General features: G+C 42.9%; 2 protein-coding genes and 1 long non-coding RNA gene across 7 annotated transcripts in view; 2 read left to right on the top strand and 1 right to left on the bottom strand.

The window, feature by feature from the left end:
- The window catches only part of LOC104696128 (patatin-like phospholipase domain-containing protein 2), a 13,207-nt gene extending 6,580 nt beyond the window's left edge, over nt 1-6,627 (bottom strand). The window contains 5 exon segments of the mRNA XM_039571095.1: nt 439-504; nt 1,249-1,481; nt 6,343-6,439; nt 6,441-6,487; nt 6,490-6,627. Coding sequence (XP_039427029.1) covers nt 439-504; nt 1,249-1,481; nt 6,343-6,439; nt 6,441-6,487; nt 6,490-6,538 — 492 coding nt within the window. The 5' untranslated portion in view covers nt 6,539-6,627.
- Nucleotides 6,628-6,789: 162 nt separating this feature from the next.
- Nucleotides 6,790-22,936, top strand: LOC109146147. Of its 4 annotated transcripts, XR_005604498.1 has the most exons (5): nt 6,790-7,031; nt 7,618-7,720; nt 11,167-11,291; nt 19,806-19,851; nt 21,403-22,936. It is a non-coding gene; the product is annotated as an uncharacterized LOC109146147 (long non-coding RNA). The 4 variants fall into 4 exon arrangements; XR_005604499.1 differs by lacking the exons at nt 19,806-19,851; nt 21,403-22,936 and adding an exon at nt 11,976-15,832; XR_005604496.1 differs by lacking the exons at nt 19,806-19,851; nt 21,403-22,936 and having other exon boundaries at nt 11,167-15,832.
- Nucleotides 22,937-33,793: 10,857 nt separating this feature from the next.
- Nucleotides 33,794-60,751, top strand: SULT4A1 (sulfotransferase family 4A member 1). 2 transcript variants are annotated; one of them, XR_005604541.1, is made up of 8 exons: nt 33,794-34,053; nt 50,327-50,457; nt 51,851-51,931; nt 52,037-52,163; nt 54,187-54,281; nt 55,683-55,821; nt 57,392-57,521; nt 59,110-60,751. XR_005604541.1 is itself a non-coding variant. In XM_039571439.1 (7 exons), exons 1-7 carry the CDS (start codon nt 33,885-33,887, stop codon nt 59,220-59,222), a joined length of 855 nt encoding a protein of 284 aa, XP_039427373.1. In that variant the 5' UTR covers nt 33,795-33,884; the 3' UTR covers nt 59,223-60,751. The 2 variants fall into 2 exon arrangements, 1 of the variants encoding a protein (XP_039427373.1); XM_039571439.1 differs by lacking the exon at nt 57,392-57,521 and having other exon boundaries at nt 33,795-34,053.
- The last annotated feature ends 10,571 nt before the right edge of the window (nt 60,752-71,322 follow it).

Below are 71,322 nucleotides of genomic sequence, written 5' to 3'. Positions count from 1 at the left end.
TGAACACAGAGTTTTAATCCAGTTGTAAGGCAGATCTACCCACAGTCAGAACACGAAGATGTACAATAAACTATACTACAAGATTTTTTTTTTTTGGAACAATTATAGGTGATTCTTCCTGTAAATCACTTCCTTCAATAAATATTTATCCATAAGTTAAAATACTCGTTGTTTTATAATACCTTCTTCTTTTATTAATGCATCTTAGGGGGGAGAGGTGGGAGAGAGAGACAATATGTGCGTGTTAAGATACACATAGTATCTTCCACACATTCAGTGTTTCTTTCTTTTTTTGGAAAGTTGTTACAGCTACAGTACTAGAAGCTATGATAAATGTATTAGTTTTACAGTAGGATAACAAAAAACCCCACATACATTCTCTCTTAATATTTTCAGAATAGCTAGAATTATTTTTAGATCTTAACAATAGAGACTTACCACACCTCTAAATGATGGTGGAATGAGGCCACAATAAATAGGGACAAATGAACTACAGATTAAAGCCTGTAAGAAAAGGAGACCATATAAATTAAACGTTAATTGTTCCATTACTGACATTGATACTTATCTTTTTTTTTTTTTTTAAGATATTAGCAAAAAACACCAAGCAATGAAAAAAATCCCAAGTGAGAACACTTGGACAAAAAATGGGGGGAAAAAAGAGGGTATGATCAAGCATTGTTTTAAACAGGATGAGTGTATTCAACATCTTTTTTTAATCATACTCCATCTAAAAAAATTTGTAAGACTCACTAAAAGACCATTTCTAGAAATGGTGATCAGTAAGGAAAAGATTATGATCATTCATTCAAGCTCTACATTTTCTGAGTAATCAAAGTAATAATGACCGAGGACACAAATGTCAGCATCCTGGGATCATATGAAATTACCTTTGTAATGGACATTACGAGTTTTTAAAAGCTATTTTCGACTGTTTCTTGATCACTGCTTTTATAAGAATGACCTTAAAATCTTATTCACTAAGGATATAGTTTCATTAGATCCACTGCACTTTAAAGGCATTTATCCCTTTTCATGACTGATCCCTTGCACCTCCTCCCTAAAACAGTTCACAGACATATTGACTGGGAAAACCAGTAGGTGAATCTGGTGTAAAAAAGCCTGAACTCCTCTTTAAAACACTGTCAGAGTCACAATACCTGAAATGCTTAAGTAGAAATCCAACAGATGATGTTAAAGGGACCTAGGATCACAGAAACTTTTAAAAGTTGCCAAGAAGAAACATACCTGTATAACTTCTTCTTTTGAGTTAAAATTAGATATCAAGGCATTTTTGCCATCTGATACCCTGGTTAGTGAAATACACAGTCTGCCTGATGACAACTGGTGCGTGTTTTCTGGAAGATTTCTCATCAGCCCATCTCTTATTATCTTTATCACATTAAAGGAAGGATGAAGAGGACCAAGATTTCTCTTTCTAGCTTCTTTGGCTAATGCCAGAACATCTGCACAAGCCTGAGCTGAAAAGAAAATGCATTGCATTTAACAGCAGAAGATATCTCAAAAAACACAACCCACACTTGGACTAATAAAGCATATCTAGAGCTCCAACTCTCTTATTGCTAGAGTCAAAATTCAAGAGCTTTTTAACAGACTAAGTAACTGTCCAACATGTTTAAGGAAGTTTAGGAGTTGTCTGAGAGACAAAGAAATCATTTTAGACTTTCATAAAGAACTCCTGGTGAAGATTAAGCTACTTATATGCCATTAAGATGTAGATTCTAAGCCTAAAACACCCCTATGAGATGCTTGCATTAGGAATTATTCATCCCAGAAACACAATCTTTGAGGGGAAAAAAAAAAAAAGATGAACCAAACTTAAGGTTTCAGGGCACCGTTTCTCCTCATTGAACCAAAAATACACTAACGGGAGCATGAAGTGGGATGTGGTAGGAATGCCAGGAGGGAAGTTTTTAGAGCAATGGGAAAGGAATGTGGAGGAGATCCATGATACATCACACAGGTCTCCACCTAAATAGGTGCGTTTTTACAGTAACAGACACATTGATAATTTTTTCTCCAGTTAAATATACGTCTGGGAACTTCAAACCACTACAGAAGACAGGACAGCTCTGAAGAACACTAAAATCCTTTCAACATTTAGTCACAGGAGGAACAGCAGCTCATCCACCTGCAATGTTTTGTTTGAACTTAGAATGTCACATTTTTCCAGGGCACACTTTGAGGAAATTGCTTGTCAGCTTGGTAAAGGAAAGGGGGGGAAGGTCAAAGTAACACCTTATCAACCTGAGTGATAGGCTACAAGGTCTTCTAAAAATACTTTCAGAACTTACATACTTGAGCTTACTAGAACAGATAAAATTCAATTTATCAGGCTAAATGTGAGCACTGCACTGGCAACAACTCTGCTTAAGCCTTTGAGCTCAGATTAATTTCCAAAAATACTACCCTTCTACAATGTTATTCCCCCCCAAAATAGCAATAACTAAACATTTATCATTCTCAACCAAGAGTCTATGTCCAAAAGAGCATTTCTAAAAAATCTGAGGTATCAGACACACTCCATTTTTACCACTTCAATTCTTTCATTCCATCCTCACAGAGGGAAATCTTGGGCCACAAATCCACTGACACCATTAGCCTGACCCCACCTCCCACCCTAGAAGACAGCAAACAATTTAGACACAGCTCACTGTTCATGGTCAAATATATGTTTATCTTAGTAAAACACATTTTACACACAAATAAAAAAATTGCTCAAGTCACATTCTGATGAGTGATTAAGTTATTTCCAAAAGCAGAATGAGGCAGTTCTAGCAGTTCTAAGTTTTCATGCATCCAGATATTCATTACCACCTCCCTTTTTTTATTTAGCAATGCTCAATCTTCTAAGCTTTCTAAAGATAGCCATATTACAGGAGTCCAAAATACTGAACTACCAGAACTCTGGCCAGGAAGCCTTCAAGCATACACAATAATTACCTTTTCCAAAACAAGTATAGTTTTGAAAGCTTATGCACCAAGCAAGTCACTTGCTTGTTCTACAATACAACCTACCAGCAAACACAAATACCTGCAATTTGATTTGGCAGTTTACCCATTGTCTCCACATACAAGAATTTCTATGCTTGAAATTCACAGGGAAAAAGAAAAAAAAAAAGCTGACATATTTTGTTTATTGTAACCTATTTTAAACAGGAGAATGGCTCCAAATCAATGGAAAAAAAAGAAAAAAAATGAAAAAAAAAGTTCTATCTAGGAGTATGTGATTATTAAAACACTGAAAATTTAAAAAGCTTTTTGTTATTAATTCAACAGACTTCAAAGTAGTCCAACTTTTTTTCCTTCTCCCTTCCTCTTCCAACAGGACTAAAATACAGTTACCTCTTAGGCTGGTGTATTCCAAAATAGTAACTTCTCCAAAAGGCACCAAAATAGGAACTTCTCCAAAAGGGCTAGAGCTCAAGCCAAACTGGCATTTTAGGCAGACCTTGGTCCATCTGTTTTATTTTTGAAACACAGGAGAGCTAAAGAAATTAATCTTCCTAATAAATGTGAACTGTTTCTCGTTATAGTTCTGTATTACTATTTTTAATTGTTCATTATTAATTTGTTTCACAGAGTAAAACCTGAGATGTTCACTCCACAGAGTAAAACCTGACATTATATTTGCAGCCTCCACTAAACCTGCTCTCTTTTAAGTGCCCCACTGCAATGGATGATCACAGCACCTTCAAAATACCAGATCTCCAGGACATCCAAGGAGTGCCATTTTAACATTCCATTTTGGAATAGCCTGGAATGCACTTCATCCTCAAAACAACACTCCTGGCTAAGCTTCCCAACCTCCCCCAAATTTAGTGAGAGAAACCTCTTTGTCAGTCTGTAAAAGTACCCTTTTCTTCCCCATTCAATGGTTAATGATTATCTACATTTGAAGTTCCACAGACTCACTATCTATCCAGCAGCTAATCTGAATCACAGAGAAAACCCTTCACTTAAAACATCTGGCTACAAGGCAGTGAAAAACAAAATATGCTCTTCAATTCCAGCCACAACCCCTGCTCACAGATGTGCACACTCAGTTTTGTGTGCACCAGCACACAGACAGTTCAGGGCTGGGTCCTGCCAAGCCCCAAACGTCTCCAAGGATGGAAATCCCACAACCTCTCTGGGAACCAGTTCCATTATTTTACCACCCTCATGGCAACTGTCTTTTCCTTACACCTCATCTGAATTCACCAGGTTGCAGCTTGTGCCTGCTGCCTCTCATCCTTCTGCTCATCTCTGGGAAGAGCTGGGCTCTGTCTACTCACAGTAAAATGCAACTGTGAAAAAAAACCACGGGACTTACTTACACCTCCAACGGCAGGAACAACAAATACTGCACAGAAAAGTGTATCAGAATAAGAGAGGCATATGATACAAAGTCACAAAATACATCCTATTATTATAAAACAGTGATTCTCTAGAGGTTGTTTACCATTCTCTGCTTTCACACAAGCTCACAAAATCCCACAGCTAGAAACTCCCAGAATTAGCATGGAATACCTTATTAGTTTTTTCAATTTACAGCAATTCACAGATTTTAGAACACGGGTGGTTGGAATGGAATTGTCTTCCAACATTCACAAGTGATGCTTTTTTTTTTCCCCCCAGTAGAAACACACTTGCCCATGGAATCTGCTACCTTGGACAGTGACCATACACATATTCTATTAGAGAGAGAAAATAAAAAATCTCAGCTGGCATATGAGATTGGTATTAATTGGGAAAGGTTATAATTTGAAATCTACAACTCTTAATTACTAAAGTGCTGAAAGATTTAAAAGCTTTTATTAACTCATGCTGCCAAATAAACAATATACATTTTCTGGGCTTAAGAGTTCTTCAAATATTTAAGACAGCTTCCTTCTCAAATAATTTACAATGACTTAAGACTTAAAACTGGGTATGTTCTAAAAATACCAGCTATTGGGGAAAAATATGATTTGTTTTAAAAGCTGATACTGGGGTCACATCAACTCAAGTGTGTCATATTTGGACATTATAGCAACATTAAATTAAGTAGCACAAGTTTACTGCTAAAAGCTTTGAAGAAATTAAGCTTATGTGCTAGAGCTCAGTGGCTAAAGCAGCAGGGGCGAGCATTTCACAGCACTGCTCTCCTGTACTTACAGAGAACTTCTGCTTCTTTTAGTCAGTGGATGTTTTTCCTCAGAAATTTAAAAGCAAAACCCACAAACCTCTCCAAATTCAAAAGAGGTACTCATTGTTCTCCTCCTCTTCTAAGAAGAAATCTGAATTTACGAACTCCTCTAGTTGTAAACCAGGCAAGGGTATTGCTAGCAAAAACAATCAGCGTGGAGTCATAAATGAGACTTTTTGCTTTACTCAGTGGATCTCTTTAGTATAAAGAGAAAACCACTTTCAGCTTTCCAGATATTTCATACAGTTTTTTAAACTACAATCTAGTTGCTATCCTAAATACCTTGATATTTTGATAGCTTTTATCAAGTTTAATTCATTAGAAAAATGTATATTCATGAGCCATAAATAGGTAAAGGAAAGGTGCATTTTTCCCACTGCTAGAAAATAAGTGTGTATTTCACAAAGCACACTATATTTAGTTGCAAACTAACATCTTTTATCCAGCATAAATACAACACAAGATTACCTCTATTATTTAAATGGCAATTAAAATCAGTGATTTTAATCAATCCACTGTTTCTAATCATACACCTAAGAGACCTTTGCAACATACACCGCGCCCAGATTAAAGAGAAAAAGCACGTTAAAGCTAAACTAAGCCCTGACCTTAACTCTCCTAGCCTTACCCCAGAAAGGAGCAGCTTTGGAAGAAGCAAGATAAAGCTATCCAGCGCTTCACGTGCAGGGAGATGCTCTATTTCCCAACGAAGCGCAAACACTTTGTTTACAGCTGATGACAGGACTGGCCCACTTGCTTTGGTGGGTGTTAGGGCTCAGCTGCCTCCCGCTCTCCCAGTTAATTCCCGGACTTTGGACAGGGGCGGTGAGAGCAGCCCCTCAGAAGGACACACACGGGAGTAACTCCGTCCGACCTTTCGGCTACGCAGGTGTGGGAATCGCATCGGGCATCGCCAAGACCATTCCCTGCGCCACGGATTTTATGCCACCCACGGGCACATGTTTTAGGGGCAAAGAGAAGCAGAGAATCGGAGCCAGCCCGGCCCCGCCCGGCCGGAGGGACCCTCGGCCCGAGCGCGCTCCGGGGCCGCGCCTGCCCTCCCCCGCCGCAACCGGGCCCTGCCCCGCCACACCGGGCCCTTCCCCGGGGCTCGCCCCGCCGTCGCCTCGCCCCGCTCCCCCGGGCCCCGCCCGCTGACCCAGAGAGCCGCCCCCCGACGGGACGGCGGCCGGCGAGCGCTCCGGCGGAGGCGCCGTAGATGTGCCGCGCATCGCGGATGACGTGCGGGGGCGCGCTCCTGCAGGCAGGTGGCGGCGCCGATGTGGTAGACGCCAGGAAGCCGCAGCCGGCGAAGGACACGCTCCAGCCGCCCTCGCGGTCCAGCATAGTGGCCGGCGGGACGCGTGCTGAGGCCGACGGGACACGGGGGATGCGGCGGCGGCTGCCCGGCGACTGAGCGGGCTCAGCGGGGGCGCCCCGCGCGTTACACGGCGGCCGCGCCCCCGCCGCCGGCCGCGCCGCAGCCAATCCCGCGCCGCCGCTCGGTTGGCTCAAGGCGCCCAGCCAACCAGAGGGCACATGCAAATGAGGCCCCGCCTCCTCTCGTCCCCCGCCCGGCGCAGGCGCGCTCCCGGCGGGTGCGATCCGCGCCCGAGTCCTGTGTCGCTCGTTCCCCTCGGTCCCCTCAGAGCTGCCGGTCCGCTCAGACCCTTCGGTCCCCTTGCCTCGGGCGGCCTCCGCCGGTCCCCCAGCCCCGTCTGTCTCCGAGTCCCGCCCCGAGCGAAGCGGTCCAGAGGGGCGCGGCCCGCCCACCGCGCTTCCAAAGCCGCACAGCGCGCGGTGGTGGGGTCCGGAGTTCGTGAGGCACAGTGGGGTCCGGGTCGGTGAGGCGCAGTGGGGTCTGGGGTCAGTGAGGCAGTGGGGTCCGGGTCGGTGAGGCACAGTGGGGTCCGGGGTCAGTGTGGCACTGGGGTCCGGGTCAGTGAGGCACGGTGGGTCTGGGGTCAGTGAGGCACAGTGGGGTCCGGGTCGGTGGGGCACAGTGGGGTCTGGGGTCGTGAGGCACAGTGGGTCCGGGTCGGTGGGCACAGGGGGTCCGGGTCGGTGAGCTGGGGTGCCGGCAGCTGGGCGGGCGGAACGCGCTGTGTGATCCGCCGGTAGGAAAGGATTTGGGATCTGCCAGGCACGGCGGGCAGCGGGAGGCGGCACCGCTCCCCCAGCCCATGCGGGCCGTGGGAGGTGCGGGCTTAGCAATTACCCCGATTATCCACGGCTCAAAGGAATCCACTGTGCCAGCGTATGCAAGCGCTCGTATTACATGATCTTCTCTAATACTCCTGAAATTTAAAGAGAAGAAAGTTCATGATGATAATAACACTAGGCTTCTAATGGGAAGATTATAGAATAATTTGCTTTCAGGTTGCAATTTCAATCTGCAAACAATTCTGTGTTTTTACATTTTACAGAAGTTCAAGCAAAGCAGCGAAATGCCATGTGAAGTCTAGAACAGCAGCATCTGGCAGAGTTTTGGTAGTACCAGCTGACTGTTGCATCAAAACCAAGTGTCAGGTACTGGTGGACTTCTGGAGGTCTCATAATCTTTAAGAGTCTGAAGACCTCATGCTTTCTGCTCTGCAGGCTTAGTTTCCTAAATAATAGTTCAGATATTTCTGTGTAGTGCTGCATTGCAGGCCAGAGATATGCTCTAAATGATTTTCTGCTCAAGTCCTCTTAAATACATCTGAACACATCCAGGTCGGGTTTAGCTCCCTGTAAAAGGGGCAGGTTTCCTCTAAAATTTGTAAGAGGAACTGGCATCTGTATGTGACTCCAGTCACCACAAACCCCAGAGTTTCCATTAGGCTCACCCTGCAGTGCTAGTAGAGATTAAGTAGCTCAGAAGGGAGTTCCCAACAATTTTCTTGCCCAGCAGGGAGCTCCCCAGAGCTGGACTATGAAAATAAAACAGAGAACAGCATGTCTGAAATCCTCCAGCATTTAATTGCCTCACTCAGTACTTCAGAAATCCTCTTTAGCTACCTGCATGCACCATTGCATCATAACAATGGGATGTTATAACATTTCAAAAGAGTCCAAGAGGAGTTCATGCTTTCCAAATACACCTAGGAGAGGTTATGTTGTGAGACCTTTTAGTTGTGGAAAGCATGCCATGAAGAGAGCAGAGTTCAAGCTCTTTTTCAATCTGAGTGGTCTTGAAGCTATAATTCTGCCTCTAAGTGAGCACCACAAGCACTAGACCATATTTCCAGTTTTCCCACTTCGAATTTAGCTCTCTAGCCACTTCTGTCTTGTTGGGCCATTCAGCTTCATCCATTCACCATTTCAATGAGCAGAGCAGAGCAGGCAGTGTCCTAATCCCAGTCCTGCCTGTCTTATAGGTTCTTCCCTTCATTTAGGGAGAAGGAAGGTGTGAGATTGAACCCCTTTCAGTTCACAGGGAAGGAAGACGATGAAAAGGGAGAGGAAACCTCATCTTCCTAGAAGAATCTTATTTCATTAAAAATGTGATTGTGACTCCTGGAATTTTTCCATTCTCTTCTAAAGGACAGGCCCAGCTCTGCTGTATTTTGTAATCTCTTCGTGTGTGCTCTCATTTACTCAGACCTCAAGTGTGGGAGAGTACCATTTCTTAATCCATGTTTTAGAAAATGGACACCAAGGTGTTCAGAGAGGGACATTTCTGGACATCTGCAGAAGTTTGACAGAGCCAGTTAAACGGCAGGCAAGCAGGGGATTTTCAGAACATTATCAGATCAATAGGTTTTTCAGGGCTAAGCTCAATTTTGCTGGTAGACATTAGCTCTGTTTAAAAATGTTTTTTTATCCCTAAACTGTCACTACAAGGCTGTTCCTGAACCACATTTCTTGAATAGTCAGGAGGAGTCTTATTTCTCCTGTAAAATGGCCAGTTCATAACCATCTGCTCCTCTGCTTTGTGTCCTTTGACATTAGTATCTCCTATATAACACTGACAATATTAAGAGTGCTGAGCTTTATTCCCTTTATCCCCCATTCTCTGGCCGTCGGGGAGCTGAGCTCCTCTAGCTTCCTCTCGTGACACAGGTGCTACAAATGCTCCCCAACCAGTACTGCAACTGGTCCTTCAGATGGGGCTTCTCTAGAGCTCTACACAGCCCTTGCTAGGGAAGCTGAATCACAGATTCTGATTGCTTGTACTGTGATGAACTGGTAAATCCAGGTAAATCCTTCCCTATCTCAACTTACATCAATGTTTTTAAATGTATTGCAATTCTCCCAGTACACAGTACCAAATTTGTTCCCAACACTGGACTCCCCTCCCCACATACACCCAGCCTTTTTCAGTATCTGTGTCTTCTTGGGCTGCTTCTAACAGATAGTGCAATTTCTCCATTACATCACCTCTAGTTTAGCAAAAAACATCCCTTGCAAAAAAAAAAAAGAAATCCCAACAAACAAAAAAATTTAAGCTGAGGTGCATAAAGACAGCATGGATCCCATCCAAGAAAGCTGATGCAGCCTTGTCACAAGTACTACCAACCATACTGCAATTGTACAAGATGCAGTTTCGAGATTTATATCAAGTTGATATCAAGTTTTTGATCAAGTTTATAGTTTATATCAAGTATTGTTGACAAGTATCAAGTCCTGTTTTTATCAAGTATCATGTACTATATGCTGCAATCTCTGTTGCAGATACATCTTAAACGTTTTACTGAAACAAGTCCAAAATAATTTCCCCCTAATTCCAGGAGTATGAAGTAAGGACTGAAGGGAAAATCAAATCTATTTCAGTGGGGTTCTAATCTACCAGGTAACTTGCACGCAGCTTGCAAACTTCTGTAAGGAGACACCGACCCAGCCTGATGTCTGGCATGTAAACTCAACAGGCACACCTTCTGTCTGTCATTTAACCACCCTCCATCCTTTCCATTTAGCAGCTATGTTAATTATGATACAGCCATGCCATTTTCCTAAGATGTGGACTAAATAAAGTCTTTCATACAAAAAGAGAGAAACTGATAGTGCACTCGAAAGGTGCCTTTAACTCCTTAGAAGAAAGGTACCATTGAAGTACCTGCAGGTAGCTGAAGGCATATAATTTATAGGAAAAGGGACCACATAGGATGGAGCATCAGCAGGATGTGACAAGCAGTACTGGGCAGGTGACAAATTATCAGGTCTGAGGTCTTGTGTAAATCTGACAACAATTTCTGTCATCAGAAAGAGAAGGAGGTCCAAGAAGTTATTGCTAAGCTGTGCTTAGAAACAGCAAATGTTTTCTATGATTTTTTTTTTTTTTTACTTTCAGGTATTCATTAATAAAGCATTTTAAAAGAGATTGATGTATCACAGTAGCCTTTTCCATGGGGGAGGTGGAGAGGGATACAATAGCAAAATTTGCCCAATTATCACTCAGCAAGGCTAGTTCCAAAGTTGGAGAGGAAGTCTGACTTACTGAGTGCTAAGCCAGATCTACAGCCTAGAACTTCTCCAGAAGGATAAGGAAGTAGCTGCTAGAATTTTTGGAGCCCAGGACACTTGCCAGTGCAGTCTGTCATGTGTGTGTGTGTCCTTGTCAAGTGACCTTGTCAAGTGATCATCTACCTAATCCAAAATTATCAAAGCCTCATCTCTGCCTATCACCTTTCTGGGAATGCTCTGCTGTGAAAATTTTCTGCAGAAACACAAAGCATTTGTTGGCAAAGTTTAGGTGCTTTTGGTGAGTAATGCAGCCTTGGCCCACAATAGAAAGCCTTGCTCTCTTTTGCCTAAAAGGATCCAAAGAGCAAAACCAAGGGATTGCTTTACACTCCCTTTTAGATCTCTTATGTGGGATGCTGCAAGTTTACTCCTCTTGTTTCAGTGCATGCAGGCGAGAAAGAATATGAGCTCTGCTCTCTTTGTTATTCAAGTAACTTCTGTTTATGTTCCTCTGAAGGTGCTAATTTGTCACAGAAATTATAATCAATAACAGATATAATTCTATTTCTTTTGTGTGATCATCCTACCAGGGCTGGATACAAAAAGGGAAATTCTACTGGATCAATGGCCAGGAGACTGTTAAACAGCCTTTCCTCTTTAAAATGCATGAAGAACTACAGGGCAGGAATGGAGAAGTGTTGAGTTACAGAGGGAGGTAAGCTGAGGATAAATACAGAACATAACCGGGACAAGGAATTTGTTACATTCCTGGTGCCAAGGTCTCACATGCACACTCACCACTGGCACAGCTGTACAGTGGGGAGCAGGGAAGAAGAAAGGACATTGAAATTGTCCTGCCAAGATAAGTTTTAATCGTTTTTAGTCTGTTTGCAACATCAACTGAAATCCCCTCACTACACTCTATTTATTGTAAACCTCACAGAGAAACTACTCTTGGCACAAGCATCCTTCCTGTTCCATTGGCTTCCAGTTCTGTTCAAACCATGTGGACCAGCAAAGACTCAGCCACTTGGTGGGGATTTTTTTCTCTTTGCCTGTCATATGGCCCATTAAGCTTTCAAAGGTCTCAGGTTAACTACTCTCAGGTTACTTTGGCAAGAGGTTGTTTTAGTGAAAGCTGCTGACCTGTTTTTCCCTTGGGCCTGATCTTCTAACATTTGAGTAAGGATTTGTGGGTTTGGGTTAAGCTTCTGGGGACTGATTCTAAGTCACTATTGTTGTGCATAGTAAAGCTGTAGAAACTTGAGAGTATGAGCTCAAAAACTGGTTTGTGCATATCTCATACAGTAGATGATGATGGAGCAATTTTAGTGCAGCTACCGAACTTCACAGCATAACCCTTTGAACTAAGCTAAGAGGTCTTTTCTCTGACTTTCAGTTGTGACCATGGACTAGCAGACTCCAGTCTGTTATCAGCTATGAAGATCTGTATGAAAAGGGTAATAAAAAATCCAAATCCAGGTAGATAAAGCAACCTCTGTTATTTCCCATAGGCTTCTGCCATGATCTTTTCTAAAGGAAAATAAAATGAAAAATGAAGCATCCATTTCACATACCTTTTGCTAGGATCCAACACGAAGTCATTCTGTAGAGGCAGAGCTCTGTGCTCTCTGTGGCTGAAGCATGGGGGTTGTAGGTCTAGCTTTTGAAAAAATCTCTTTACGGGTCCTGTTTCAAGCTGTGTGCTCCTACCAAACTGGGATCTTCATTGTGGAAGCTGTATGGGAAGTAGTTTCTCTGGTTGCTTTGTCTTTAGTATTTAGTGTACTACTACCTGGCTTGTGGTTTACTTGTGGAAACCATTTTGTGACTATTGCTGAGCCCTAAAATATAGGGGAGGTTCTCAGATCTAGGTGCATACCATGCCCTAAAGATTCTGGCTGTTGAAATGCAAATTCCACTGCCAGCCCTTTCTTCCTCTGGGTGATGTGGGAGGGAGAAATGTGGTAATGCAAATTTAGAAAAGATAATACAAAGGATGTGTTAACTAAAAAAACCATACTGAGCACATTTGCCTTTGGCCAACTTGTTTGCAAACAGGTCTCTCTCAAGAACATGCTGTGACAGCAGGCAGGGATGAGCACCATACAAGGGGCCCATGCTGGACATCACTGTGCTGCTGGCCAGGGTCTGCTTAATTACAGTGCATGTAACACACTCACTGATCATCAAGAGCTTCCACCTCATGCTAAAGGACTGAAAACAGTGACTGAGTGCTGGCACCAGAGGCTTGCTTTGTCAACTTACTGGAAAAAGCCTCCAGCACTCAGCACATTTTCGTATCTGAGGGTGGCTGGAAACCAGTGTAACTGGTTCAGGTAGGAGAAGCAAAGACTTTTCATATCTTGAATTCCTTGGTGTGAGCTGTGTTTTTCCTTCTCAAGGTCAAACAGAAAAATCCTGAGAGTTAAAATTTGCTTCTCAGGTCTGATATCAAAAGCCATTGCCTTTATTCTTCGTAATTTCAAAACTATTGCATGGAACAAGGAGCCTAGAACTATTTCACATGAACATGGTCCAAATACTGTTTCACGTGAACATGGTCCACGTTTATTTATATTTTCACTTTATTTTTGTTTCATAACTTTGTGGCCTGGTATGTATATTGCAACAGTTTATTGCAAAAAGATCCCGTGCAGCTTTAGACATCCTGCTAATGAGACACAGCAATGATCATGCCCAGTGCTAACTTGCAACCTTGGCTTGTTTCTTATTAATTACTTTTGGAGGATATGTTGTTTTTATGGCAGAAAACTAAGAGAAAAGAGTATGGCTAACAAACTGGGGGAAAGTTTGGATAACCTCCAGAGTTAGATTTTCAACTCCTGCAGAGCACAAGCACCTTTTCTGTTGTACTAAGACAACCATTTTCTCTCTGAAGCTATGTCACTTCTACCTTAGCTATATTATTATTTTTAATTACAGTTATAGATGTTACTGTACCTAATAACTTCTAGGTGGAAAACAGTGTTGCATCTCTGAGATCTAATATCTTTTCATAACAAGGTCTAGTAATAAGCTCCTTTTAACAGCTGCTGAGACAGATTCTCAGCAAAGTCTCTTCCTTGGTCTTGACCTAAGAAAATATTTCAGTCCTGTAATTGCTCTAAAGACTAGGTGTTTGTCTTCCCAACTCTAAGACCAGCAATATTTAGGGAATTATTCTAGATACAGATATGTATGTAAGGAACACTTCCTCTGGCAGAGATGTATTTCAACCTTGTCTTGCACACAGTGATCCATTAGCCAAGAAATACACATGATTATTTTATAGTCACCTCCTTTCAGAGGTTTCTGTTCTGCAGAGAAACAACTGGTCCTTCATTCAGCACCCCTGAGAGGCGGAAGCTCATGAGAACAGTGTGAAACTAACATTTGTCATAAAAGAAAATGATTGTTTGTGTAAACAGAGACCACTAAGCTGCTTAGCATGCATTAACACCTTCTTAACATTTGAAAATGTGTTAAGAAATTCTAGAGAGGAGATTATGGAGCTGAACATAGGTGAAGATGTTGTCAACAGAGTGTGTGGGTGGGATGTAAACATAAGGGCTGTGCATAAATATGGGTCTTTGTTAGAGTAGTCCTGGTTCTCTTGATTCCTTAAATACCAGGGATTTGAAATTCCTGGATTTTTTTCCTTCCAGTTGGAGAAGGGAAGGAAGTCATACAAACCCAGTTGCATCTTGCAGGTGGCTAAATCAAGCCACTGGCTGGGTGACAGAACCCTGCAATGCCAGCACAAAAGGGACAGTGACTTCACAAGTGCCACAGAAAGTTGCCCAAAGGACTTAATGCAGTTTGCCTTGGAAAGCAAAAAATTCTAGTGAGCTTTTGGGCAGCAATGCCAACTTGGGCAGTCAGTGCCAGCCCTCTGCCACCTTTGGCTGCTCATATGAGCATCAGTGCACAGTGGACTGGGTGGAGGAGCTGCACTGCCAGGAAATAACTTTTTCCCCCTCTGTTTCCCTCTGTGTTTGTCTACTTAAAGCATCCTGCTGCTGAACAGTGAACCACCTGTGGCCTCACCATGGAAAAGCTTCCTTAGGGCTTATGTAAGCCAGGTGACCTGGGGAAAGTCATTCCCTGGCACGGAGCAGAGGGGAGCCGAGGTAGGAAGGGAAGCAGCCTCAGCAGGGGCGATGTTCCCTGTGTGCTGCACAGCATTTAGGGACCTTTCTGCTCACTCAGCTGTCCTGCAGGTTTGAGGGACTTAGTGAAAGGTACCCTTGTGTTGTGAAGCTGTTGGACAATCGGCCACTGCCCATTGTGGTCACACTAAATTCATTCTGTAGCCACCAGGCTTCCTAAAAATTGGGAGGAAGGAAAGAAGAGACAATTTAGGAAGCCTGCCTTTCCCCTAAAAGGGGAAAGTTCCTGTTTGTGGAGCTGGAAGTTTGGAGCAGCTATTCCAGAACACAGCTTGAGGAGAGTGGCTAAAGTCATTAGAGCTGGCCACAGTTTCACCACTGTGTTCTAGGAGTTGTCCTAAGTGACCTTTCTCAGGCAGCACCTGTTTTAATCATTGAATTGTAGCACAAGAAGGAGGATTTGGGAAAGGCTCTTTGTCCTGTAGCTCTGCCTTAAGAGGAATAGAGAGCTTTTTCTCTTTCTTTGTGGGGGAAGGATGTTATTTAAGGCCAGTGAGGAAGATATGTAAGCTGTGCATATCTCATTGGTTTGAAGTAAACATCTGTTCATCCTCCTGTCAGTTGTGTTAGGCAGCCACCTGTGCAAGGCCCTGGCTGCTGTGAATCTCATTTTGAAGAGTTCACCATTCTTCCCAAATGTTGCCCAGGAAATTTAGACACAGCCTTAACACTAGGTAAATTTTATCCCAAGGGATCAAGTGTTTCAAGAGAGCTGATGAAATGGTGAAGGCAACAATATCTAACTCCTTTGGTTGGTCTAATTTTCACCTAGATTGATTGGTTTCATTTTCATGTCGATATGATCCAATTGTTTAGTAGGCAAATGATCAGTACCGCAGAAACCAAGAACCTGTTAAGCTCCCCACTTAACCAGGAATCCTAACAAGTTTAAGGAGGATATGAGGGCTCTGCAGAGGGATCTGGATAGGCTGGATCCATGGACCGAGGGAAGTGGTCTGAGGGTCCACAAGGCCAAGTGCTGAGTCCTGCTATTGGGTCACACCAACCCGCTGCAGCTCCAGGCTGGGGCAGAGGGGCTGGAAAGCTGGGAAAGGCCCTGGGGCTGCTGGGGACAGCGGCTGGACATGAGCCCAGGTGTGCCCAGGGGGCCAAGAGGCCAATGGCACCTGGGCTGTGCCAGCCATGGGGTGGCAGCAGGGCCGGGGCAGTGACTGTCCCCTGTGCTGGGCACTGCTGGGGCCACACCTCAGATCCTGGGGCAGCTCTGGGCCCCTCCGGACAAGAAAGGCATTGAGGGGCTGGAGCGTGTCCAGAGAAGGGAACTGAGCTGGGGAAGGGGCTGGAGCAGCAGGAGGGGCTGAGGGAGCTGGGAAAGGGGCTCAGCCTGGAGCAAAGGAGGCTCAGGGGGGACCTTCTGGCTCTGCACAACTCCCTGACAGGAGGGGGCAGCTGGGGGGGGATCAGGCTCTGCTCCCAGGGAACAAGGGACAAGAGGAAACGGCCTCAAGCTGTGCCGGGGGGGGGGGGGGTTCAGGTTGGACATCAGGAGGAATTTCTTCATGGAAAAGGTGGTCAGGCATTGGAAGGGGCTGCCCAGGGAGGCAGTGGAATCTCCATCCCCATCCAAGGAAAGCTGGACATGCCACTGATGTGGCAGCTCTGGGCTGGGTGACAAGGTGGGAATTGGTCACAGGCTGGACTTGATGATCTTGGAGGTATTTTCCAACTTCAGTGATTCTGTCATTTACAATCAGCAAGAAAGTTACTGTGGACTCCCAGTGTCACCAGTTGTTGAAATGCCATTACAAATCAACAAGTCCCTATCTACGGGTATTAGGATTTAAAAATAATTTCCAGGTCTAGATCTTCAATTGCTGCAAATCATTGTATTCACTTTTCAAATGTGCTGGTGAATTTGTTTTAGAAACCAGCAAACTGTTCTGCTTGGATAATACTTTTTATTTTTAGTGTTTCCCTTTAATTCAATGATGTTTTTCAGCAAGAAAAACAGTATAAAATTTGTACCAGAAATTGTACAGGAATCCTGACATCTTTCCCTGCTCTGCTCTGCTGGAAGACCAAGGACTTTTCACTTCCTGATACTTTGTATTTCATCCCTTTTGTCTCTTGTACCGTTCTCGATTGCTCTGCTCCTTCCTCCTCTGCTTCCATGTCTGTATGCTCCCTGTCTTCCCTTCCTTCTCCTGCCACTTCTCTGATTTTAGGCTTAGCCGATACCATTAGCTTACTTCAGAAAGACAAAAGTGAAAGTTTGCTGGGTTAGAAAGCTGAACTGAAGCAGGTAAGCAGGTACCAGAGGAGGCTCTGCCTCCTTGGCATGAGCCAGCTGGTGGCTTGGTTCTGTTTGCAGCCATACAGTGGGGTCAGTGCAGGCTGCGGGTGCTCAGGCACATTTCCAAACATTTTGTGACTTGTGGGCAGCCCCTGCTTCCCTCATCCAGATGTGCAAGGGAGAGGGCAGAGCACTGTGCCAGCTAAAGCTGGTTAGTGGGTCAGGGAGCTGGCTCTGGCATGGGAAGGGACTGACCTTCACCTCTGCCCTCTGCCATTCCCCAAAAAACAAGCCATGGGAACCAGACTTCTGCTGTGCCTGTTCTTTCAGAAGTCCAGAGCCTTTTCAGTTTCTGTCTGTGCTGTGACCAGAGTGACCAAGGGCTGGGGGCTTTTTGGCCTGTCCATTCTCCCCCGCCCATTCTGCTCTCTGTATATCCCAGGCAGATGTCCCTGATGTGCTCCTGATGTCTGTACATGTGCCTTCTGAGAAATGCTGCTGAGGACCATGCTGGTTACATTTTTAACCATCTTAAATTGTGTACAAAACAGTAATTGACATCTTCTAAGGCCTTAAGTTCTTGTCCACGCACTGGAAAGGCAAAAAATAATTTTCTCTCCTTCCCTAATCCATTCTAATTTACGAATCTAGGTCACCATGTCACACCACCCCTTTACTCACCATTCCCCCCACTTCTTTCCCAGCTGCTCAGTGTTGGCTTGCTGTAGGGAATTTGGCTGTGGCATGATGCCAGTTATGTTGTGAAACAGCCAGACTGTTCTTAATTCCTAGCTGGTGAATTCAGAGAAACTCTTAACTTCAACTTTACCCACAGTGATAGATCTGTCCTGACTTGTCCTGTGAAATGAATAATAGTCCAAAAATAGGAGTAAATACCATGTCCTTTCCCTAACTAAATACTGACTTTGGTCAACCCAAGAAACAACGTTTGTTTGCTTCAGTCCATTTCAAAAGCAAAGCATGAAGTTTGATCTCACTGAACAAGATCTGAACAAGAAAACTCCCTAATTCAATTTACCCCTTTCCAGAGAACACTGTCACTGTTTGCCAGCCCGCTGCCCACTGATTTCCACTGAGCCCTCCTAAATGTGCACACACCCAAAGAACAGTTCCTGTTGTGTTTAGCTGAGCTGTGCTCCTGGTTTCAGCCAAAGATGATGTCCTGACTGCCAGCAGATCAACCCCTTCTTTGCCATCTCAGAAAGGGGATGGTATGTATCCTGCTGCACAAGAGACGAGGCTAATACTGATTATTCCCAGGATTCACAGCAACATCACAGGAAGCTCATGAAGACTGCAGTACATGCAGGCAGAGGATTCACTATCCTTTAGCAAGTTCTTACTTTTTATTCTCCAAACTCAAGAAACAGGCATTTTCCTACCACAGCTGAAGTGTTCCATCATCTCTGGAGGTTCTGTGGAAGGGAGGAGATAATTTACACTAATTCCGAAGAAACACAACTGCTTTACTGCCCTCCCCCCTCCAAAGCTAGGCATGCAGAGTATAAGTGAAGATTAACTAGGAGACTAGGGGGAAGAAAGAATACAGGTAGTTGAGATAAGTAATCTTATCTTTAGATGACCTCTTTTAATCTTATTTGTTGCCAAGATCAGCATAAGCCCAAGTTCTGCATATTCAGAAGACAAAAAAGCAACACACTTAGTAGTGTTAATCTTTATTTTGCATTAAATTTGCCAAGCAGAACAAGAAGCTTGATTTCATGGGGGCATTTCAAAGTTCAGCTAAATAATCATGCCTTATAGACAGGAACTTTGAGTGTACCATCAGGATAAACTGTTTCTCTAGCATAATTACAGGCACATATTTTGATACTTCTCTACTCACAGACATCCATGTAGCTTTGCCTACCTCCATTGTACCACAAAAAATAATACACACACACATATATATATATAAATATATATATGTACACAGAACAACTAACAGCATAAGCACCAAAATACAGTTTTAGGTCTTTTACTGCATCATAGGTGTTTATAAACTGAGGTGTTAATTTGTCACAGCTTAGAATCAATGGTTTAACTGCATAGACACATTTATGCTTTATCTTATGCGTTGCACTTTCTAACCTTGGTGTCTGCTTATAGTTTTCAGCCTTTTCCTGAGTACCAGTGGAATGCTGTTCTGTGTGGAGCCATGGTAATCCTGGCCCCAAAGAGCAAGGTGCAGCCTCTGGAAATACCAAGACTCAGTCACGAGTAGCTGCCACAAATGTGAATACCGTTCGTCTCAGTCCATGCATGTGGGCTGTTCCCTCAGTTCTGGCAAATCTCAGATCACCACCTTTGCTGTAAACAAGTAGATAGGAGAGCATGCTGCAGCCTACAGCACGTGTTTCCTCATCCAGAGCTCTCCAGGCGTCCACTTGATGGTTGCATTTCACATCTCTTGGTTACAGAGATTGAGGTATAGAGGTTTAGTAACATAATTGAGATTACAATAGGGAACAAATGAACTAAAGCTTCCCCTTTCTATTTGCTAACTAGCCATGAGGAGAGGTTATTTCTTAAGGAGGTCCTTGACAGCTGTGTGCTGTGAAGTCCTTGAATGCCCCCCTTTTCCTTGCTTTTCCTTGAACACTTTGCCCTTTTCCTTTGCTCTTAGCCTTTGTAGGCAGCAGACTCCTTGCCCTGTTGCTTCAACACCAGGCAGCCCTCCAGCCTTCCTCCAGCACATGTTGCAGCTCTGACCCCATTAATCTTGCCAAAAGGCTTTTCCAAGTGGAACATTGAGAATCACTGGACTTTCTCCTCTTGACAGGGGCGAGCAATCTATTATCTTCATGGAAAATATCTGTTAGCAATGGGTAAGTTGTGAAAGCAGTAATCCCCAAGGGCTGTCTGACCCATGGAAAATTAAAAATCCAGAAAAATACTTTACATCAATGCCTTCTTAAAGAGACATTAAGAGGTTTATTGAGTTTACAGCTAAAAATATTTTTGTGTAGGGAACCATTGATGGGTCAAAAAGATTAGTTATAATTCTGTAATTCTTTCAAGGACTATGTAGAGGCAAATCACTCCTCCTGGATCAGTTTCTAAATTGGTGGGGTAGGGGTGTAACTAGTTTGAAAGAGTCTTTAGACAGTCACTTTGTAAAACACAATTTCATATAATCTACATTCAAATCCAATGTCCCACAGAAAGAGCATGTGGGAATTCTTCCCCATGGTTTTATGGAAAGGTCCAGCTGTTAATCACTGTCTTAGGGTTACTTTGTGATGTGTATCACATATCGCTGCCCTATGCCCAGGAATTATTTTTGTGCCTTTCTATGCCTTTAAACTGAGCCTGAGAGGGGAGAGGAAAACCTGAGCAACACTTTTTCAAAGCAGTTTGCAGCTTGTTCAAGGTCACACAGAGATAGAGACTTTTTTTCAGCTGCGGCAGGAGAGCGAGGAAGCACCCGGCTTGCTGCTTTCCAGTCAGCTTTTGGCCAGTTTTTTTCAGCTTCTTTTTCTCCAGAGACTGAGAGCTGAACTTTTTTCTTCCCTGGAATTTCGGATTTTCTCTCTTTTCTGCTGGACTGCTTCAATATCAGAGCACATCGGGAGGATTTTCCACTGAGCACAGAGGGCCTGGCCCTGGGCCAAGCCCCAGCTCTGAGGAGACCAAAGGGAGGACTCTAACACTTTCCCAGTTTTTTCTCCACAGCGAGAGATTTTATTATTTAGCATCATTATCCCTTTTCCCATGTGTTTGTTAAATAAATAGTTTTTATCTCTTTCACTTTCCTTCAAGGAAAATTTATTTTTTCCCAAACCTGGTGGGGAGGGGTGGTTGCAGCCTGCCTTCTCTCAGAGGATATATTTCTAAATTTGGCCAAACCGGCATAATCACTCACTGATGAATCCTAGAAGTATAAGAGATCTAATGTCAGATGGTGGTCTGTTGTACAAACCCTTCCCACCACATATCCCAGACAGCTCACAAACACTTTAGTCATCCTGAGTTGCAGACACTTCAGTCACCTCTCACAGCCCAAGACCTCAAAAAACCGTTCAAAATGCAGCCAACACTGATAAAACATTCCTTCAACTCCCATTCCTATGAATTGGCTGTGATGTCCCGTACTGAGGGGATGAATTCATTCCCTTCCTTGCTGTCTCTTGTATTGACAGCTTTAGTGAATCCAGAACTTCAGTCTCAGTCTTCTGCTCTGCTTAAACCTACAACATAATTCATTTTCCCTTCCTGAGAAATCAGACCAAAGCTGTCCTTAACATTTACCAAATCTCTTGACTGAATCCACAATATGCTGCTCCCTATTAAACCTAGGAAATTTGTTCAGTATTCCCATCCTGCTCACCATATACTACTAATTAAATATTATATTAAAAATCCTTTTATTTTCACAGAATGGAATGGACATGAAATTGTCTCCAAGAAAACCAGATTTCTGTGGGTTCCCTGAACTGTGGCCCATCAGTAGTGCACAGAGTCTAGCTCAAAGAAACAGTGCCTGCAGTTTCAACAGGGACCAGTTCTATGAGGGAATGTTCCTAATACAGATATTTTTCTGCCTTTTTAAACCTAGTTCTGTATATATTTGGTATTTCATCCATGGATATTCTGCCTACCAGAAGCCTCACTCCCTAACAGAAAATCATTCTCATCCAAGCCCTTGCTGTTAACACATTTTGTTTCCTCCTTCGAATAACACCTCTGAGTTTACAGCAGACTGCAGGTTATCCTCTCTCATCGTGGTCTGTTTTGTGACATGGATGAGGAGCCACAGAAGCAGCTAAACCAGCACAACTGAGAAGGTGGCACAGAAGCAAATTAGCAAGAATGAACAATTGAGGTTGGGGCAAAGAAGGAGATAACTGACCAAGAGAATGTATGGTGGAACAGCCATCTGAAATGTTCTTTGGCTTTTTGTGGGATCTGGGATATGTGCTGTCACTGCTTCAGAACAGAAATGGTAAAGTTTAATGTACACAAAAGATGTGCTTTAACTGAAATTATGAGACAGTCCTAATTCTGTTGAAAAATTTTGTCTTTTGTTAAAAAAAGCATTCCTGATGTCAAGTAAGTTTGATTAATTTGTAGTTTCCTGGAATGACAAAGTAAGCTACATCTTCAAAGGAATGCTGTGAAGCAGCAACCAATGCAACCAAGCTTGTCAAATGTACATTTCATAATTAGAAAAGGGTACAATATAGAGAAAGACTGTATAAGATGACCTTTAAATCTTGAAACAACTCTTTAAAATACCAGAAAACAGGTTATAGAGGAGAACATTGCATTCAATAATGTAATTTTCATGAGTTGTTTGAGGCATGTATCTCAAGCATATTTGAATCTGCAAGTACAATCGACATACTAATTAAAAAGTCCTTGCTGCAGCTCATAAGATCCAGTTAAAATCTCAGAATGTTGTTTGACTTGCAGTCCATTTTCTGCATTTCCATTGTTTGATTTTTCTATGTGACAGCAGATTCAAAGGACCACAGAATGTTACCTCTGTATTCACTATTATTAGTGCAACATCAAAATATAGCTTCTCTTTTTCTCATTCTCTTTTGCCTTCCTTTACAGAAAAGGGACAAAAAGCAGACTAAGACCCAACAGTTGGTGCAAAACACAAGGAATTACGTAAACAGATCTTTTTTGCTTGAGGCTTTGCACTTAAAACTAAGTTTTGTCATAATCTAGTGGGCAACATCTCACTAGACATTTACAGGAGGAAAAACACACTGCTCAAGTATTTAGCTGACATAAATTGTCATAGAGCAGAAAGTGGATGGTGTTATAGTATTTACAATTAAAATGTGACAAGTAGTCCAGTAAATATTGTTTTGCTTTATCCTACAGTTTTTCCTTTGTGATGCCAACAGCAGCAGCAATCTGGAAAGCAGGTTTGGAACAGATTAATGCAGTCCTATTTCCAACAGAAAATTTACATTCTCAGTAGCTGGAAGGCACATACACAGGCAGTGTGGGTGCTGGTTTCTCAATTGCAAAGCCAGACTTATTAAGCCAAATTGTCCCAGCTTATTAATCTTTTTCCAGCTTCATTTACATGTAACAGCACAGAATGTAATGCTGGTATAAATCAAGTTAAATCAATGCCAGGTGTAAGAGAACTAGGAACAGACTTAATTTGTTGGGCAAGAAGGAACACTCCCTTTCAGGTCAAATTTTCAAAATCTGGCAGGCTGAATTTCTTGCTAAATTCTGACAGCCCCATTCAACATGTGCCTGGCTTTTATAAATGCAACAGTCTAATTGTAGGATAGTTTAAGCAAGAATTACAAAGGTTGGATCATGTAGCATCTAGAACTGGGGAGGAAAACAGACTCCTTTTTATTGTCAAAGTGCCTCTCTTTCTTCTGTTTGTTGGCTTTCTCCTTGCATATGTTATTTACTTAGGCTACGAGGTATCCTTTTTAACCAAATCCATTCAAATCCATATTTCATTCCAAGCCTACTTCATCCCTGTGACAGACAGATGGAAAGCAATGCAGTTTATGCCCAACATGTCCCTAGTACTGAGGGATGGCATCTGGTAGTCACAGCTGTAGCTCTCCATTGGAAACCACCCTCTTGACAGAGAAAGAAGCATCTGAAGTTGCATCAGTCACTGCAATTTCAGTGTGTGGATGCAAATTTCACCATGTGAAATTGCAGTGTAAGAAACTGTACACTTTTTTTTTAATTGCCAGAAGCCATTTACTGATCTTTACGCATCACTTGGAAATGATAGCTCTTTCTTCAGGTAAAGGTCACATCAGGAAGGAGTAAACAGTGACTCCACTCAAAGATAGTGCTCCATTTGAAAACTAAATTAGAGAAGAATAATGCAGGCTGGTTGTTCAGCACAGCCTGTAGTGAACACACAGCGGTGCTTTGGAGAACCTCATGGTTTCAGTGCCATTCACACTGTAAATACCTAAGCAGCTTAGTAAACATTCTTATTTTTTGAACAGAAGGCCTTCCATTATGAATGAGAAGCAAAGCTGGATAATGGATTTGGGTGAATGTGTGAAAGGCAGATCAGATGTACCCAAAGCATGCTTCCTGCCCAAATGTGCCACCACAGCTGAAGTCTTTACGTCCCTTGTGGCAAAGGAAAGCCTTGCTTTCAACAATAATCCAGAACATCACAGGATCATAGAGCCACTTGGATTGGAAAGGATCTTTTAAAGGTCATCTTCAAATGACCCTGCAATGAGCAGGGACACCTTAAACTACATCAGGCTGCTCAGAGTCCCATGTTTCCAGGGATGGGGTGTCCACCACCTTTCTGGGCACACAGGAGGTAGGAAGTTAATGCTTAAATAATGCATAAAGGACAATAATGTGTATTAGATGAGTTAAATTCACACTGATACAAGTGAAGAACAAGCAGTTTGTACTCACACTCAGCTCATACTCAGCCTCAGCTTGAGCTTTTGAGCAAAACCAAGATCAAGCTGTACTTTGGAAGACTATAGCTGAGCAAGAAATAGGTCAGGACTTGAACAATTTCACTGTTGCTAAAGTTTAGAGAGTGCCCCTGTGCATTTTCCTTTTCCTAGTGACTGTTTCAAAAATGACAACAGAGCTGTTGTGAATCATAAGACTCTTGGCACAGGAGTTCCAGCTGTATCTCACTACATAACAGCAGCATGAACATCCCAGCAGCAGTATGAAAAGTTAAGGTGCTCTGGCTTGGCATTTAGAGACTGATAGAACAAATTTCTCCATACCATGCTAGCTTGAATAACTGGGATTGGGAAATTCTGTTCTGTGTCTCTGGTTCTGACAGATCTGAAGTACGTAAGATGTGTGGAGCTGCTTTTGCAATTGGAGTAAACCCCTGTCCAGATGATGTATCTCTACAAGGAAAGTAGAGAAACCCCTCCTACCACAGCCTTTCAGAACACACAGCACTGATTTACATACTGGCTTGGAGCTAAGCTGACCAGAAGGCTTTTTTCTGTATTAACAGCAGCTGAAAGTCTCATGTTCATCTGCACATAGCTCCTTTAGGACTGGCTTCTGGCTTACTTCATGTTGATTTCTCAAGGGCATCCAAAGAAATCTCCTTTGCTACCCATTTCAAAGTATTGGCAAAGATTCAGTGGGAGCTGAATCTCTCCTGATTTCTGTCTGCTATTTGATATTTTGCTTAATAGAACATCTTCAATTATGTGTAGCAGACCTTCAGTTACAACCTGAGCTGTATTTGTTATGAGTACTCAGTGCAATTCAAGACAGTTTGAGAAACTCTCTTCTGCGGTTTTTTTAACAACAAATAGAAGAATGAAGACCACACATTTAATAAAAAAGCATTACCTGTAGGGCCCTAGAGCTAGATACTAAATCCTGGGCTGATCACAACCATATCACTAAGCCAGCCAATGACCCCAGCACTCTGTCCAGCACCAGGGGGAGAAAGCCAAATACTCCTGGGCTGCACTTCTGAATTTTCCCTACTCCAGGTCCCAAAACTTTTCTAGCACACAGCTTCCACAGGAAGCATGGGCGGCTTTCACTCTCACCCAAGCCCACCGCTAAACCATGTCCATAAGCACATCTACATGTTTTTAAAAAAGACTCCAAGACACTAAGATATTCACTACATTTTATAAGTACAGAAAGAAAAGGTTTAAGAACTTGAGTGGAAACATCGAGTGAATTAGAGAAAAACTGGGATTAGAAGCTAAGACTTCTATTTCCCATCTCCATGCTTTAAACTTGAGAACAATACTCGCTCTCCTGGAGTACAGCTGATTTGTCTTGGTCCTCTTTTTAGAGACAATCTTACATCCCTAACTCCCATGATCAGTCCCATGGAAATGAATGAGAAAAGACTCAGGACTGAACATTTAATTTGCAGTCTTATGGTTTTGTAGCCTTTCTTTTGTTAACCCAGCACCTGTGCTCTCTTAGCACTCAGTACTCAAACTGTGATTATAAAAGCAATTAGAAATAATCACAAGTACCTATATTCCAAAGGCTCAAAATTATATTTGGCAAACTGAAGTTATAATGTATGGTGAAAGAAAAACATACATAATTTGTCAGCCTAATTAATGAGTCTGGGTAAGATAAGTCGTATTACACCTGAACATATGACATACTCTTGAAAGACTGTGACCTCTGTCCTCATTCCAGGTCCACCCACAGGAGATGACTGCAGCCTTTAGCAGAAGACATGTTATATCTGAACTATTTTTGGGTGCTTTCAGCTGATGATGCATCCAGGACAATCATGATACTACCGCATGCCAGCAGATACTGTACCACAGCCCTTGTGACTGATTGTCTGAAGAACTATATTCCTAGCTATAAGCATTAGGATCAGGGTGGAGCTGGAGGTGGTCTGGAACCAAGAATCTCTTAACTTTGCAATAGTCAGCTTTTAGGTTTGGCAGGTGAAAGATGAACTGCCTAATTTCCAAACACAGCAAGTGCAAGTTAAAAAGCCTTCTTTTCCATTGTGTATCACTTCAGAACTTGCAGGGCAGAGTGGGCTTGAAGCCTGGCATGTAGAAATGTACAGTAGAATGTGGTTTGTTAACCTCTTACAGACACCTGGGCACGGTGAGGCCACTGTGAAGTAACACTGCTGCTCTCACAGAACCAGCTGTGTTGCCTTACACACAGAGAGGGTTCAGGGAGGTTTTTTGTAGCTACACCTGGGTGACTGTTGTTCCCTCAGTGCCTTATGCAATCCTTATGCAGGTGATGCTGTAGGCATTGCTCACATCTCTTCCCGCTCCCTACTGAAGAGACTTTTTGTGGTAATGTCATGGTTTAACCCCAGCCAGACCCAAGCCCCTGGCAGCTGCTCGCTCACTCCCCCACCAGTGGGATTGTGGAGAGAATCAGAAGGGTAAAGCTGGAAAATCCATGGGTTGAGATAAAGACAGTTTAATAGGGAAAGCAAAGGCTGCCCACACAAGCAAAGCAAAACAAGGAATTGATGCCCTGCTTCCCATGGGCAGGCAGGTGTTCAGCACCTCCAGGAGAGCAGTGCCCCATCCCCTGGAAGGGTGACTTGGGAAGACAAACACCGTTGCTCCAAATGTCCCCGCCCTTCCTCCTTCTTCCTCCCCCCTAATGTACTGAGCATGATGTCACAGGGTCTGGAACATCCCTTGGGTCAGCTGGGGTCACCTGTCCCAGCTGTGTCTCCTCCCAACCACCCAGACACCCCCAGCCCCTCCCCAGTGTGGCCCTTGAGGGGCAGGAAAGGCCATGGCTCTGTGCAGTCCCTGCTCAGTACTAACAACATCTCTGTGTTATCAGCCCTGTGTGCAGCACAGATCCAAAACACAGCCCCATTCCAGCCCCTGGGAAGCAAACCGGCTCCACTGCAGCCCAAAGAAGCACAGGTAAGAGGAGAGGAAGAGACTGCCTTCTCCCTTCCCATGCCATACAAGCCTGCAGGGAGTGCACTTTGCACAAGGAGCAACAGGCATCGTTGGAAAGAAGACATGTCCTGAAAATACTACAGTGGCTGCCACCAAAAAGCCTTAGCAAAACAAGGGAAAAGTCTAGGCTGCAATTTCTCAAGTGCTAACAGCTATCCTGTCTGCAATCCACTCACATAATAAGAAATGTTACTCAAACTCATGTATAAAAGATTATCTCCCTCCCATTGTGCAGTATTCACCTGCTACTGCACCAGTGTCTGCAATAATTGTGAGGTGGATTTGCTTAGCCCTGTGCTCACCAGGCAGCAAGATCACAGCCCACACTGCAACCTGTACTCTCTGTGAGCTGTAGGAATGACATTTTGATGTCTGAGTAACTATCCTCCTCCTCAAAGCACCTGTTACCACACTTTCTTCCTCCTTTTCAAGTTCTTTCCAGACACTGTGCTTTCCCACTGCTGAGCATCCTGCTAGAATCCTGCAGCTGCTTTTCCTCAGAGTAGCTGCAGCAGCAGCAACAATTGGTAGGCATCCAGGAGATTTACACAACAGACGCTGTCACTCTGGACTGCCTACAATTACAAAAGAGGAAATAGTCCCTTAAATTTCCTTTTTCTCCACCACACACCTAGAAATGGCTGACTAGAAAGCAGCTCAGGAGACAACTTTCAGACAACAAAGAACCAAAACTTCCCCTGAAGATGGAAAAGCAGCTCTCTAGCTGTATGACAAATCATATATGGTACTACCTGCTTTGTCTTGAGAATGTGAGGCATGCTCAGCCCAAGACAGTGCTGGATGGCTGCACTGTGAGGGCTGAAGGTCACAGGTAACTGCTCCAAAGGTGATGGCTGAGGACAAGGAAAGAGGATGTTGCATTAGTTGTAACCTGTAAAAGTTATCTTCTTACAGACAGGATGCCTTATTGCTACTTAGTGTCTCAAGCAGAATGAAGAGTTGCTTACCCCAGAGTTGCTCCAGGAGTCAAAAGTAAGATGCAGGTGTAAGAACCATGTGACTAGCTTAGTAGCCTAGGTAAAGTGTTTCCCATCACACTTCCCAAGGTGTGCATTTTGAGGCCCAGGTGATATAACTCCCAATACCAGACTTCCTGGGAATGCCTTTGAGAATGAGTCTTAAAAACAAACCTAAAACAAAATATGCTTTTAGAAGCATAATACAAATGAGTGTTTTCTCATTATTTCTCATCAGGGACAACTGTATTTGCATTACTTCTAAAGCAGCTTGCTTTGAGAGAGGTAAATTCAGAAGGAAAAATAACTCTCAGCCCACAGCAGTAAGGCAGCCACATCCAGTTCACCTTCTATCAGTTCCTGTGGTGCTGCAACCATAACAACCACAAAACTCTCACAGAACTGGTTTGGTTTTGGTTTTTCATGTGGTACTGAATCGTTACTGGCCACCTCAGGTACCTCAAAAATAAACTAGCTCCACATGAAATAGCTGTACAACCTTTATTAGGCAGCAAGAAAGAAATTAGCATGTTCAAAAGCCACTCAGTCATCTGCCTTTCCTAGTGCACTGAATACTAACAATTATGCACATTATGAATATTTCCAATCAAACCTAGAGCAGATTAAGTTAGAAGTTTTCTTTCCTTGTGGCTCAATCCCAGCCATAAACAGTTATGCTACAAAAATTATCCCAAATTAAAAATTAACCTGCTTACTGAATAACAGTTGCACTTAAAAATAGCCACAAATTCAACATCATGGGAGTATAGAATGCAGAAACACATGTTCAGGTAGCTAAAGCCCACTGGGGAGACATTTACAGCTATTCAATATTAAACTATCCAAGGTATCCCATACCATTTTGCCTAGTGGAATTACCATTGCACAATTTGTGCTGGGGGTCTACAAAGACTGCCATTTTGACCTTTCAGGAAAGCAAAGCAGTGCTGACTTATTTGCTGCTCATCTTCCTCTCACATGACCTTTCCTTTGAGGCACTGAAAATATCAGTGCATCCCCAGCTTTTTTCCCTTGAAACCATACCACAACTTGCTGTGTATTTTCATTACTCATCTCTTTGTGTTCCCACCCTCATTTCTTACACAATATATGTGATGCAAAGTGATCACGTTTTTTAATTCTGTTGAAGCTGGTGGTACGGCAAACTCATCTTGTCTGGAAGTTCCTGCCTGGCCTGTTGGGAAGGGTGGTGCTAGGGATAAAGATGATACATGATGTCTACATGTAGTCATAATCCAAGTCTGCTGAATGTGAAATGACCTAGGGTATAATTATAGAAACACTGTATATTTGTGAAAGATATTCTCTAGTAAGGACCTGCCTCAGAGCTGGCACACCAAGTGATTTGCATTGATCCTGAATGTAAGACTGAGTGTCTCCTGCAGCCTGGGACGTTCAGCAACTGGCTCTGTCCAGTACTAAGCTAAGAACATTTCAGAGAGAAATACAAACCCTTGCCTCCCAATTGCATTGATCAGGATCACATCAAAGAAATCATGATTTGCATTAATCTCATCTCCTAGAAAGATGATGTATCTTGTGATTAGGTAATGAGAGGCATGAGATTTATCTTCGGACAGCCTCGTGAGGTGGATTACAATCCTTGCACCATTTTGACAGGTGGAAATTAAAGTGAAGAGAGACTGAGTTAATTAAGGTTACACAGAAATCCCAGTAGAAAAGAGATCATATTCCTTAACATCCTGGTTATAAGACCAGAGCACTCATTCCTGGTTACAGGTACAAGAAACAGAAAAAAGCTGGTGAGTGCTGATTAACAGCTTGATCCTCAGCCTCATTCACAGCAGAAGAATTAAACGCTGTGTTAGGATCATGTGCTCAAACCTCCCATGGTTGTGGCTCATATTTGGTGTGAGTCAGTGAGAAACATTCCTGAAAGTTCATGTCTCCTCACTGAACAAATGCCAATGGCCAGCAGGCAGCAGCGTTTTGCAAACGCCAATCTGGCGCATTAATCCAACATCATGTGCTGTTATTAGGGTAACACTGCAGCAGCTTCATGTAATACCTACAGGAGCATTTATGAGATGTCATGTCTGAAGATGAATTGCAGTTAGCTTTTGTCTTCCTGTGCAGTTTATCTTTCTGTGAACACACCTCTCCAGCCTTGATGCAAGTTGCTGCTACAATGTTTTAATACAAAGGTAAGGCAAAATATTGCCAGATTTAACTTTGTTCATCAGATGGATTTCGAAAGCTGAGACTCCATGTTTGTGTGAGCATCAGTGTGCACACACCTCAAGACAGGGACATTCTTTACAGTATCTTCAGCTTTAGGCACATCTGGCAGCAGCAGCAAGGAGACACCTCCAGACTCTTCAGGAGTACAAAGGTGTAGGAGCGCTTTGTGCAGTGACAGATCACAGAAATACAGACATACCAAAGCTGCAGAGGAACAGACAGGCTTTTTTCCAGGGTTAAATTCTCTTTTGCAAATCTGAAAATGACAACATTTTCCCAAGGCTGGTGTTTCATTCTTCTTCTAAGATCTTCTCCTTACTTTCCTCTTAGTTGAGTTTTGTACAGAGATGGGTCTACTGAGGTTGGTCCCAGTTTACATCACTGTGAGAGAATCCAAAGTTTTTTCACCGCCATCACTTTGCAAGCCACATATTCTGATTCACTCCATGAGTCCTGTCTAGTTTGAGGGTAAGTGAAACACTCCAGGATGGTTCATCTGTTACAGCACATTTGATTTTTATTTAGTTTTAACACTGGATCATCCTCAGGTCATTTGCATAAACTCTTGGGTACCTGAATGAGGGTCTGCCAGCCTCACCCTGTTTGTGAATGATGAAACTACTGACTGCAGTCTGTTTTAACAGGGAATTCCTAAACAGTTTCCATGCATTTTGTGGTCCACTTGTCTTGGAATACCCAGCAGATCCAATGTGACTCGGGTATGTCAGATCTGAGTAAGCACCGGGCCAGTGATCTGCATGCAGGCATTAAATCCTGATGCTTAATATCCACATGCATACATCAGCTGTGCAATTTGTGCACTACAGTTCCAACATCCTCACTTACTGCACCTGCAACACAGAGACAATCATCCCAAGTGCAGTTAATCCAGGGGACATGGTTTCTCAGCTGCATTCCAACTTCTCTTTCATTTGAAACATTATATGGCTGGGTTTTGAGGTTTCTTTTTGTTATGTTTTTTTTTGTTGTTGTTGTTATTGTTGCTGTTGTTATTTTTTTTCTAACACATCCCTGCAAAGCATTTCCAGTCAATGAAATAATATTTTTAAGGGTAGATTTTAACATACTTTTCCTGCCTGCTCTAACCAGGGCTTTAATACCTGCAGTTTATTTTTAGCATGAACAGATATAAGTAAACAACAGTAAAAGGATTGGTTTATGCTGGTGGGAAGGACTATAAAGCCTGAATGCAGTTACTGCTCAGACATTTGAGCTGCTAGTTTTCCTGAGGTTGCTTCTGTAGAAGAGAGAGTTTGACAGAACACACAAGCTCCAGCTGGTTGCTGTTCACAATTTAGAAAACTCAGTGGAAATCAGCTATTGTAATTTACTCCCTAGCACTTAGACATGTATTTTCCAAGTAACTGTACCTTCTTCCCTTACTTTGCTGCTTCTTTATATACCTATTTTATTTCTTTCAAATGTACAAATCTGCTACAGACGGTTTTAAGCTTTTAAAGAATTTCTGTTGTGTTTTAGCACCATCACAGAAAGTTACCTAATTAAAAAATAAAGCAGCTGTTATAAGACTGGTAAGAGTAAACTAAACCAAAGTTCTTCACTGACCCTTCCAGAACTAACAGAAGTCTTAATTCTGTTGAAATACTGCTGAGTTTTCATTTATTCCAAAGCAGACAGCCACACCAGCCTTTCTTTTGGCAGCACAAACACATTTTAAGGCAGGTTAGATTTTTTATTATACTTTCCCATCAGGCACCAATAGGATGGTGCCCTGAACAGCAGCACTGGGGCTGTCTTGCAAGTAAATCCAGCTGGGAGTGCTGCTGGAGTTCGGTCCCAGGAGCAGTGACACTGGAGCTGCAGGAGGAGCAGAGATGGGGGATGAGCAGGCAGCAGCCACCGTGCAGGAAGAGCTGTGTCCTGACTAACCAGTCCCCAGCAGCGTTGGGGTGGGGGTGGTTCCTGCTGCCTAATGACCACCGAACAAATTACATTAATGAGTCAGCTCTGATGCCAGCCTGGGAAGTCCAAGGCACAAACTGGAAGTGGCAGGGGATATTTTGGGTACCGCTGAGTGCTGAGGCCTGAGCCCCCACTCGAAAGATGTCCCAGCCTGTAATGACAGCTGTTACCCCCAGATACAGGAGTGGCATCCAAGAGACTGGGATGAGGGAACCTGGATAAAGAGCATCCTGTGTGGAAAGTAGGTGTGGGCTTAAACAGGAGTACTGCAATGAGCAAATAATCTGTGTTGTTGAAAAAGCAGGTGTGTTCCCCTGTCTGTCTTAACCCCCCCGCCGTGGGTCATGCCTGGGCTGGGATGAGCCCCCGGTGCACCTGGCAGCTGCTGCTCATCCCCCTCCCCTGCACTGCCCAGCCTCCCACCTGCCCTCTCCGAGGCCTTGGCACCGCCACAGCGCCCGCACCGCCGCGGGCTGCGTGGAAACGGGGATGGCGGCAGGTCCTCCCTCCTCCCCCGCTGCCTCTGCCGCGACCGCATCCGGAGAAGAGCGGGGAGGAGAGGGGCTGTGGGGCTGGTGAGGCCGGCAGGGCGGGCACCCATCCATCCGTCCGTCCGTCCGTCCGTCCATCCATCCGTCCATCCATCCATCCATCCATCCATCCATCCCCCCGCATCCCTACATTCATCCCTGCATCCATCCATCCCTGCATCCATCCCTGCATCCATCCCTGCATCCATCCATCCATCCATCCCTCCCTGCATCCCTGCATCCATCCCTGCATCCATCCTGCATCCATCCATCTCTGCATCCATCCATCCATGCATCCATCCCTGCATCCCTGCATCCATCCCTGCATCCATCCTGCATCCATCCATCTCTGCATCCATCCATCCATCCATCCATCCCTGCATCCCTGCATCCATCCCTGCATCCATCCATCCATCCCTGCATCCATCCATCCATCCATCCATCCCTTCCTGCATCCCTGCATCCATCCCTGCATCCATCCTGCATCCATCCATCTCTGCATCCATCCATCCGTGCATCCATCCCTCCCTGCATCCCTGCATCCATCCCTGCATCCCTCCCCTCCCTGCCGGCCCGGCCGCGGCTGCGGCTGCCCCGCAATGACATCACCGTGCGCGGAGCCCCCGCCCGCCGTGCGCGGGGCTGTGCCGGGGGCCGGGGCTGCCGCGCCCGCCGCTCGCCCGCCCCTTCCCTCCCCTTCCCTTCCTCCCTCCCCACCTCCATCCCTCCCTCCCTCCCCGCCGCCGGAGCGCCCGCGGCCCGCGCACCTCGGCCTCCCCCGCGGCCCGCAGGGAAGAGGATGGCGGAGAGCGAGGCCGAGACCCCCAGCACGCCCTGCGAGTTCGAGAGCAAGTACTTCGAGTACAATGGGGTGCGGCTGCCGCCCTTCTGCCGCGGGAAGATGGAGGAGATCGCCAATTTCCCGGTGAGGGACAGCGACGTCTGGATCGTCACCTATCCCAAATCAGGTAGGCGGGCGGCGGGCCGGGGCTGCCGCGGGTGGTGGGGCGGCTCCTCCTCCTCCTCCTCCTCGTCCTCCTCCTCTCCCGGCTCGCAGGGCAGCCGGGGCCAGGAGCGGGGGCTGGAGGTGCCCCGGCGGCCCCCGCGGGATGTGGGGGCGAGGCCTGAGCCTGTTCGGCACCGCGGGTGTGCCCGGGGATGGTGCCCTGTGTCCAAGGATGGTACCCTGTGTCCGGGGATGGTACCCTGTGTCCAAGGATGGTGCCCTGTGCCCGGGGATGGTGCCCTGTGTCCGGGGATGGTGCCCTGTGTCCAAGGATGGTACCCTGTGGCCGGGGATGGTACCCTGTGGCCGGGGATGGTACCCTGTGGCCGGGGATGCTGCTCTGGGCCCGGCAGCCCCCGCAGCTCTGCAGAGTTAAGAGCCTGTCCCGGGCACGGAGGGGCTTCGGAGGCCCTGTGGGGGACCCACGGAGGGTGGGTAGACGCCAGCGCCCAGCGCTGCCCCGGTGAGCCCGCCTGGGTGGTCCCGAAGCGCTGGAGGATGACGATGCTGCTCCGAGCAGGGGAAATCTCGCTCAGCAAAGATGTCGAACGGGGAAGGTCTGTGCCTTAAATGCGAATGTCTGCTGTGGTGCACAGGTTCGGTGTCTGCTCCACAGCGTTCCCTCTGTGCTGCACTCCCGAGGCGGCTGCCCAGATCGTTCTGGGAGAACATGTGCTCCAAGTGCATTCTTGCTGCACTGTCTGATACACCAGAAAGGCCTCCTGTTTACAGTACAAGTGCATGTTGTGTCCACTAAATGCATCCTTTGGTTGCTGTATACTGTTTGGGTGTCTGCTTGTAATGCCATATTTCCTGATTTTTTATCCTCTCCATTTCCAAGCAAAAATAATTAAAGAGAATTATCATGGATGTAGTGCTGCCTGCAAAGAGACAGACAGTATGGGTGCTTTGTACCCCACCTGGTAAAATCAGATAAAGTCTTTTGTAAGTGCATTCTTGAGTGACTTTTTTCCTGACAATAAGATGATCTCTTTCTAGGAAATCCAAAGTCCGTTGGAGATAACAGATGTCAGCTCTGTAAATGCCCTTGTAAAACAATGTTTCAGTATTGTGGGCTTCTGACTTTCTTCATTGTTTGTTGTCTGAATGGCTAATGCTCTTCAACTTCTTGGTGTGCTGCTTCAAGCATGCACATTTCTACAGTGTAGCATCTATTGTGTTTTTATAATTTCTCAAGCAGTTTCAAGCATTTGTCTTTACATTTTTTTATATATTTTATTACTTACTGTGCTCTTAAAGACTGGCAAGGGCTTGATAGATAACACAATAGATAAGGGAAAGTATGTAGATGGATGGCCCCCAAAATACTAGGATTACGGGTAGACAGCTACATTTTAATAGTCCTTTTAGACTGTCTTTTTCAAGATTTATAGCATGCAGTACCAATATTATTAAATTCTTTGTGGTTTAAGATTCCTGTTTTGAGAATCTGTGGCTACAATGTTCCTATGTTAGAATTGCACCCCAATTTCCTAGTGGCATCTTGTTAAACATCCTCAGCCAATCTCAGCCAGCCACAGTATCATTAATAGCTGGCAGTAGCTTAGTTTTGATGGCTAGACAGGTGGCTGTGGAAAGCCAGCTTGCATAATCATATTTAATTTGCTGTTTTGTACATGTAGCAACATAATATTGGATCTTTTGGGGCCCCAGTGACAGGGAACTGCCCGCTTACAAAACATGCTACAAGAGGATTTACTGATGGTCACTGGGAGAAGGAAAAGATGGGTGAGAACTGGGGCACCAAAACTGAAGATGCAGTATTGACAAGCTACAGGAGCAGCCTTGAGATCAAAATAGGATTTCATTTGCCAGGAAAGAGAATGCTTGGGTGGTGAGTGATCTGATGTCCTTGTTGAGGGAATAGGCTCTAGACAATAATAACATCTTTGGGCTCCACCTTTTTGTAGCCCAAAGTCTACCAATACCCTTGGATGCTTCTTTTGTCAGCTGCTGCTCTGTGGCTTACAGCTTATTTAGGGCTTCAGACGGTCTGGTGGCTAGGGACAGCAGAAATTTGGCTTCCCTAGGATGGTTCCCACTGACTTAGCCAGGGTCATGCAGAAAGTCTACAGCAAAGCCAGGAATTAAATCCAGAACCCCTTTACCCTAACTAAAACTTCATCTTTCTGCCTCTCAATAGTGTTGACACAGATTTTTCTCTTTACTGGATCTAATCAGAATTTTCATGGTGTTGCTGAAATGAATAAATGTAGGTTCACAAAACAGATTTCATGCACAAAATGTAATTATTTGGGGTGAAATGCTTTGGCTTATTCTGGTAATATTTACAGGTAGAACATGGCTGGGACCACTTATCTAGTTTCTGTGAATAAATGCTGTTTGAACAATACTTCAAGAAAGAAAAACACACCAATGTCAAATAGGTCCAATGGAAAACTTTGTTCTTGTTCCTAAAGAAATCAGCTTTGTTCAGTGTAGCAGCAGCTCTCCATCTGCTCAAACTGTGGAAAATACCCAAAAGAGTCTGTGTGCTGGATGTGTGAGAGGCCAGAGCCTGTGGCTATGAGCAGAAGTCTCCAGCAGTAGCTGTTGACCATATGGTGGCTTATCTGGCAAAGACAATCCACAAGTGGCTTATAGGGCCAGGACTGCTTCAGCTGTCCCAGGGACTGGTGAAGTGGTCTGGAAGCCATTTGGAAGACACTGTACACTGCAGGAATACACAATGCAGCTCCAAACAGGTGAAATGCAGGTGGTGCTTGGAAATAGTTACAGTTATTGGTAAATTGGGAGTGACCCAGGAAGAAGCTGTTCCAATAATGATAGAAAATCAAATGTACCAGTGGCCTTACTGGGAGTAATGTAATAAGCCTAATGGAAAGTGACTCTGCTTTAATGTGATTTCCACTGATGGATGGCTGAATAATGATATCCCTTATATCTTTAATTATTCTTAACACCTGTGCCCAATCAATGATAACAGCTTTTGGGAGCTTCTGGACTATGAGAAACTTATGCCTAAAACCCAGAGACTCACTTAGATACATGAATGTGTCTATGTTTTTACATCCAGTGCTACTGTAATTATAGAAAACCTTTCTTGCCGTGATGCATAATTTAAAATCAGGTGTGCTACTGCTCTTGAAGAAGTGAAGTCAAAAGTTCCAGCTTTCACATAACTCTGTAGTGTAGAGTGGGAAGGCTGAGTGGGACGTACAGATTTGCAGGAGGAAATGTAAACCAGAATGCCGTGGAGCTCACACCACAAATAAGATACAGATGCACAGATTATAGGCAGCACTGTCTCTGTCACAACTTGCATTGCAGCCTCTCATCCTGTGGACTTTCTGTACCTTACTTGAAAATTAAAAATCTCATCTATGAACTTAAGCTACAAAATTAATAGAGAAGCAAATTTTTTCATGGTATTCCCCCAGTCACCGTGCTAAGAGCTAGATTAGCTGTTTGCTAACATCAGTGATTTTGGTGGAATTAAATTGGTCCCTGAAGTGTAGTGTTTAGTTCAGGTTCACTCAGTGTTTTATTGTGTCTTACGGTGTCATCCTGACTGAATGTGATCTGTCCATGTGCTTACTCAGAAGAGGTGCACAGCAGCTCCCTTAATACCATCTTGTGTGTGTTCTAAATGAATGTGTACTTTGCATTCTTGGGTCAAAGCCCACAAGTTCATGCCTTTTGCAAAACTGGTAATTTGAGAAACTGAGCTATTTACATTAATAATGAAGCTCTCTCTCCCATGGTGATTATTTTGCGAAATAATTTTTTGCAGTTCTGTGTTGAAAAATGTCAATTGTTGAGCAAATATCAGCTTCAAGTCCAGCCACTTCACGAGAACTTGCATTTGGTGCCAGACAAAGGTTCAAAAGAGCAAGTGTTGCCTATGGCCTTACCTGTCTGGAGGTGGTTTTTAATAGATTCTCAATTTCTCTTGTAGCACTGGATTTTTGTAACTACCATTTGGCTGTTAGGCAATATGTTGGCTCTAGACCTTTGTCTTAATGAAGTGCCAGCAGTGAGTATGTGGGTCAGTCCAAGGACAGCTTTCATGTGTGTATATTTACTCTCCTCTTTGGAATTCTTTCACACTCACCTCTGGTGTTACGTGAAATGAACCAGGGTGAGTCAGCTTGGGTTGTCCATTTTATTATTTGTTTGAGGGGTTCCGTGTGTGCAGGTCATGGCATTGCATATACTGGGGGTTCTCTGTTCTCCTCCTGTTCTGTGTGCCTCTCCCACTGTGTGCACACCTCATTTATCCTCCTATTTCTACCACTCCTGAATCCAGCACTATCTCTTGCTGGGACACCAGTCCTGGCCGATGGAGGAGCTCTGTCCTTCCTGTCTCTTACAATCTCTCTGCATTCTTCCATGGCCCATTTCCCTCATCCCATGATCCCTGTTATGTTCTTCCCATGCAGGGTCTCTGTGTGCCCTGGGGTTTTCTTCTGTGTGAGGAAGGAGCTGTTTGATGCATTGGCCATTACAGCTATGACAGGGACAGCTGTTAAACTGTGAATGAGAAACAGAGGGTACAATATAAACAGCAGTTTTCATATTTGCCTGACTGCCCAGTTAAAGTAATAGACTTCAGCTCATCGACATCTAAAATATTCTTGGCACTCCAAAGTTACTACACTTAAGGCAAAGAGAGGCTTGAACCTTGATGTAGGCATACATACTTTTTTCTTTGGTTGAAGTATGAAGTTGGTTTAAGGATTTCTTATCCCTGGCTTCTTGTTTCTTCCCCTTCCAATCAGCCTTGGCTGTCTGTGGGACTGCGTTATAAAATCAGGTTGGCAAAATCTTGAGTAAAGAAATGAATTATAAAGAAAATGTACCAAGTGAGTATGCCAAAATCTCGCTTTGTTTATCTTGTGCAATCCTGCCTTTCCTGTTTTCCACGGACTATAAAAATCTCTTGGCAGTGGGGTGATATTTACAGGTGAGATTGGTATTACTGTACTTCCCAGTAACAGTCTTATTATTCAATATACAGAGTATTATTGCTTGACTGAGTTCAGGTGGCTGCAGGTACCCAGACGTGCACAGGTCGAACACTGCTGACAGTCAGTCCTGATTTGCACAGTCATAACTGAGAGGAGAATCAGGCTGAAAGGTTGCCCAAGGATGTTCCTGAGCTGTGGGAGATTCGGCTGGGAGCTGTCAGAGGGACGTGTGGCAGCTGCGGTGAATTGCAGAGGTTTCCCTGCTAATGGCAGGTCTGAGTGGACTTTGTGGCAAAGGCTCCTCAGGGGACACAAGCATCCATGTGTGTTAAATTAGTTGACTTGCCTCAATTTCCAGTGTTCTCCTATGGAACTTCTCCCAGCAGTTTTTTTGCTATTATTTTATAACCACAACTTTGCAGTTGCAAAAGAGCCAGATTCTGCTATGCTGGATTTATAGTGCTATAACCTCTGTAGAATTTTGTTGCCTTGGGCTTAAACCATCTTCATTGAAAGAATTAATGCAAATATTACTGGCCCAGAGGCATGCCTCGAGAAATCATGAGGCTGGCTTAAAAATCAAGGCATTTTTACACAGAATACATTTGGGATTCTTTTCCTTTCACCTCTGGTTTTTGAAGCAATATTATGCCCTGTGACACCAAATGATGGGAAACCTCTGTCAGTGTCATGAATCTGGATGAATGAGTTGATACCTTTAAAATCAGAATATAGCTTGTAACTTTTTCTCTTTGACAGTAACATCACAGTTATTTGGTCTCTTTAAGCAATGTATGAAGCTCAGATATTGTTCTGTTTTAATGGCAGATGAATGTGCATCAATTCCCATACCAGCTGGCCAGAATGAATGGAATTCTTACTCAAACAGGAAGGGAACAGCAAACTGCATTGTGTGATAGAGATAAGCTTTGTGAGCTGTCTCTTTCGGGACTGATGGACAGGGTCTATATTTGCATCTGATTTCGTGCTTTTGATGACTGAATCATGTTCCTTCCACCACTGAGAAGAGTAAATACTCCATGGCTTAAATTCACCCCATTGAGGACCATTCAGGTGCAGAAAGTAACTTCTGCAGATTAATATTTCTGGGGGTTAGAGCCACTGGGTTCCTGTGCTTTGAAAGTCCTTCTGAAATGGGTGTATCTTTTTATTTATATAAAGCTCAAAGTACCTTCAGGTATTGACTCAATCTTAAATGCTGCTAGGCAAAGAAATTATAAATAAAATTATCAAAACATAAGTAATTGAAGACAATGTTAAGTTTGCCAATGATGCATTTGACTTGATTTCAATGTGAGTAGAATTAAATAGGTCTTTGTGTGCCTCAAACTTGAAATAAAAGCGGAGAAAAAAATCTGCAGTTAAGGGAAACTACTTTTATTATCCATATAGCAGTGTTTCTCTCACGACCCTTTTATCAAACCAGTGAAGAGATGTTACTAGAGGCAGAACAAACAGTTCAGAAGAGGAAGAATTCTCCAGTTATCGAATAGGTTTTCCTGGGTCTTTTGCAAATGTAGCATAATTGCTTCCCTGCTGTGAAGTAATGCAAAACTCAACTTGCTTTTTTTTTTTTTTGTAAACAGGCATAGGAAAAAAATAAGCAAAAAGGCTTTACCCAGGTTAAAAAGTGTATTCTGAATATGTGAAATCATTATTGACTGTATTAAATGATAGTGACCTCAAAGACTAAACAATTAGAAAATGATGTAGATCAGCCAAACCCACCACCCAGTTGCTCTCATTTCATGTTAATTGTTCATTTGTCACAGTGAAGTTATTAAAGAAAGGAAGCAAAATGCTTCATTTTTTATTCTTATTATGCAGTCTTATTAAATGAAGACTTTTCTCTTGTTCAGTACATTAGGGACTCATACGCCCTGTGCTGAGGGGAAGGAACTACACCCTGTATTGTCCCAAAAAGGCTGCAAGTGATGCAAGCTTATGTACCCTGGGCATGCAGTGTGACTTTGTGGCTGCAGATTGTGTGACATGGAATAAGCCATATAACCTTTTTGTCTATGTTTTCCACTAGATGCATTTCTTCTCTACCAGAATTTTTCATATATCATGAAGAGCAGTTCCCATGGACAAGCATATGTCACCTACCATATATATTTTTGTAGAGAAACTAGAAAATTGCAGGTCTGAAATTGAATTAAGCGTTTCCTCTTGTCCTTTTGCTTGAGCCGTGGCAGAAGAGCCCGATCCCCCCTGGCTGTCCCCTCCTGTCAGGGAGTTGTGCAGAGCCAGAAGGTCCCCCCTGAGCCTCCTTTGCTCCAGGCTGAGCCCCTTTCCCAGCTCCCTCAGCCCCTCCTGCTGCTCCAGCCCCTTCCCCAGCTCCGTTCCCTTCTCTGGACACGCTCCAGCCCCTCAATGCCTTTCTTGTCCGGAGGGGCCCAGAGCTGCCCCAGGATCTGAGGTGTGGCCCCAGCAGTGCCCAGCACAGGGGACAGTCACTGCCCCGGTCCTGCTACCACCCCATGGCTGGCACAGCCCACCTGTTGATGCAAGGCAATCAGAAACACAGATTAACCACGCAGTTACAAGCCTGTTTACTGCTGGTCAGGGTTGCCAAAGTAGCACAGAACAGCCATAGGCATTGCTGAAGCTGGATTGCTCTCTACATGAAGAGCTGAAGTGCACATTAGTAATGATGGATGTCAGTGCTTCTATGGGATCACCTGTGCTTTCTGTCAGAAAAAGTGTGTTCTCTTCATTTTGCTGCAATACTGTAACCTGTTGCCTGATATCAAGGGGAAAAACCCTTACGACAGTATTAAAATGGTAAGATAAAGAGCAGGTCTTTACTGGAAGCTTCCAGGTGCCCCCATGGTAATGGGCACACCCAACATCAGATTTCCACAATTTTTATAAGTTTCACAAATGGTCATATCTAGCAAATATTGTCCAGTTAGAAGAGCAGCTAGTTCAGTAATTTTCCCCCAGGTTCTGCCCTGAGTTGGTGCAGGGGCTTCTTTGCCCCATTTCTTGTTGTGTCTTCTCAGATTCTGGTTGGAAAACAAAATGTCCTTGTAGGTTCTCTTCTTGAAAACAAGACTAAACAGTATTTCAGGAATGTGATAGAAGATTAGCTTATTCTAAAATCTAAGAGAAAGGGTGGGAAAAATACCAGGAGGTATACAACCATGTATTAACAGTCCACAAAGCTAGAAATATATAAAAAAATGTATAAAAAGCTAAAATCTTTGGGCATGGTGATATCGATTGGCTGATCCCCTTTTATACTCCCAATCAGATCTCATTCCATTTCTGATTCTGAAGAGCAGCAATGGAATTGGCTGTAGCTGGCTTAAAGCAGCAGCCCAGCAGACAGGGGGAATGACTGCGTGCTAAATGAGGGGGGACATAGGTACCTTGAGAAGAATGGTTTTTGCTTAGTGCAGCTATAATTTAAGTGGGATTCTGTGTGGGGTGAAATGCTTTACTCCCTGACCTTAGACAAGCAGTAGCTGGCTGGACAGGTTGTGTAGAGGGCAAACAGTGTTTCTGGAAATTTGGAAACAAGTGTGCTGCCTTTTTTATTTGTTGTATAACCTGTACCTGCAGCTGTTTCATTTTATATTATTGGTATGCTGCACTCTTGAAATTTGACCACCTAATACGTGCAAATGCACATTAATGTGTAGGCAGGTTTTGCCTAACAATTTTCCTGGAAGGGGTTGAAACTGAGGCAGAGAATTGCATTTTGAGTAGTGACAGACATCTTCTGGCATTATTATATGGGGAGAGGAGTATGTTCATGGCAAAGGGTATGAGATGTACCTCAACACAAGTGTCTAATAGATGTTCCCTGTTGTTTCCTGATTTCTGATCCTATCTCAGTCAGCAGAGCTTGATGTGAAGCTCTGCATTTATCCACAGACCATTTTATGACTGTAGAGCAGAGCACAGAGTGATAGAGTTGTCCTAGAAATCAGTGATGCTAAGGGTAACTATGAAGTTCCCTTCAATGTAATGAAGTCCTTGAGCACGACTGCAAAACCCAATGGCTTGTCATTACAGCAAAGTTCTTTGCTGCATTGTTGTCCTTGGTACAGTGTGTGAAAATGAAGGGAAATTAGAAACAGTGGGAAGACTTTCAGCTGGAGATTGTGAGCTCCTGCTGGGGTAATGTGTTATGTAATTTAGGGATGCTTTTTTCTATGGGCTCTAAAAAATGGGGGAATGGGACTGCCAGAGGATGCAGGAGGGCAGGATACAATTGAGGTAAGACTGGCTTAAGGGCGTCTTTTCTATGCTCCAGAGTGGAGGTGAGATTTGAAACTTTGCTGATGCGCTTTTGCCCATCACTGTGGGGAGGTACCGCTGCTGGTTTACACGGGGACAGTTTGCCAGGAAATTTTGAGGTGCTTGAGACAAAACCTGCCCTGTAGCATGTATTAGCCAGTAAGAGATCTCTTCCCCTGAGAGTTCCTGTCCTGCTGGCCAAGCCTTTGTTATGGCTGCACAACCCGGCGCATTGCTCTGTTGTCGTGAAAGCCGCGGTGCCTGAGCTGGGTTGTGAGGGTGTCCTCTTTTAAAGGTGCCTGTGCTAGTGCAGGACTGTTGGTGTCCTTAGCCTGCTGTTTGTCATTCCTGGTAGAAAAACAACCTGCAGAGTATTTTGGGTGGATGCATTCTGGTTTGTCCCAGGCAAAGTTTGCTACATGAGTTGATGCCAAAAGTAGAAACTCCTTCTGCTAATTTGGCCAATCTAATTTTAAGTGGATTGGAGTAGTCTGTGTGATGTTACTCCATTAGTGATGACACCTGGTGCAGAAATTATGAGCATCCACAGATGTGGACAGCCCAGCTAAAGCTTCAAGAGAAGAGTAAAATACTTTTCCCTTTGAATATCTGATACCAAGAGAGGTCTGTAACCAACCAGTAGCAGCTGTCTGTGACAGACCTGTGACAAAATCCAGGACACCTGGATATGAGGAAATCATGGATGTCAGGACAAGCTTGAAGACACAAATCATGACTCTTCAACCAGAAGGCATATGAAGGCAAACTTGTGGCCTATTGTTTTTAACAGGAGATCTGTGGACCTGACTCAGTTCTTAGAGCTGTTAGGATGCTTCTTACCCGGCCCTTGCTGCAGAGCATGTGAGGATGCTGTGGATTATTAACAAGGATAGAAAAGAAAGACTTTTTTCCCCAGCTGTCCTCAGCAAGAGACCTCTGCCAGCTGGTACAGGCTGGGGTAGCCATGGCTTTTATGGAGGGTATGTGACTTGAGCCATTCTTGTGGTTTTATAAAGTCTAAAGTAGGAAACATAGAAAATCTGGTTATCTGCTTCACCAGGGCTACACTAGCTAACTAGTACACTAGGCAGAAGCTCTGGCAGGCTCTCATCCCTGCTGTTTCCTTGCTTGCACATTCCCTGACATCTCTGTGCTCTTCCAGTGTGCTCCCAGCATGGTGTGGGAGACAGCTGGAGCCAGCGCTGATCCCAGGAAGAGATGGATGAATCTCTCTTCTTTGGGGAATCATTCCCTGTGGGTTTGGGTTTGGCTGTGCCACAAATCTCCCAGAGAACGGGACCTGGTGTGTTTTATTTACTAGTGTTGCTCCAGTTTTAGGATCCAAAGGAGGTGTTTGTCTCCAGGCTGGTGTTTGGTGTGGACAATAGTGGTCACCTGCCTCGCTCTGCGGGAGTGGGGCTGCCCCAGCTGTCAGTGCCAGGTCTCAGACACTCTGTGGTGGATGTGCACTTCCCATCCTGCCCTTTATTGAGTACTTAGTGTGCTAATGTAAGGGAGAATCACGACTCAGGCCGCTTTTTAAAAAAATAGTACTAATGCATTAGCCAAAAATAGCCCTGCTTTGTAACCAGTTCATTAAAGCAGTGCTTTAGGATACTGTATTGGACATAATGGCAATAATTCTGTGGATAATACATGTGTGTAAACAGTTCAGTGGCAGCATTTTTACCAAACAGAAGGTAGGTTTTCCTCCTAAATAGAATAGGGTTTTCACAGTGTGCTGTTTATAGCCTCTGGCAAAACAAAACACAACTCAGAATTAATGGACCCATGTCTCCAGAATTTAGCCTGTTGGTTTTGGTTTAAAAGCTGGTAGCTGCAAGCAGAAGAATAAATGGATTAGGAAGTCTAAAAATCTAAGACTGTGCTTACTGAATGTTGCTGGAAATTGTGTATTTAACACTTATTTTTAATCCAGTCTTACTTAAGTTGTCGCCTTTTACTTTCAGTAGGTCTGGATTCAGGTTCCTTGTGTACCACAGACTCCCATGACAGATCACTATTGACTGTGGGGCATTTAGTCTTACAGGATGAGTATTCAGTCCTTTCTGAAAATTGGGGCCTCTAAAAAATATTTAATTGGTCAGTCAAGAAAAATAGTGTGACAATATAGCATCACAATTTTAGTCTTTATTCTGAATCCCCAGTCTCATTTAGGAAAACAGAAGAATTGGAAAATATGGCACCAAGGTATATACATTACTTTTATTTTTGAAACCCTAGCTGTTAATGAAAACCTCTATTCTGAAGCCAGGTGGAATTCAAACATGTAGGAGAACTTTAACATACAGACCTCAAGAGGAGGTGTTTAATGTTTTGGAAATGTTTTTTTCTTCTAATGGAAAAATCTAATTTTCCCTCCAGTATTGTAGGGTGAAGATGAATCTGTCATACTGTCCTGCAGATTTACACTGGAATTAGCCAAGGGGGAATGAGCTTGCAGGCAATTAGAGCAACGGTGTGAGGCTCTGCTGTACAGCACTTGCAGGCCAGTCTGGCAGCTTTAGCAGCCCTCATTTTTAATGGGCACTTGTATCTACCAATGCTATAAAAAAGTTGAGTCATAATGGATCTGTTGCATTGGGTTAGCCAAAATTTGGTCAAGCATTGGCAGATAAAATAAAGTACAGCTAACTAGGATTGCTAGATTACTAGCATTCGTATTTCTTTATTTTAATTTTCCATGTGGTTTCCAAACAAGGGGCGAATAAAGGGAATATACCAAAGGCCTTTGGGCTGCAGGTTTGTCCCATCTTAGCTGATAAGAAAGGAGACACTGAAAGAAACTCCCTTAGAAACCACATAGAGAAGTGAAATTTCACTGAGAATCTTATGGTTTTATATTTGCTACTTCACTTCGAACACATCTGTGATATCCAGTGACTTCACAGGAGTGCCAGTGGCCAGGAAGTGTTGAGAGAAGCCAGAGAGCATCTGCACTACAGAATATTTCTCCCTCCCACAGTGACTAAATTTGACATGGGAAGACATCTAATGCGCAGAAGCCAGAAGGAGTAGCCGCGGTGTTTCCAAGTCGTGTCTGTCTCACTGCTGCAGCAGCTCCTGAAGAGCAGAGGCAGAGTGGCCCTGGACTGACTGCTCTTGCTGCTGAGGCATTGGCCATGGCAAGGGCACAAAGGAAGAGTTCCCAGTCTCAGGGAGTGCTGGGGTGTGATGGGATTTTTAATGAGTCCTGGTTTCTGTGCGCCATTAGGTTGCACAGGAAAGCACAGCACATCCCCACCAGCACACTCTCCCGCTGCTGAGACTGGGCTGCTTTCCTGCATGCTGTTATGGAATGACAGCAGGCTAGAAATACAGGTTCACAGATCATTTAAAAAGGTCTCCTAAAAACCTGCCGATTCTGGAAGGCAGTATCTTCTCACAGCTGTTTCCCACCCCCTCTCTTTCCAGATACTGTGTGATAAACTGGAACACTCTGTGTTCTCCTGAGGCGTTTTACTGACAGCAGAGGAGCTTGTCAGGAAGAGGATTGCTCAGGTACATTGCACCAGAGTTCCTCGGATGCTGACTGGCTCCATTTTAGCTGGAATTCGATAAGTGTTCATGAATTCCATGTCTGTTTTGGCAGTATGACCTTGGAGGTAGCAGGGTGAGCAGTCTTCCTCCAGGATGAAATGCTGCAGATGGAAGAAGAAAGGGAGAATTGCAGGGAACTTGTTAATGTGGCATTTGGTGCCTCGTGTCCGAAGGCTAGCAGTTAATCCTGTTTTTCAGTGATTATCCTTTTGTGGTTATCCTTCTGTACCATCCCAAGTGAGGTGTGCATGTACATGTACAGGTGTTCAGCAGCACAAGGAGGAGACAATGAAGATACTGGAGGTGCACAGCATCCATTGCCTCAGCAGGGCCAGAAATCTAGGGAGTACAGAGAGAAGCTCTGCATACTCTTATTTTCTTTTTCTATTCAGCTTGCCTCACCTTTTTCTTCTGTCCAATAAGTACTATAATTTTCCTTTTACTAAGAAAGTTTCTGTGACATTTAGATCTGGCCAGGTTTTGTGATAGACTGGGATTGCTGGCGTTATTCACACAATCTCCTTTGATAATCAAACTCAGTTTCAGGAATTTACCTTCCATCCATAAAACGATGGTTCTTGCAAATATCCAGAGAGATCAGCTGGGTCAAATGGCAAATTTCTGTATGTTTTACACACAGATGGGGCTGCAGCAGAAGACTCACATCCCATCATGCTGTGGCATTTTAACAAATTCTCCTAGTCCTAGTCCAGACTTGGGCTTCTCATCATGTGGATAGGTTCAGTAGCCCAGTTTATTTGGTTTTCCAGCCAGCCAGTGTTCCCAGGGTTGAAGATGTTGCCCTAGCAGCCAGGTCTGGAATTTGGGCTGCCTGTTGCTAGGTTAAGTCATCTTTTCTAACCCAAAAGTACATTCAGCTCTGATATCTTTAATTTGACTTGGGTTTAATCCTAGTAGAGATGTGAGGAGGTCATACATATCTAATTATATACATAAAAGCTTTTAGATTTTTTTTATTTTGAAAAAAATAAGCCTCTGATGCTTTAATTTGTTCTTTTAAACAGGAAACCATTTAAATGATAATTTTTTTTACCTGGAGCTCTTGGAATGTGTGTGTATGGTAAATAATAATTGATTAAAGGCGATGAGTTAGACAAAGATCGCTGTTCCATCAAAAATTAATTCCCTAGTTTCTATTCGTGTTAAGACCCTGAAATTCCAAAGCACAGTAACTTGAGTGCTAATGTGGAAAAAAGTCAGGCTAATAGTCACCCCAAGACATACAGAGAGTGACAAAAGAGAAAGCTAGCATAGAGTTCATGGGTGAGGGAAATTGGGATCAGTGATCCTGCTGCAGGTGCAGGGAGGAGAAGTTCCAGCATATTGGATAGTCCCAGCATTTGTCTTTCAATGTGTCACTGGTTTTGGTGGAAACACATTTAAATGGAGACCTTTGAGCTTCCAAAACCCCCACTTTGGGTGGGATATATGTCATTTCCCACCTCTGCAGTTCTCCATGGATCTGATGGCAATCAAGCCAAGTCTGGTGCATAGCCACAGGTCTGAGCAGAACCAGGTAAGGCCATGGGGGCTGTGCTCCCTGGCCCTCACTTTTCACTTTTCCAGTGGACTTCGTGGTGATCTGGTGGGGAACGTGCTGCTCTCCTGGAGTGTCAGTGTGGTTCTGTCTTGACCCTGCAGCCCTTCTATATTCAGAGGCACAATAGAGATGGCAGCTTTTTGCCTAGAGAGCAGCTGAGCAATGAAAAAATAGTTTATTGTGTATCCCCCACAGAGTTATTTCTTTTGCTTTCATAGAACAGGGCTGCTGTAATAGCATTTCTTTTGCAGGTGGAATTGGAAATACTGAAATAATTTATGGAGAACCAGGGTGTTTCCTGTCAGAATAAATATTTAATGAGAACAAGGGTTGTGGTCATTCAGAGTCGCAAGAACTGATATAAAAGTACTATATGAATGTTAATTTTAATGCATAAAATATATGCTCAAAATTAAAAATGCAGAGTGAACAGCCTCAGGGGCAAGTGTGTATTAAGTGTGTGACAGCTGTCTCTGTGGGTGATGAGAATGCAAATGTGTCTTCTTTTTTTTTTTCATGGCCCACACCTTTTACATTTACCCACCAGTCAGCAAGGGAACAGAGCAATCTTGAAGTGCTTGCTATCCAAAACAATTCTTGGAGGTGTGTGTTCTTTCACATTGTGTCTGGGCTGTGTTTACTCCAACCATTACTCCAAACTTAACAGTTTCTGTCTCAGATTAAACAATAATCAGATTAATGAAACACTAGGGGGTTTTTTGTGTTGGGACAAAATACAGGATTGGTGCAAAGGTGCCTGTTTGTGTACACAGACCTGTTAGTTAATGTGAATTAACTAGAGACTGTTACAATGACTTGCAACTCACAAATTATTTTCAAGTTCAAATGGTCATGATCTCAGAGTTTGCAGTTCATCTTTCCAAGGACTGGGATGTTGGGACAGGCTTGGCCTTTGTAACCAGTTCTGGAACCATTACTTGTTCCTTTAGACAACACGAGATAGGGAATAAATCCTGGTTTCATTTCCCTTACTGCTCACAACTCTTAAATAATGGGTCTGGATTTTGCAGTTTTTAGGACGTCCCACACCCTTGGGACTTTTCATCTGAACTGTGGGGTCCCTCCCCTGGCTTGCTGGGATCTCTCCCCATTCTGCTCCTCCATCTCACCAAGAGCTTTTCTCTTCATAACCCTCTGTCAAATATCTCTGTATTTGCCTGTTTTGAGAGTTCCCTACCTGCCTGAAGGTAAAGTCACTTTGAAATAGTTTCCCTGTCCAAAGGTCTAATTGAAGTACCTATTAATTTTCCAAAGTGCAGTCATTGGCCATCACATCTAATGGTTGCTTTGTAAATGTCCTCAGAGTGGGGAGAGATAATGCAATTGGGGCCTCTAAAGCCTGTGACTGACTCAGTGTGCATGGGTGTGCTCGGGGCTTTATCCACTCCATAACCTGGATGCATAAACAGACTCTCAAATCATTGCATAACAGGGGCCTTGCCTGCAATTTAGAATAAAGGTCTCTCAGCACAGCCACTAATGCATTTCGAGAACTTGAATGACCTCTGTTCGCGTTGTTTTTTAATTTCTAAAATGGAAATAGTACTGTTTTGCCAAGGTAACATTTATGGGGTAAAACTTTTCGTTAAATGCTTTGCAATTCATGGGTTAAATAATTTGGGGGCAAAGATATTTAAATCGTTATTGAATTTAAAAAATCTCAGGTCTTTTGCATGAAAGATCTGCATGTGTTTAAAACTGAGGGAGCTGACATACTACGTTAAAACAGTAGTTACAGACTTAGCTCACAGCAGACTGCTGAGGACAAAAGTTGCTGTTATTTCTCTGTTTAGGTCTCCCTTCGTATGGTTGTGTTTAGATAAGAGCTGTAATACAATCTGTTCTCTTTCATTGTTTGGTTTCTGCAGGCACAGGCTTGCTGCAGGAAGTGGTATATCTAGTGAGTCAGGGAGCTGATCCAGATGAGATTGGACTAATGAATATAGATGAGCAACTTCCAGTCCTAGAGTACCCTCAGCCCGGTCTGGACATCATCAAGGTACAATTTATTGCAAAGAAAGCCTTCCAGCATTTGGGTATCTTTTTGCTTGTTTCCATGTTTATCACTTCATTTCATCCTGTGTCCCTCTCCTTTTCATCGCCAGACTTGTTCAGAATGTTGCAGTGATTCGGAGTGTTATTGGCTTATTTTAAATTGCTTTTTTTAAGCTTTATTGTATTCTGTTTAGTACATTAAATGTTTCTCCATGTCCTAAATATCTTGGCAGTGGGTTTTCTGAATCAAGGTTCCTGGCCTCTCTTGCTTACGTAAACAGGAGCTGGCCAAATGAGGCAAATTTGCTTTGATTCCTTCCCTGAATTTGTGAAAGAGGAAGTACAAATGTAGATATCCATGGATCTGTGTTCCCACTGCTCCAAATTTACACATCTCAATCTTCAGATCCACAGATCCTGGTTCTCTATAGACTCTGTGGGTGTAGTTTGAGGGGTTTGGAATATCCTGCATGAAATCCCACGCTCTTAAGACTCCCTTGAGGTCCAGCTGCATGGCACATAAGTGTGATCTTGTCCTTGCTGCAACCACGTCTGACAGAGGCACATCTTGGAATTATTAGGCCAGCTGTGCAGGGCCATCCTGTAACAGCTGCAGTGCTGCTTGAACTGAGCAAGCTAAGGCTGGCAGGGATAGAATTAAGCTGTGTGTGGTCAATGACAACTGCAGCCTCAGCCTACTTTAGGCTGAGAGTATTTAGAGGTCAGAGATTGCTCATTTTCGTCTGCGATGCCTAATCCAGCAAGACCTCAGTGCTACCCTGATGCAAAAAAGTGGTGGCAACAGTAAGAGGTTTAGTTTGAGATTACACATTCTTACCTATGCCATGTGCTAGGAGCCTGATTCAGTATGGATTTATTCAGTTTTAATAGCTGACCATGATTTGTGTCGTAAGACAATTTTGTCTCCAATTACAGAAAAAATATTGTTTGAAGGACGTTCACACACTCAGACAAACCTTTGGGCATAATTCTGAGGGTAAAATTTGGAAAAAGGGGTGGTGTTTTCAGAGCTTCTAATATTTTTTAAGGATTTGTAGTGGAGGCATCACTGCAGATAAAGTTAGTTTGATATTAAAAATCTTCAGCTGTTATATTCTCTTTCTGAGAAGGTCCTACAAATGGAAGTACTTTGAAAACAAAAGGGATAAAAATCCAAAATGATAAAACCCCCAACATATTATCCAACCTTTTGATATTTAAAAACTAGATGTAACTCCCTGACCTGATTTCTACCTGCAAGCTCCTGTCAATTCAGGAAGTGAATTTGTGAATGGAAGTCCCTGTAGTAAAGGGCTTCAAGGGTGATAGTTCAGGACAGCTCAGGATGTGCCTGAAGCAGTGCTCAATAGGAAACGATTCCCTCTGCTTTGTTTTAGGAACTGACGTCCCCTCGCCTCATCAAAAGCCACCTGCCCTATCGGTTTTTGCCTTCGGACCTCCACAACGGCAACTCAAAGGTGAAAATGAGCTCGTGTTTGTTCTAACTCTACTGGCAGCAGTTGTGTGAGTGCTTTGGGATGAGGAAAAAAGCTTTCAACAAGATGATTTTCCCCCCATCACAGGTAATATACATGGCTCGCAACCCCAAAGACCTGGTGGTGTCTTATTACCAGTTCCACCGCTCCCTAAGGACCATGAGCTACAGAGGAACGTTTCAGGAGTTCTGCAGAAGGTTTATGAATGACAAGTGTAAGGAGCTGTTCTCTCTGCACACATTTATTTTCATCTCTGCATTCCTTCTGCAAGTACAGAAGTGAACTGGATAAAGGTGCATTTGTTTTGCATATACAGCAAGGAGGTTGCTGCAGATAGTGCTGCGGGGATTTAGATTTGTCCATGCAAACTATGAGCCATGCTTTTTGTAAATATTTGCCCTACAGTATTTGAGCCCATGGGTTCAGCAGTTTTCCACCTGAACCAGAGCAAAACTCCAGTCTGCTCTTCTAAAATTCAGTTTGCAAGCTGCCAGGTACCTTATAAAAAGTGGTGAATACTCCCAGCATCATTTGATTTCAGTTATTCCTCACTGTCAGCTACTCCTCAAGAGTGTTTCTGGTCCTCAGGTTTGGGGTTGTTTTCCTGGTAATTCCTTTAATATTTAAATTTCAGCCAAAAGCTCAAGGTTCATCCCTTGCACGTTGACACAAAGTTCTCTAGTTTGCATGGAGTGTACCAGGGAGCTCGAGTGAGACCCCGTGAGAAGGCAGCTGCAGGCTGCTGCTGCGTGAAAAATGCAGCTCTGTGAGGAGAATGCAATCACCTGCTTTGCAGGAGCTCACCAGCTGCTCAGCCAGCTGCTCCTTCATGACACACCCACCATGCTCCCACTCAAGCTGCAGTGCCTGGAGTAGCTCCCCTGCACCAGCTGATAGGGAGGGCAAGCCCCGTGTTCTCACATAACTGACTGCCCCTGGGCTTTTTGCCAAGGGATTGCCACACTCTCTAGCTTAGGAAGAGGAAAAAATTCCTACTGCCTTTTATTTCTCTACAAAATCTCCTCTGATACCTTAATGTGACACTAAGAATTCACCAGGTACCTTGAGCTCTGAGAGCAGGATCTCCTCTAGATCCAGAGCAGCAAACCTGGAATTTAGGGGACCTGATACTGAAGGAGCTGTAATACCAAAGGGAAGAAAAAGATAAAGCCTACCAATGGAGGTTATTTAACAGGCCTTAAAAACCTTTGCTGCTCCTTATCCTGCAAGCTTGAGCAGGATTAATGCTCTCCTCCCATTCCAGCCTACCTTCAGTTTTCCATTTGCATTCCCTGAGAATGGAATGAAGGTTGGGTGCTCTTTTCCATGTAAGTATCCCAAGAGTTATTTGTGTCTTTATCTTGTAGCAGCTACCTGGCTTTATCACAACCTCCCAGAGCCCATATGTTCTGTGGCCGTAATTGTGCAAATGGGATCCTTATAATACAGTAAATTTAGCATTCAGCTGAATGTTTGCACCTCGTGGAAGCAATACAGCAGAATCCTGGTAACTCAAACATGTACAGTGGACAAAGAGATCAGTTTCGTAGGAAAATAATTTTTATCAACTGACCAATTTTCAATTTTTTTAAAGGAAAGATTCCATTTTTGCTATTCTCATTCCACAGACCCCTTAAGAAATGGATTCATGAAGGTAACACATCGGTGTTCCAGTTACCAGAATCAAACAATCCTTTTTCAAAGAGAAAAGGTGGCTTCAAAATACCCTAAAAAGCTTTTTTCTAAAAAAATTTTCTACAGCTGCTTTGCTGAAAAGATAAAATTTGACAAAAAAATATTGGGAAAAAATTGGAAATCTTCTTACCATATTTGTTTAGCTTCTGCCTTGATTATGTGAGTACTTTGTGGGTATTAGTCACTGGTAATAGAGAAATATGCAAAATGCGTTTCTCATGGGGTTGTCTTCTAATATTGGCAACAAAAGAGATTCTTGAGGTTGTAAGTAACAAGTACCAGTGGCTGAACCTCTGGTAGAGACACACAAATTGACTGAGATCAGTGCAAATGTGGACTTAATCAGAGAAGTGGAAAACAAACAAGTAAAGTTTTGGGGGGAGGGTTAGGTCTTCCATCGCATGGGTCAAAATGAGATACTGTTCTCCTGGGGCTATGAGCTGCTCCAGTTATTTAATTTTTTTTTCTTTTTTTTCCTTTTTGATAATGGCTGAATAACAGAAATGTTCATTTTCCTCATGCCAATCATAATGTCTTTGTAGTAGGATATGGTTCGTGGTTTGAACACGTGCAAGAGTTTTGGGAACACCACATGGATGCCAATGTACTTTTTCTCAAGTATGAAGATATGCATAAGGTAGGTTAGATGTAGCAAAATGGTGCTTTAATCTCATTTAGCATCCTAGTTTTTCAAATACATGAAGCACAAAATTACATTTTTGTGTCCGTATTTGGGCTCCCTAATGCCTGATAGCATTTTTAAAGCACTGGCTTTAAAAATTCAGTAGCTTCTATGGACTTTAAGCGCTTTCATATACATAGTAATTTACTGGGGAGTCTGCCTGCATCCATAGGCACTGAACTACTTGCAGAGAAGGCAGCAATGTGAAACTGTTCAGTACTTGCTACACTCAGCCTTGGACATTCATTTAAAAAAAAAGTCTTGCTGTATGTGCTGTTCCAATGAGGAAAAAAAGTATATAATCAATATTTTTTCCTATGCATTTGGCATTTATAATGATTATTTGGTTGTTCTTGCTGCTTTCTGTGAAACAAATTTGAAAACAATGAGGGTATGATCATGTAGGTGGATATAATTATTGGGTCCTTACTGTATGCTGGCTAATAAATCCACTTTAGTCAGAAATCTGGTGAAAATGGTACGTATTTCTTATTGCAGTAATGCATGTTTGAGAGCTAATGAAAATACTTCGAAATGTTTATTTGTCTGGAAAACTAATGCAAACATAGGAAAAACCCAGCTCCTCTTTCTAAAAAGACAAAATCAGGACAAGACTCAATAAAAATCTGGGTAAATTATAATTCCAGCTTTACTGAGCCTTCTGATGGAGTGGGGTTCTAAAAGAAGGTGTAATACTATCAGAGTTAGTAAAGTTTAGTCGAAATTATTTCAAACCCAGGGTTTTGAATAATTAATGTATTGCTAGCTGTGCTCACCAGCTGGTGGCATCACAGCATCCTTCTGCTTCCTGATAAATATTACTATTTTGTTCTTGCAACTCATACTGAGGAACCTTGGACTTCTGGAGATGTAAATTAATGGTTATTTTCAGAGGCCACCTCACCAGCTCCTTTCCATCCACATGAATGCAGTCCCAAAACCTGACAGCGGAAGAAGGGCTCTCCTAATGGTTTTAGTTGCTTATTTGACTAAGGTGAAAATCAAAGTAATTTTTAAATCCTCTGAAATGCACTGGTATTCCAAAGGGATCAGTTAAGGGTGGGGTGTTCTCTGAAGTGGGAAGCATCACAGTTACTTTTCAGCTGTTCCCTGTTCCAACATCTGAACATCATGGCCATGTTCTCTGCCAACCTGTCTTACTCTAATTGCTCGGAATGTGTTTCTTTTCAGCAATTTGGAAGGTGGCAAAACTTCGAGGCAGTGGTGTTTCTGCAACTTCTGCACTTGTATTTTTCACACTCACTGGCATATAGCTTACTTTGAAATATTTAAACTCATTAAAAATGTAATTTTAAACATTGTGAAATAACCTGCGTTTTAAATGCTCTCTTACAGGACCTAGCAACAATGGTTGAGCAGCTGGTGAGGTTCTTAGGAGTTTCTTATGACAAAGCACAGTTGGAATCCATGGTGGAACACTGCCATCAACTCATTGATCAGTGCTGTAATGCAGAGGCTCTTCCTGTTGGCAGGGGTATGTTTAAAACCCACAGCAAAACTCTTCTTGGAGAAGTTGCAAGAAGCAGATTAGTGACCTCTAGGGTGTGTTAGATGTTGGCAAAATATTGCCATGTAAAGGATGGGAGGGAACTGACTGTTGGTGCAATTTGGGGGCTGGGTTCTTTTGAAATCAAGTTAGGTAGAAGTGACAGGAAAGGATGGAAGAATCCAAGATTAACAGTGTAATTTCAGACCACTCTGTCAGAGGGTCTTTGTCTTGCCTCGGTGGATTCAGCTCTTTGTGCTGAGAACTCTGTACTGCTCCTTCTGACCTTTGGCATGCCAAAGCCCGTACCATCTCATACAGTTTATCCTGGCCTGAGCCCTTGGGTTGAAGTATATCAGATTTTCTAGAATAGCAGATATTTCTAATGTGTAAAATTACAAGGAACCACAGCTTCCCTTATGAGCTTTTTATTTTCGTTACCTACCTCAGCTGTTTAAAATGTCTTTATCTTCCAGATGTTTATTCTGGTGAGATCTTTCTCTAGGAACCTGGAGCTGCCATTTGATCTGTTGATCCATCTGTCCTTTGATAAGAAATCAAGTCCTTTCAGTAGTCTTTGAGAAGTGTAAGAGTGAACTTAGGCTCCCTCAAATTATTTTCTGTGGGCTGTTTTACAGCACTTTTAGAAATGAGAGAACCAGGTCAAGATGATCAGTTCCTATGTTACCCCAACATATGCCTTATCCAAACATAAAATCACTTCATACACTAATTGAATCCAGTTTTATTTGGAACTTTCCCTTGTTTTCCACCCATAGTCCTCTTAGCACTTTATGATACAGCATCATACATGAAGCACATGTTTATCATAACAACAAAGTCTCTCAGAGGAATCAGTTTGCCGGTTATTGTCCCTTTTTCAGGGATTATGAGAGGAATACTTTGCTCTTAGATATCTGTGTGTAGCAGCCCTTTCCATACTACCATTTTCAGCCAGCCTTCATGTGATCTGCAAATTATACCAACTGTAATATTTATAATTGTTTTCAAATCTCTGATGAAAATACCAGATATCATGAGACCCTCTTGACTACTAGTTCTGTGTCAGCTAGTTATTTATTCAATTATCCCACATTTGGTTGGGACATCCCAAAGTCCTTGGATAAGGTGCTCGTGTGGGTACAAGGCTTTACAAACAGCAGGGTTGTGTTCTCCTTGGTGGCCCACAGGTAGCCTCTTATTTCTACTGGCTACAAATGTGTCAAAAGGAAGCCTTCATGTTGTAATAGAGGAGGAAGGGAGCTACAGCACTTAATGTGATATTTTGTCATTTGTTCGCTGTGTGCTTTTCAGTATAAATATCCTTATTTTGAATTTCTTTTCTTTGCTGTCTTTGGCTTTTACAATATTTTGTTTCTCCAGAATGTAGCTTCATTAGCAGTGCTTTGTTCCTTCTCTGTTCGTTTCTGTGACAAAGAATGGTGGCAATGACATGACAGCTGATTGTAATTTGTTTCAAATATTTTTAATTTGTCATTAGTTACATTTACTTTATTATTTTGCTTTGTTTTAGTTCTTCATTTTTTTTTTCTTTTAGCACATTGATCTTTACTCTGAAGATAACCCTGAACTGCTGTGAAAGCAGAACAATGATTAGATATGTTACTTGTATTTGACTCTAATCACATCATAATTTACGCAGTTGCATGATTCAAATCATAAACCAGGTGGGTGACTTTTTGACAAGCTATCAATTCATATGGTAAAAAAGAAAACAATTGTTACAAATAATCCCCTGTGTATGTATGTCGTTTGTAAAACTTGTCATTTGTCCATACATGTTGTTAGGGAGACTCAGAAATAAAAGGCTTTTCTTTACAGAGGAAGAAAACATTTTATTATCATTATTGAATGGGAAATACAGGGTTCTGTGTTTCATGCTGTACTTTTTGCAGTTGTAGTTGCCAGAGCAAAATTTCAGTTAGTATCAGATGTTTATGATTGTAATCACTTTCTTAATTTATTTTTTAAAAAATACATGAGAAATTTGGTGAAAACAATATATGGGATTTTCAATGTCAGGTTATTCTGGTCTTTGGATCCTGAGAAGAAACCAGGATACTTTCATACCTTCAGGAGTTACAGAAAAGCCCTGATTTCATAAAATGTCCCTTGCCACACATGCTATACCATCATGTTAATAAGTAATATGTAGATGCTTCAGACAGTTTTGTCTTTGGTCTCAATTATAAAGTTGCTGCATAAAAGCAATGGTAATTGAATTAAATGGGTATTCTTGTGCATCAAATGCATAATTAAGCTCCCTGCATGTAGCTTTGTTCTTGCTGTTATGATTGAACTCTGGTAGCACAGTCCCAATTCTCCTTTCAGTCTGGATTTTGTCTCTATCTCCAGCATAAATGAGAAGATAATTGGGCCTCCCAGTCCAGTTATTCCATGGGGCTTATTTAGCCATAAGTAACCCTGGCTGACTTTGAGTTAAATACATTTTGGGCTGCTTTGAAACAGTTGTTAAGGGGGCTGCTGTTCTTGGCTGGTAGGTTCAGCAGGGTCACCAGCTTATGTTACTGATTGGGTCCCATAGAATGCTTCCTATGAGGAATATGTCCAGTGTCCATATTGCATCCCCCAAAAGCTTCCTATTCCTTGTGTTCAAAATTAAAATGTCAGTGGCACAAGTTGAGTGCATGGCACTTGTTCTCTTTCATAGATAGAAACTTGTATTTAACAAACAAATCTCCCCATGTTGAGAAATGGAAGTTCATCTCTTGGACTTATCTCTAGACACAAAAGAATAGAAATTAGCAATGAAAATATTACACTTCAGTAGTCAGTTTTATACGCCACATTCCATGTACCTTTTGGATAGTTCCCTAACAGGTGGATGCTGTAGACACCGTACTTTTGGAATGTGTTGTTAGCTCTTGGAATTATTAAACAGCCATAGTTTGCACTGAAAGCAGAAATCCACCTTTAAGTGAACACCCAGCCCAAAATCTGTGTTCATTTCTGATTAAGGCCAGAGTAAAGTCTCATACAAATCTGAATTCTTCCTGTGTAACACTGGGCTGGTGCAGCTGAAGAGGTGTATGGTCCATATTTTAGGCTTTGCAAGGGTTGTTCCAGAGTTTTGGGTGACACAGTGAACACCCTTAGGTCTCATTAAGCTTTCAGTGAAAGCCCAGACTGATCAGAATCTCACAGCTGATACTTGGTGCCCTGTACAACTAGACTGTAGGTATTTGGTGTCCTGTTACATGCACTCTCTGACTTGTGTTCTTTTCTGTGTTTCAGGACGAGTTGGGCTGTGGAAAGACATCTTCACTGTTTCAATGAATGAGAAATTTGATTTAGTTTATAAACAGAAGATGGGAAAATGTGACCTCACATTCGATTTTTATTTATAAAAAATGCATGCATATTATATCCAGATATAGCTAGAAGTGCTTTATGCATTCATTTATTACCTGCTGGACAAACTACTGTAGCTATTATGTGTAATAAGATTTAAAGAAAGAAAAACAATCCAAGTAAACCTTATCAGATGCAATTATCTTTGATCCTGAACAGCTGTTTATCTTCTAGTATTTAAGTCCTTTGTCCCCATGCAAGAACTTCCCAGACAATACTAGAACATTCAGCTGTTATGGAATGTATTATATACGTATAAGGTATGTATCATATATGCAACTAGAATGTACACCTTTTCAGCCCCACATTGATTATTTAATGTGTTTTATAAAAGCTTGTCACTAGAACCTAAATAAACATCCGTAAACCAAATAAAAATTTATTTCTGAGGGAAACAAGTAACAGGCCAAAACAGTATGCTAGAATGATCTCAGGGGTTAATCGTCACATTTATTTTTATAGCAGGTATAACCAAGTATAAATACATCCCATTCCAAAATAAGAACTGATCCCAGTGGGGTTCACATTAGGTTCTGCACACCCTTATCTGTGTGATTTGAGTAGGTTCTGTGCACTGACACACTCTGTGAGACAGGGCTTGTTCTGATTTACAGCTGTGATTCTCAGCCTGATCCCAAATCCCACCCATGCCTTTATGGAGACAGCCCCTGATGGAGGCAGTTCAGCTCCATGCCCAGGGTCAGCAAACAGAAGATTCTTAAGCCCTCAGCTCTAGGTCACTCCCTCAAAATGGGGCTTAAAAGCCAGGAATCTGGTGTGGGGACTCTCCTGAGGAATCAGTCTCCAGCCCATATCATTTTGCTGTGTGGATGTTCTCCCTTTAGGGGCAGCCAGAGTAGTTAAGGTGCTGGATCAGCTCCAGTCCCACCAAAAGGTGAGGGCATTTAGCATTGTTTATGGGTTGTTCTCCTGGACTCCACCAGACCTAAGGGCAAGATCTGTGCCAGTGTAAAGCAGGCAAAGGGAACTGCAGCATCTGAGGAAGAGAGTTGATGGATATGCCAGCAGGTGGGAGTATTGCACAAATATCCATGCACATTAAGTTCCAGGAATTGTTAGCCATGACTGATCTGGATTATAATCAGGATTCAAGTTTATTTCTCTTCTCTTTTTTTACTCTCTACACAAACAGCCTGAAGCAGGCTACTATCACTACAGAACTCTCCCAAATTATTTTATTGTGCCATTATGACATCTATGCTTTTTAGGTTCTCAACTGCAGGAGGCCCATTTTTGATAGTCAAATGTTCAGGCTCACCAAAAACTGTGAGGAAGGACTAGTTTTTAGTGTTTCAGTTCTGTTGGAAAACTGTCAGTTCAGCACTGGCAAGTGGTGTAGCATGATGTGGCTTGACAGCACTTTTCCTTGTATATTTGTGAGTGAAAATGCTTTCAGTGAAATTTTATTTCTATTTTTATATTTTTAGTACTGTATGAATATTAAGCACTACACATTATACTTCTGTGCTTGCTTGCTTACTGAATAAAAGACGTGTTCTGTGCATTGTGGCTGCTCATTTTCTAGACCTCCCACTCAGGCCGGGTGGTCTTTGCAGACAAACTACAACAAACTGCAGGAACACAGGAGAAGGAGAATTCCCTCTCGCTACAGAGGAAGACAAAATTTCCCCACAGTTCCTGCAGATTTGAGTCAGAAGAAAATTTCATTGGCACCAAAAATCTACTTAAATAGCTTAATCCCAAAGGTGTACAAGCAATACAACCTTACTGAGTGCCTAACATTTGTGAAGGCACCAGGGAATGCTGCTCTGGTCCCCAGAGCCGCTTTTCTTTGCTGTAGCCGATGCCCAAAAGCCAGCAATGTCCCACAGCCCCATTTCTAACAGCCAGGTCCATCCATATGCCATTGCCTGTGCAGAGGGCGACCAGCTGCCACATTAGCTGTGCTGGAATTCTACTTTTGGATCTCTGGTACTTGAAAGCATTTGAGTTTTTTTATAAAAATCCAGAGGTAGTAAGCTCCTTTCTGTTTTCAACGACTTGAACTTTCAGGACTCAGCCAAATGTTACCAAGATTCTGCACAAGCACAGACACCCCCTGGCCCAGATTGTCTGTGGAGAGAATGCCTCATTGGTACCAAAGCACTGCAAATTAAGAACAACAAGACCAGAAAACCAAGAGAATTTCTTTTTTTCTCCCCTCAACATTCCAATTTGGTGAGCTGCTTCTGCTGAGGAAACGGCTGCCAAGTTTGTGCCCTGTCCAGGTTTGTTGGAGTCATGAAGGTTCAAGTGTTCCTTGCAGTGAAGTTGGGCAGGAAAGAGGAAAAACAAGAAAGCTGAGGAATAACCAGTAAAGGTTCTCAGCACTTTTATATAAGCCTCACAACACGGCACCAATAGTTCTGGCAATAATTACATGTAAAGGCTTGAGTCACCATCATAATTGTCTTGGGGTGGTAAACCATCCACTTTTGCCTGGGCTATAAATACCACCACTTAGTAGCTACCAGGAAAGGTTTAAAGAGAGGATTAAGGAACCACTTTTGTTGCTTCAGTCAAAAGAAAAACATTAAACAAAGATTCAACTGAATCAAATAATATTAACAAAAAAAAAATCCCAAACCCAGTGATCACACCTGTGGGAAGGGCACAGTACAGCAATGATGATGTGTAATCTCACTATGTAGTCCATTTGATTTCTCTACTGCAGGATCTGCAGACTGGTGTCCTCTAGTGTTTGAATCATAAAACATGTGCAGATGAGTATTTTCTGCTACCTGTCACACTGTGTATCATGCAGAACAGAAATGCACCCAATGATCAGCTTCATTCCGGCAATGGAAAGAGAATCAGCAAAAATGAGCATCTTTTTAAAAATAGAACATACCTGGATTTCAGCTTAATGAGGTTTAGACCTCTAGTGCCAAGTCATACTCCAATACAAACTGTTGTTTCAGCTTCAGACAGTGGCAAGAAAGTCAAGAAAACTGATGCCACTCCAGTCTGGTCTATCAGCTTAAAAACCACCCCTCTTAAAGATGGGAGAGTGATGGCAAATTCTTCAGGCAGCCTGGAACAACACCTCCTTACAACTCTCAGGCTTGATCACATTTAGGTGCATGTAACATCCCATATCCTTCTGAAAGCATCTGAACTGTGTGGTCTTTAAAAACGAATGTGAGAAAAATTTACAAAAATGCAGGGCAAGCCTTTGTGCTTTAGAACCCCGACATATCAGAATAACTATTAGCAGTGCAGGACTCCTTACCATAAGTTGGTTTTAAAAAGAGTGAAGAGCTAAGTCAGGAACATTAGGTTCTTTTGGTGAGCTGTACTGTGACAGCAGGATTTTTCTGGATTTTGCCACTTCATCCACGGGCAAAATTGTAAAGCCATGCAACAACTTTTGCTGGAGTTCTCTCTGTGCACAGATGATAAGCCCTGGCAATGCATGCTGGAGTCGTTTGAGAAGCTGCCACCTCCAGCTGTCCACGCTGCCTCTCTGCCAGGAATGGCCACCACGGAGGAGAGACAGCAGAAGCAAATGTGTGCTGGTTCCTCGGTTGCTGTAATTTACAGGCTGACATTAACTTGAACAGATGTGGATGGTGGTGTCCGATAATGGGCTGTGCCAAGAGCCAAAGCACATCCTCAGGTGCTGCCCCGGGTTGGAGGTGTCCTCCCAGGTCCTGGTCTGAACTCCTCTGTACCAGCCCTGCAACTGGCTGGAGGTCTCTGCTTGGGAACAGTCTGTTTCACACACAGGCTGAGTTTCACCTGTGAAAGATTGCCTGTAAAGGTGGAAGCATGTCCTTGAGCAAGAAGGAGAGACAGATCTGCACTGCCACATGGCGTGTATTAACTAAAACCTGATTTTGGGAGGAATACTGTTTTGTAGGAGGGAGTGCTGCAATGTGTGACAGCACACAAGATGAAGAAAGAAAGGCAGCCTAGTGACTGCTCAAACTGATCCCAGTCACAGTCACTAATATGCCGACTGGCTTGATGTGTGTGGTACGAGTGATATTCAAAGCAACTGCCACCCAGACATTAAATCCACTGTCACCATCTCTGTCACATACTCAGCTTCTGCTAGCCCTGAGCATAAGATGACAATTTAATCCTCGCAGCTGGTGCCACAGTGTGTTAAGACTGCAGCCCTTGCAGTCCTTACATCTGCTTCCTTTCGGTTTTGGAGGAGAGTCACCCATAAAATAGAGAGCTCTAAGGACTTACAAAAAGTGAACCAATTGGAACAAAATAACTAGGGAAAATGTTTAGATTTCAAGCTCCTCTGGGAAGACAGTTCTTTTGTTTCAAAGGAAAAAAACATCATTTTTCCCAGGTGTCACTCTTGTTTGCTTCTGCCCATTATTCTGCACCTCCCCCCCGTCCCCAGCGGCAGTTCTAACCTTACTGAAACAGATAATCCTGGAAATGCTGCAGGAGACTTTCAATAGCTGGGGTTGCTACCACCCCACAGCCGGTAGGATTTAAACTCACAAAGAAAGACCCACAGTGGGTCTCCAGTTTTAGTTCTTTAACCACCCTGCTCCAGCCACACATGCTGAGGGGTCGGTCTCTCTTAGCAGCCAGACCCTTTTGGACACGTTCCTTGTTCCCTCCTCAGTAAATACCAGTGAGATTAGAGGCTAAAATAGTTCTGATTTGTTTTTAGTATTAAAGATCTGTATAAGCCTGTGTACTCTAAACAGGATGAAAAAGGAATATAAACAAAAATATGACATGGGTCAATTAAAGCTGTAAACATTTGGGTTTTAACCATGCAAGTATAGATCATTTGGTGACTCTTTTACTCAGTAATCTGCAGCAATTTACATGAAGTCTTTGAAATAAAGAAGAAATTTCAAAACTACATTTTCTAGCAACAACTATGTTGCCATATACAGCCATTACATTCCTGTGATCCTACACCCTTCTTCTCAAGTTATGGTCTCTAAATGAGAACTATCACTGAATCACTGAAATACTGAATTTGTCATGGATGTTTGAAAACAGCATTATTATTTGGTTGCTGATGCATGGCCAGCGTGTCTGGATTCTGCAACACACTGCATTTTTTTTTCCAGAAAGTGGCTACAGTGGCTATAGTTTTCAAGTAATCTCCCTCAATCTATTAAAAAAATACATCAAAGCTCAGGGATAGAATAAGGCCTTTTTACTTTTTTTTTCATGTTGGACTGCAGTGATTTATGTAGTCCGTTGGGGAGAACAGGAGGCCGCCCCTAACTGCCCCTGATGAAGAAGAATCTGGTTTATGCATGGTTTAATCCACAGTTCTGCTTGACAGGAGTTCTTTCACCTTTCCCCTGAAGTACCTGAATCAGAGAGGTTTTACAGCTCAGGACCTCTATAGGCCAGCAGTCTGTCCCTCTAGCCCAGCTTAGGGCATGCCCTGATAATCAGAATGACCTGCTAAACATTGAGGAAGAGGTGCTGATTGCAGCAGGGCAGACCAGAGGGCAGCCTGTGTGCTACTGATCCTCTTTATGTGATGTGTTGTAGGTTGGCTTTCACTCTGGGGGTATTTCTGCCTTTGGGACGCAAAATTACATAGTCGTGATATACAAAATTCTCTTTTTCTGTAAAGTAAAATGCACCTCCTGTAGGTTATTTTACTGTGCTGCATTACTGGGCAGGGCTCTTGGAGGTGGTTTCCAAATTAAAGACGTGCTGGAATCCAGAAAACTGTCACACAAGGACAGGTGACATGTGTGAGAGAATATGGTATCTGTAGGATTGTTCATTCTTTCTAGAGAGTGCTTTCATGTTTGTTTGCTTCCATTTTTTATGTTCCATAAAGCAAGTGTTACTGCTGTTTTCCCTGCATTGTATAAAGTGAGGAGGAAACTTCTTTGGTCATCCTCTGAGTAGGGCAAAGGCTGGATGTAAGCAGTTGATGTTTCTAGAAGGAGCCTTTTCCCCTCGAGCCATGGAAACAGGGAAAAGCAGCAACTGCAGACTGAGAATGTATTGATTAAGGATTTCATAACTGGAGTTAGTGAGGTGAGAAAAGGATGGCAACGAGAAGACACCATCTTTACAGCGGATAGGCTGTGATTTGCACATCAGGATTATTCCTCTGGCTGGTGAACACTGGCAAAGAGGCTGCCTGCTTCCAATAAACAGCTCCAGGAAGAGCTGGGAGGTGGGAGTCATTTTGCATGAAACCTCTACTTCACCAGAGTTGGATTTCAGGGTGACTTGCCCTATGTGTTTGTGGTATGGGTAGGTCTGCACAGCTGTGTTGAGAGAGAGAAAGGAGTGAGGGGAAGGAAAGAAGTGTAAGAAACTGCCCTGCAGATCCCAAAGTCGGAGAGGAGGAGGAGGTGGTGGTGCCCTGGGCGTTGAAGCAGAGATTCCCCTGCAGACCTGTGGTGAAGCAGGGATTTCACTGCAGCCATGGAGAGGACCGTGCTGGGGCAGGCACCACTCTGGACCCACATTTTGCTAGCCTCCAGGTAGCCATGGCCTGAAGGAAGCTGCAGCCTGTGCAGAGGCCATGGCCTGGAGGAAGCTGATCCGTGCTGGAGAAGATGCCTGGCAGGAGCTGTTGCCCTTGGAGAGGAGCCTGTGCAGGAGCTCTCTGTGAAGGACTCTAGCCAGTGGGAAGGACACACACTGGAACAGGGGGAAAGTGTGAGGGGGAAGGAGTGGTAAAGAGGCCTTCTACATTTCTATTTCTGGTCTAAAGTGACCAGAAATAAAACATTGGCAAGATTCATCCATCTTGTAACTATGGTGAAACATGGCTCGGCTGCAGGAGCTACACATACAGACACTTGGGAAACTCTTATCAATTAAATTATTGAAATGAGAGCCAAATCCCTTAGTGGCTATAAATGCTGTAATTCTTCTTAAGATAGGAAAGCAAGCAGAGCTGTTCTGATTTATGATAACTGAGGATCTTGCTCTCATACTACTACGAATGTACTTAAAAATATAAGCAGTGGATCTGATTTATGACTTTTTATGCACTGCTGTGAATTCCAAGTAACACATAAAACAGGAGCAATTCAGTGCAGATAAGTTATTCTTGATTCATGCACTGATATTTTGCAGGTATAAAGGCAATGTAAATGAGAAGAGAACCAGGCTCAGTATTTGATGAAACTTGAGATCTGTTTGCTCTGTATCAGTAATTTTGACTTCTTATGGACCACGTGCTATTTCTGAAGGGTCAGTGGGAAAGGCAAGCTGAATTACACCTGACACATATACTTCAACCAGAAAATATTTAGAGTCTAGAAAAATGCCAGCTGACAGTTGATTGGCACATATCAGAGAGAGGAGGAAATATGTTGTACTCTCTGACTGTCACTCAGCTTGGAGAGAAACCAAACTTCTGATTTTGAATTACATTTGTAATAGAGAAAACAAGGTCTTGAAATATTTCCTTTGAAGTCTGATTGGGTTAACTTCATAAGTATCACTAGAACTACATACTGTGATCCAGCGCATAAGAATGTCAATATTCAAAAGTGGTTTTGTGACTAATGATTATAAAACAGTATGGAAAAGATAGGATGATAGCACCATCACCTGGGTCACCCTTGTTTTGTCAGCACTTAAAACCCTTTACAAAGGGGAAAAAGCAAGTGCCTCATCATACGTGAATAAGCTTTCGAGTGGCCTGTTGCCTAAAACCAGAAAAAAACTTTAGGCATCAGGCCTCTGTCAAGGTTTTGGTCCATAGATTGCCCTGGGCTCTCAGATTCCTCCCTGGAGCTCAGAGCATTGTTTGCAAGAGCAGTGTGAGCTGGGTGGTTGCACAGAGCAGATGCAGATCCCTCAGCTTTGCTGAGCAGGCCCTCCTGGAGCCACACTGACACCGCTCCGGCAACGCCATGCAATGCCGTGTCTGATTGCTGCTTCCCCACTTAATTCTTTTGTTTGTACTTGCAGTGTAGTTTGCTGCAGATTTCCTGGAAAATTGATACTATCTCTTCATGAAACAGAGTAATTGTGTAATGAGCTCGTGTCTGGTATATGCATTTTTCTCCTGCAAAACCCTAAAAGTCAAGATCAACATTTAAAGCAGCTATGCTGCTTAATAAAATAGCAGGTTTTCTCGACTAAAAGGTGGTGGTTTTAAGTGTTTTTAGAGTACTTTAATGTGCACAGACTTCAAGATAATGGCAGAAAACATTTCCAGGTATAATTCTGTGGTAAAAGAGTTAGTCTACTGCTCCAGCCTCCCTAAACCGCGTATCTGAAAGTACTGACGTAGGAGATAGTATCCACCACAACCACAGAAATTGAGACCTCCTCTCACCTGGTCACTGCTGTCAGTAGGACATGTCTCAGTCTATTCTTTTATTAGCAAATTAGATCTCATGTCAAGAAATCAGTTTTTGTCTCTCTTGTTGCTGTGCTTCTTTTGGTGTCCTACACTCTTGTATTCTCATAACCCAGGGGACACCATGGCCAGGGTGCAGACTGCAGAAGAACTCAGTGCCTTGCATGCCCCTGCCAAGACATTGCACTCCCCACAGGACCTCATTTTACACACAACACAAAATAGTTGCGTGGCAGCAGGCGGCATTCAATTTAATCAGCTGCAGGTTGTGTCCACAGTCTTGGAATCTTAGGTCAAAATCCCTACTTAGGGTTTGGGATGTATTTTCTCCACTACATGAGGAGAAGTCATCTGTCAGGCACATGATGTTTGCTGGATCCTGTGGAATGAGCTAAACCAATCTAGTTCTGCAGATGGGAAGAGGGTGGAAAAAGGAGCTGTAGCCCTGCTCATGCAGCTCTTGTTCCTCCTGCTTGTACGTGAGGAAACAGGATCTTTATTTGCTTCTCTGCTCTGGGGTCCATTGAACCTTGAGAGAGATGCCTCCTTTGGACTCAGTTCTGCTCTGAAGTCACCACAAGACCACCGGTTCCAATTATAATGGATGTGGTACACATCTCATCCTTTGGCAACTTCTTTGGAATGACAATACCCTTACCAAAGAAAGCTCATCTTCTGGACAAGGTTTACAGTTTGTTCCAATCAGGGATGAATTTGCTGGTAATCCCAACCTGCACATTTCACTTGCAAGTCATTTTTAGTTATTATATGAGGCTGCCTCCATCACAGTTTGTGTCACTTTTCCTCCTCTCCTTGCCATGGAGTTTTAGATTTAGGGTCAGTTTCGTTGTAGGAGTAAGCTGTGACAGATCTATTGATTTCACTGGAGCTGTATCCAGCTGTGAATTTGAATGCTTTCTTTTGTCAGAATGGCTTGAAGTCAAAATGAAATGTGCAAGGTGTCCATGATTGTGTACCTTCATTATAAGGAAGGGATGAGCAAAAGAAAAAAATTGGCTCTCGTAAAACTGCAGCAAAGCTGTAAATAACAAAAAGCTGTATTTTACCATCTTGCTTTTTGTAAACAAAGCTTCTCCTGAAGGCAATTGTGTTTTGTTTAAGAGCAGATCCTAAGCTTGGAAAAAACATAAATACCTATGAACTAGCCCTAGACTTCAAATTTGTGTCAAAAACCTCCTTTGATGCAAGTAAAAGGTAAATAAATGCTCATAGCCATGGCTGAATTTGGCTCATCATGAATGAAGAAACATCAGGACAAATCATTTGGTCTTTGTTCAGTTCTTGTTTGAACCTAATGAGAGCCAGAAGCGTCTTAAGTAATATAGATCATCCCTGTAGGCTCTACTGTACCTCCAGGTACTTTCACTCTCGCTTGCTGGTTGTGCTTTTAGTGGGAAAGGAGCTGGCATTTGCTGATACAGGTACCAGCCACAGACCCCTGCTGCAGACAATGAATTTTGACTCCACTGCTACATGGCATCCCTACCCAAAGGTCAATAACTGAACAAAGCTTCTAAATTTTACAGAGCAATGAGTTCCTCTCTGTGGTTTGAAGTGAGACTGCTGCTGTCATGGAACACAGTTGTGCACTCTACTCAGTTTTTCAACTCTTAAGTGTATGTTCCAACTTATCTGTAGTATGAGGAAGAGAAACCCTGGAATCTTTTCTTTAATTACTTACAGTTGTGTTTGACTATTTATTGCTTTCAAAGCTGTGGACTTATCAATAACTGATTTACTTATACATTTATAGAAAGTTACATTATACATTTATACAGTTATAGAAATGAACTGATTCATATTGAGTTCTCAGAAGAGAAAAAAAAGTGATTTTGTCAAACTTAGGAGTATCTGGATGACTGCCTAATATATTTCACAGCTACATCTGTGAGCTCTGTCCCAGATCCCATATTTTTCTCCTGGGATATTGGACAGATCTTACTTCAAAAGATAGTTGACAAAGAAGACGAACTGGAAAAAAAAGCATTTCAGATGCTTGATGTTGGTCAGACTTTGACAGTCTCAAAGGGTGAGTTCAAGAGGTGTTGAAACCTTTCTCTTCTGTGTAGCAGAAGTGAAATGTGATGCTGTGCTGGCAGGGCCACACTGTGTCATTGCTGTTGGTAACTGTTTACAGGCTGCCCCTGTTTATGTCAAGGGCAAAATTTCAACTGGGAGCAGGTTTCCAGACCAGTAACATCAAAAAGGTGCAAGACATGGTCAAGTGAAAGTTTCAGAAAACTTGCAAAAGTGATGTGACCTAAATTTGACAACTGGAATGTTTGCATGAGATTTTGTCGGTATAATATGTCTCTCTATGTGAAAGAGTTGCAGTTTGGCAGCAGATTTTTTTTGGTTTAAGAGGAGATCTCACAGCTTAAATTCATATACATGCGGTGTTATGAATATGCATCGATTAGGTTGTGAACTCTGAGTCAGAGACCAGCTGGTTTTTGTCTGCACAGAGAGCTTCTCTGCTCACTTTCAGAATTTGTCACCTTACAAACCACCATCAGATTGGACTTGAAGGAGCACTGGGTGTTTATATGATATCATGACTGACTCCTATCACAATCAGAGGAGGATTCTGATGCACATTCTGCACCAGCATTATTGTACACTTCCACTTCTGTCCTGAATGTGGAGGTCACTAACTTTTATATTTATTTTTTTTTCCCGAAACACTTGACTCTCTTTTGTTTGTTTTTTTCATTTAGGTGAACTGATCTGTTCATTGCATTTTAAACTAATCAGTCTGTAATGTGTTAAGCCTATTTCAGCTGAGGTTGGTGTTCATTTCTTTGCTATTACTAAATTATCATTAGGAGGACACAGAGACTCCTGAAACACTTCAAGAGTGTTTTGGTAGAAGAGAAGGATGTATCAGTGAGATTGATGAGAAAGAAAATTCTTCCATATAAACATATGAAAGTTCACAGAGCTAAAGCTTTGAAAAAATTTATATTACATGATGAAAAGGCTTGTAGGTTGCACGTTTTTGAGAGGGATTTAGCAATATTAAATTAATGCCCTACGTAATTCCAGACAAATCATTGAGAAGTAACAATGCATAATGTGCAAAATAAAACCAAAACTATAAGATAAATTTATTTTTTGCTGCTTAAGGGACTAGTAATCCAAATGAAATATTTAAAATACCTGATATCAATGTAGGCCTTATCCATGCATACTAAAATACAGACCCCAAATACTTTAAAAAGTTACTGTGCCATATCTTGATTTCCTATCAAAGTTCCCACCAACATGTCTAAAAGGTAAGCAAGAGTTCCGTAGTTTGCTGTCAAATTTCTCCTAAACTGTAATTGTGAATCACTTGTGGGTTGTGGAGCTCTCAGTCCATAATGTAGCTGCTAATGTGAGCTTCTAGAGATACAGAAATATGCTACACTTTTTCCTAAAAATGCTTTTTCTGTACATGCACGTGGCGTAGTTGCCATAGGAATGTTACCCAATTGCTGAAGGGAATGGTCTGCTAAGCCACTGATGTGCTGGTGGAAAATAGGAACCTTTAAGACTAATCAGTTTGTTCTCTAAATTTACAATGGAAAGTTGCTGTGTATGGAAGAAATTGTAACTGATTGATTTAATTGTGATTTGAAAACATGCCACTCAGCTTGGCATGTCTTTGAGTGAAACATGGAAGTTAAGCCAGGGGACACACTGATGGAAAAGTTATAATGTTTCAGGACTCAGTACTTTTGTAATAAATAACTCACATTCATTTTAATTTCTTGTAAAGTAATTTTTCG

The sequence above is a fragment of the Corvus cornix genome, chromosome 1A, assembly GCF_000738735.6.
Source record: "Corvus cornix cornix isolate S_Up_H32 chromosome 1A, ASM73873v5, whole genome shotgun sequence".
Lineage (NCBI taxonomy): Eukaryota > Metazoa > Chordata > Aves > Passeriformes > Corvidae > Corvus > Corvus cornix.
The sequence above is the reverse complement of the archived record's forward strand: the minus strand, read 5'-3'. Positions and strand labels throughout refer to the sequence as shown.

What these genes read in the sequence shown, in the direction of transcription:
- SULT4A1 (XM_039571439.1), top strand. Translation starts at nt 33,885, where the DNA reads ATGGCGGAGAGCGAGGCCGAGACCCCCAGCACGCCCTGCGAGTTCGAG. An exon ending in CGTCACCTATCCCAAATCAG is followed by an intron (nt 34,054 to 50,326) that starts GTAGGCGGGCGG and finishes TGGTTTCTGCAG; the next exon opens with GCACAGGCTTGCTGCAGGAA. An exon ending in AGTATGAAGATATGCATAAG is followed by an intron (nt 54,282 to 55,682) that starts GTAGGTTAGATG and finishes GCTCTCTTACAG; the next exon opens with GACCTAGCAACAATGGTTGA.